We start from the raw sequence: 58,811 nt of genomic DNA, 5'->3' as shown, positions 1-58,811 counted from the left end.
GGCCTCGGTAGGCACGTGGAATGTGGGGTGGGGGGAAGTGCATGGAGGTCCTGGAATGCAGTTCTCTATGGGTTGCAGGGGGAGGTGAGCACAGATATGTTCAGCATGAAGTTCAGTCAGGGACTGCAGAATGTCTGTTTGCTCCATGAGCAGCATTATCATCTCTTGCCACCCATCTCTCCTGTCCTTGCTATCCCTCTGCATTTTGTCATTGATTGTCACCCTCCAAGCCCTCTGCTTGCAATCCAATGCACCAGAGGCTTGCATGACATCCTGGAACATGTCTTCCCTTGTCCTCTTCTTTCTCCTCCTTATCTGGCCAAGCCACTCTGCCATTGTGGATGGAGAGACCCTCAAGGCCACATTTGCAGTAGCTAAAGAAACAATGGACAGAGGTACTATTGTGAGTGTAATCATTCCCCATGATCCACATAACTTACAAGCACAACATTCTCATTCCCCTTGGGATGCATAGAGCAAGGGATTTCAACCTTTTTCTTTCTGAGGTCCCCCCAACATTCTATAAAAATTCCACAGCCCACCTGTGCCACAACAACTGTTTTTCCGTATATAAAAAACAGGGCCAGTGTTAGGGGATATCAAGCAGGGCAATTGTCCATAGCCCCATGCCACAAGAGGTCCCATGCCAAAGGAGGCCCCATAACACTAAATTGCTTGGGCTTGGGCTTGGGCTTGGGCTTGAGCCCCACTGCGGTGAGGCTCCAGATTCACCTTTCTACTCTGGGTCCCAGTGAGTCTAATGCTGACCCTGCTTGGTGGACCCCCCGAAACCTGGTTGCGGCCCCTAAAGGGCCCTGGATCCCCAGTTGAGAACTGCTGGCATAGAGCATGGTGTCAGTCCCAGCCATGAAGAGTACAGCTGGAGGGGAGGGAGGGAGTTGGGACAATAAGAGGGGGTAGCACTTTGACATCAGTACAAGAGGGTGGGGCAATTAAACACGACTGCTCAGAAATCAAAAACAGGTCCTGGTCGCCTGTCCCCCATACTACTCCTCCTCTTCCTTGTCCAGTGGCGTCATCCTCAGGTACTGGTCTGTGACTCCAGCTCCCCCAAAGTATCCATGGGGCACTTGGCGGTAGAGGTGGGGTCGCTGCCAAGGATGGTATGCAGCTCCTTGTAGAAGTGGCATATCTGCAAACTGACTGTTTGCATCCCTTGCCTTCTGGTATGCCTTCTGCAGCTCCTTGATTTCCATATGGCACGGCTGCGTGTCCCTGTCATAGCTAGGGTTATCACCCAGCCAGTATTTGACCGGCCTGGCTGGGAGTTTTAAGGATTTGCCAGTTGCCAGAAAAATAATTTAATCTTCCAGGGGTTTTTTTTCCATGGGTCTAAAGACTTGCATTATCATCACAATACACTGGGATATGTAATGTTAAAAGTTTTTGTGTCCAGCTGAAGATGCTGCAGTGTTCCCACTTCTACCACTTAAGGGATACTGGATCAAAACTGTTGAAAATACAGCAGCTGTCTGCTCACAAAATGCAAGAGAATCACATATGTGCAAGAAAGGGTTTGAGTCAAGAGTGAGGGGACATGTGATGTTATCTTATCTATATGTGTTATTTCTCTAGACACTACAAGAGGCTGTTGAAGCGGCGGGAGAGGGGGATGGAGATTTGCAAAGTTGCCTTGTGTATGGGTTGCTGCGGGCTTGCCTTGTGGGGAGAGGGTGCTGGTTTTTTGCATTTCAAGGGTGGTAACCCTAGTTGTAGCCCTTCTCCCCCATGCCCAGAACAATCTGGCTATCGATCTCGAAGTTCCTACAGCTGGATTGGAGCTGTGACTGCATGGTTTCCTCTCCCCACAGACCCAGGAGATCCACTATCTCCAGTGTACTCCAGGCAGGAGCACTTTTGCTGCATGGGGAAAGTATGGTCAGCTGGGCAGTTGTTATGTTAGATCTTCTTTCCAAGCAAACAGGAAATGGAATTTCAAAAATTCCCAGGGCTTTAAAAGGGGAGAGGCAAGTACCTGTGTACCTGGCTGCTGGGCAGCAGAGTTCAAAAGGGTGATGAGGGCAGTCAGTGTGGGCCATTGTGGGACACTGTAAGTAATGCAGCATCTATACTGACACCACATCGCCCTAACTATGTTAACCTAACGCTATGCCTCTTGCCAAGATGGATTTATTAGGTCGGCATAACGGGTGAGTTAAAGCAGCGGGCGGAACATTGTAGTGTAGATGCTTACACAATTAGGTCACTGTAAGCTGCCTTCCATTGACTAACTCTGCAGTGTTGACTAGGCCTTTGTAATGTCAGCTCCTGAGTCTAAACAGCTCGTATTGGGTGTGACTCTGGAGACCTATTTCCCTTCCCACTCAAACTTCCCATACATACACCTGTATGAGACAAGCCCTTTCTATACACTATCTCTCTCTCTGGCTGGCTACCAGAGAAATCTAGCAGTCAGGAAAGACCAACTTCCCTAAAGAAACAAAGGGGATCCATTCCCGAACTGCCTTACCAGCAAAGAGAACCCATCCCCAACCATTCTACAGCTAGAGACAGTAGGATGTCTTGTTTATCACCACTACTGCAAGCAGATACTGCATGACAGCCCACCTGTCATGTCTGCAGCTACTGTAAGAAGCAGCCCCCAGGTAAGTGAGCAACCTAAAAAAGAGTCCATAATGTACTGGGAAGGGGGAAGAAGAGATACTGAGCCATATGGAAGGAAGGAATCATATTTAGTAGAGTTTGTAGCATTTCCATGTATTCCATACAGTTGGTTTTCCCCAATTATTTATCCCAAATCAAGTTAAGCAATGCTGGGTTTGACATTGCACCCAACCAGTCTGCATATGTAGGACTTACTTCAGACTTCCATCTTCTCAGCAGGATGTATTTTGCTACTATCAACACAATAGCAAACACCATCCCCATAATACAGGCAGCTTCTTGGTGTGCCACTTGGGCAGACTGCCAAGCCAGGCCCTCAACAGAGACAAAACTAAACACGACTAAAGCTATAAACCAGCTAATTAAACAAATCCCTAACTAAGAAACAGCTGAGTGGTTATACACAATTACCTACCAGATGTCGAGTGCTATTATTGCTTATAATAATTTACTACATTTATATCTCTTCTTTTCTCCAAAAGAAAAGTGCTCTCCTTTTTTATTGCCCTCTCTCAGCAGCCCTATCCAGTACAGATCTTAGAGGAAAAGAAAACAACCAATTTTCCCTTTTCCAGTACTCCTTCTTTATAGAATAGGCTGGATAGTTTGGCAGAGAAATAACCAGGGCAGCCAATAACTCTCATCAATCAGTTACTTCCACTTTAACTCAATTAAAGCGCTGTATTCAAGGAACTAGTAAATGTGACCATGAAAGAGAAAATGAAAATAGAGGCACATGTGAACACTTATATGCATAGCTAAATTATCATAACAAAACCAGTCAAATCACAGGGAACTAAATAAAAAAGCAATATATTAATCACAAAATCTCAGGACACTGAGTGAAAGATCTTAGAGCAACAGTAACTCTGTCCCCTAAGAAGAGTATATATGAATTAATTAATGTTTAGATTCAGATCTGGCAGGTGGCCCATTCAGGAGAAGGAAAACTGATTTCAAAAATAGCAAGAATGTGAGGTCTGGCCAGCTGGTTCATAAAAGTTGTGCCAATCACACATGTTGTATGGGTCTGCGCCACCGACCCCAGTAAACAGGAGAAGATGAAGCAAGCATTAAGGTGATGAGTAAATACTTAATGTTCATACTGGATTTTGAAGACAAAAATGCTATTATTTAAATTCTAAATGTTATAATGGTTCTATTATATGATTACACACCTGGGCAATGAGCTCTGAAACTTAACTTGCTTTGTGACTTCAGGCACGTCACTTAACACTTATCTCCTTTAAAATGTGAATAGAATAATAGTCACTTAATTCATAGGATATACAGCACTATGTGCCAAACTATGTTTTAAGGCAATGGTCCACATTGGGGTAATCCTTCCCTGAATTCTATGGTTGACATCATCTGAAATCTAACCTTAGATTTAAAAAAAAAACAGCTTTAAGGTAGAAGTAACACCATATACACTTTAAAAGTATCTCTGTTGGAGGGATGGAAACAAGTTCTGCCTCTAAAATGTGAGTATGAGGAACTGAATGAGTGCACTGTGAGTGGAACTGAAAGTGAATTTGTTATAGAAGTGATTACATTGAATGGTAAAGCATGTGCACTGTCATCAGTGTGGTGGTTGATATTGATTTAATCAGTTACTTCCTTGAGTTTTAGTGATTGGATTGGTAGGAAATGTACTTGAGCAAACTTAATTGTAAATTAACAAAGAGGGGTGTGTGTGTATGTGTGTGTGCACGCGCACGCACACATGCACTCGCACGCTATTGTTTTGTGGCTAATGTAGCAGAGTAAGATATAGTTTTAAACATAAATCACAAGCACATAAACTGAGGATTCTTAAAGTACTATTGAAGAGGCATTAACAAAAGACATCTTGGTATACCCATATATACCTAATGTATTTTAAACTGTATAAAACAGTGCTATTCAATCTGCAATTCAATTTTCCCCCCTATGTTGAGAGAGGTTTTAAGAGACCACTTCACCTTATGTAGTCCTTTGAAATTTGTGTAAACTACTTTTGTTAAACAATCTTTTCCACGTTGTATGTAACTTTGACACTCAGTACACTTCCCAGACCTGAAGAAGATCTCTGTATAAACTCAAAAGTTTGTCTCTCTTACCAACAGAAGTTGGTCCTATATAAGATATTACCTCACCCACCTTGTCTCTCATTTAATCTGACAGTCTGAGACTTTCTTCCTCAATCAGCGCTGCATAAAACAGCCAAAAGCAGCCTGGACCCTTTCTTTGCTCATGCCAGGAACTCAGTAGAACGTAATAGTACAACTCAACACAATGGAAAATACACTATCACCCCACTGATCAGCAGGTGGTGTCCATAAATAGGGTTCAGAGTCATTGACTTGAGGAGGAGATTCTTGTTGGGGTCTGTCGAGGCCATGAATGTCTTCAGTTTTCCCAGTCTGTAGTACTTGTACATTTGAAAAAATAATTACATTACCTAAAAGCTTAGGGCATTTATCTTAGTTCTTCTCCTTGCGATTTGTTCTCTTGGATAGGAGTGACAACTTGAATGAGGGCAAAACTGCTTAATGAGTCCTGGGCAGTATGAGAGATGCTGCAAACTCTGATCCTTGCCAGCCAATTAGACAGATGCCTCTTTTTTTTTTCATAAGCCCAAATGCTCTCCCCCCTTTACCAAGACAAGGAGAGAGGAGTAAAACCCAGCAAAAAGTGGAGCATCATATAGGCTTATTACAGTAACTCTTTAATCTCACTCTGCACATTCACATCCCCACAGTTGCAGAGGGGGGGCTATGTTTGGAGAGCAACATAAGCTGTTCTCGGTAGGGATCATCACTTTCATGTATGTTTGTACAGCACCAAACACGCTGGGGCCCGGACCTCTAGGTGATATGGTAGCATGAACAATTATTAATAATATCGAGGCTATTATCCTTTCAACAAACTGAGGATTTCCCTACATCAAGTGATGTTGACTCTGTCAGAGTTCCTGCTCCATCATATACCCACATCATCTTGGAAATTTTTCTGAATCAGCTGCTATACAAAACATAAAAATGTCTATATTCACAATACAAGACATAAAAATGAGTGGGGAAGAGTGGACAAAGTCAGGGGGCGAAAGGAAAAACAGAGAACCTCAAAGGACAAAGATGGAAATATAATCAGAGATGGAAGGGCAAAAAATATTTAATGAACTTGAAGCTATTTGGGGAGATAAAGAACAAGAAAGGGGCTGGACATATGGGTGAGGGATAATACTCTACAGATGGGGAAAGAGACAGTAATAGGGGCATACAGGATAAATGTGGGAGGGGAACAGATAAGCAGGAGGAAATGTTGCTCGCATTGTTTGCAAATACTGTTACCATAAACTACAGAAATTTAATCCCCAAATGTAACTTGAGCTAACTACTGAAAGCTGTGAAATGACTGAAAGTGAAAGAGCCAGCTTTGCCTTGTTTTTGACCTATCTTTTTTTGTTTGTAGCTATGCTGGATATAAGGACAAATGCATGGGTAGTTTTGTGAGGGGAATGCTGCTTAAAGGACAAGGGTGATGGATGATTGTGCATTGACTGCTGGATGGGGCCAAGTGATTAGGATGCCAGCTTTAAATGTGCGAGGCCAGGGTTCATGTTCTGCTCTACCACAGGCTTCCGGAAAGGAAAAACTTAGTCACCTAGGCCCAGATCTTCAAAGGTTTTAAGCACCACTGTGAGCCACAAAACCCCCGCTTGACTGCCACCCCTTTTGTCACCTAAAGTCACTCTGTGACCTAAGTTTTTCAGGGTAAAAGTTCCCTAAGCCTCTACTTTTCTGCCTCTGTGCAAGCACACCACTGTCGGCCTCTAGGCTTCCTGATGCCTATCTCATACTAAGACCGAGCACAATCCATGAATTGGGGGAAAATAAGCATTCCTCTGCCTAACTCACCTGTAGATTGTGATTTGGTAGGTGTGGTCAGAGCAAACATGGTAACGTTATGATTCAGGATTATCAAGAACTAATGCAATCAGCCTTCAGTTTTCTCCTCCTGCTCAGCCATAGTTAAATGGGCACAGAGCATGAGCTTGGACCTGCAGCATTTCATTCCCCATCATCCTCCCCGCCCCCAAATTCTCCCTCTCTATCAATCACACATACGTACATGTTACCTTTAGGAATGACTGTAAAAAATGCTTTTTCATATGTTTTGATAATTATTTCAAATGATCTTTTTTCAACTGGAATTGAGCCCATGTCTGACATACTTTTACACTAATATTTTTTTTTTTTAAGTAAAGCTCATCTGTTGGGCAGATTTTGCACTGTGGTGTAGTACAGCTGCCTTAGGCTCCTCTGCTGGCACAAAGTGGATGCTGGCCACCAAGGTTATTCCAATAAAGGGCATCTCCCAAAGGTACAGATCCTGCATAACAGCTGTTCTGCCCCTCCTGTCCCAGCTGCCAGAGTAGGAGACATGGCTTGAGAAAAGGGGAAAAGGCTTGTGCCCCAGAAATCCCTGGCTGCTATATCAGTCCCTTGGCACTATTGGCAGGCAGTGCACAGCCAGTCCCGCTTCAAAAGAGTGCCAATGTGAGCAGGTGCTATAGCGTTGGGCTCCCCAAGGGAAGGATTCTCCTTCTGATCTCAGATTTTCTCTCTGCATCACGTATGTACTCAGGTTGTGAACGGTCCAGAGGATTGTGTGGCTGAGCTGTCTGCAGTTTATAAGGAAAGAAATCTAAATTCAACACAATTCAGCTATGCCCACTTCTCTTCACTACTGTATAATGTCATTATCCTCACATGCTTCCTTGTGGTTCTTATTTGTACATCATCGTTTTAGTTTTAAAGGTGACCTCCAAAGGGTGGGGAAAAGTTGGATTTGTACCTCTTTTTTTTTTCCCCCTTAATGTTTAAATTTGGCCTGACATGGTTTTTTAATTTCTTTATTTTCTGTTTCAGTTAATGGGAGTTGAGCACTCTGCCTCTTCCATGTTGGAGCCTTTAGTGAACACACAGCTATTAATCTCTTTGCCAAACATAATAAAGTAAATAGAGAAATCTGGACATGTCAGTCTTTAACTAATAGCAAATCAGTAACACAATTAATGTAGACTTGGAACAGTTACAAGAAGTCTATTACTGCAGATCCATTTTTAGAGGTGAAATATTTCAGTAGAGATGTCCCACTCAGGAACAGGATAACTGCTCAATGAATTATCATCTCTAAATGGAACAAATATAAAAATATTTAATTCAAAGGTGAAACCTTTCCATGCACTCTGTTTTTTTTGATTTAGACAACTAAAAATACTTAGTGCCTTGTTGTGGTTTGGTGATAGACAAGGAAAGTTTTTTCAGAGGGGAAAAAAGGCCTGGACAAAAAGACTTTACAAAAGATTTTCTAGACTTACACAAAAAAAAATGCAGTTACCCTCTTGGATGCTGCTACTGCCAGAACAGAATCAAACTTTGTGTTGAAAAGGCCCATCTAATTGACCTTCTTGCTAATTTACATTTTTTATCAACACGTACAGAAATAAAAAGCCTAGTGTCAGACTCCTGGCCTTCCTGGATGCATTTATGTGGCCTGTGTGGCACATTCAAATTCTGCTGAAATTAAGCTTTCATTTTAAAATTTTTTTAGCTATCATTGCAAAGAAAACTTTGCTAATGTAAACCAAGTGTTACTGATGCAGTGCTCATTTCATGAATCTGCACTCAGTCTCAAGCAAGAACTAAGGGGTATAAACTCTCTTGTCCACAACACTATAGTAGGGGTGTTGACTCTTACAACTAGTGATGATATTTTTATTGTAAATGTAGCTATTTAACTGCTGATCACTTTAGCAGTAGAGAAGTGGGTAAAAGTGAAGTCTATGGGTGTGGGGAATGGGGATTTGCTGTGGGAAAGGAAATGTGGAGTGGGGGGAGGAGGGGAGGAAGACATGAAAACAAACATGAGAACCAGAAGATAGGAAACAAAGGCCATAAATAAGAATCTTAAGGGGGAGTATGCCCACTTAGTGATGTTGAATGTGACTAACAAATAACCAAAGATTAATAGATACATAAAGGCAATATTCCATTCTTGATCTTTGTGCAAACCTCCCATTGATATTCATGGAACATAAGAATGGCCATACTGGGTCAGACCAAAGGTCTAGCTAGCCCAGTAGCCTATCTTCTGACAGTGGCCAATGCCAGATGCCCCAGAGGGAATGAACAGAACAGGTAATCATCAAGTGATCCATACCGCCATCCATTCCCAGCTTCTGGCAAATAGAGGCTAGGGATACCATTCCTGCCCATTCTGGCTAATAACCACTGATGGGCCTACCCTCCAGTAATTTATCTAGTTCTTTTTTGACCCTTGCTATAGTCTTGGCCTTCACATCCTCTGTCAAGGAGTTCCACAAGTTGACTGTGCACTATGTGAAAAAATACTTACTTTTGTTGTTTTAAACCTGCTGCCTAATAATTTCATTTGGCGGTCCCTAGTTCTTGTGTTATGAGGAGTAAATAACACTTCCTTATCTACTTTCTCCACACCAGTCATGATTTTATACACTGCTATAATATCCCCCTTAGTCGTCTCTTTTCCAAGATGGAAAGTCCCAGATTTATTAAGCTCACCTCATACGCCAGCCATTCCATACCTCTAATAATTTTTGTTACCCTTTTCTGAACCTTTTCCAAGTTCAATGTATCTTTTTTGAGATGGGGTGACCACATCTGCATGCAGTATTCAAGATGTGGGCATACCATGATTTTATATAGCGGCAATATGATATTTTCTGCTTTATTATCTAACCCCGGGGTTGGCAACCTTTCAGAAGTGGTGTGCCAAGTCTTCATTTATTCACTTTAATTTAAGGTTTCGCGTGCTGGTAATACATTTTAATGTTTTTCAGAAGGTCTCTCGCTATAAGTCTACATATTATATAACTAAACTAGTGTTGTATTGTAAAATAGGGGTTTCAAAATGCTTCATTTAAAATTAAAATTAAATTAAAATGTTGATCTTACACTGCTGGCCCACTCAGCCCACTCCTGGTCTGGGGTTCTGTTCATCTAGGCCAGCAGCGGGCTGAGCGGGGCCTGCGGCTGGCACCCCGGCTTGCAAGGGTCCGGTAGCCAGAACCCCAGACTAGCAGCAGGCTCTGTGGGGCCAGCAACCAGGACCCTAGACCAGCAAAGGGCTGAGCAGCTCAGCTCACTGCTGCCCAGGGGTTCCATCTGCTGGCTCCTGCTAGCCGGGACCCTGGACATGCTCAGCCCACAGCCAGTCTGGGGTCCCGGCTCTGCCCACATACAGTGGGTACCTACTCCTCGTTCTGGCCCATTCTCTTCCTCTCTCTGCACTGAGCTGAGGGTGGGAGTGCACTGAGCACAGGGCTGGGGGTGCAGGGTCTGGCCAGGAGCTAGAATGAGGGAGAGGGCTCAGGGTTGCGGCAGGAGGTTTGGGTGTGGGGCACTTACCTGGGCAGCTCCCATTTGATGCAAGGGGTGCAGGGTGGGAATGTGGGGTGGGGGTGCAGGAGCTCCCATTTGGTGCTCAGGGATAGGGGATGTGGGAGTTGCAAGAGCCAGGATAAGCAGCAAAAAGTCCTGTGGCACCTTATAGACTAACAGACGTTTTGGAGCATGAGCTTTCGTGGGTGAATACCCACTTCGCCAGATGCATGTAGTGGAAATTTCCAGGGGCAAGTATATGTATGCAGGCAAGCTAGAGATAATGAGGTAGTTCAATCAGGGAGGATGAGGCCCTGTTCTAGCAGTTGAGGTGTGTGGCGGTTTCGGGGGGGGGTGCAACAGTCAGGGCAGAAGGTGGGGGGCACGTGAGAGGGTGCAGGTGTCAGGGTGTGGGGGACTGGGAAAGTGTTGGAATGCCAGAGTCAGGACTGGGTTCCTGGGGGTGGAGTCAAGCAGCGGGCTGGGTGTGTATGAGGGGGGTACAAGGCTCAGGGCAGAGGGCTGGGCGGTGTGGGGGGGGGGTCAAGGGGCTGGAGGAGATATACCCCTGTTCCACCCACCCACCCACCCCTTCCCCCAGGCCCTGCCCCTGCTGCTTCTCTGCCTCCGCCGGGAGCAGCGAGCACACTGACTCTGCTCCTTCCTGACCCACTCCCTCGTAACGGCCATAAGCTGATCAGCCTGCAGGGAAGGAGGGACGGAGAGGAAGAGGAGGGCAGGGCCGCCCAGAGGATTCTGGGGGCCTGGGGCCATCGGCGGCAGGCGGCTCTGGTGGACCTCCCGCAGGCGTGCCTGCGGAGGGTCCGCTGGTCCCACGGCTCCGCTGGAGCATCCGCAGGCACACCTGCGGGAGGTCCACCAGAACTGCGGGACAACTCCGCAGCCATGCCTACGGGAGGTCCACCGGAGCTGTGGGACCGGCAAGCGGCAGGGGGCCCCCCGCACGGCGAAATGTCTAGAGCCGGCCCTGTTCGGCGGCGGGGGGCCCTTCTGTTCTGGGACCCGCCGCTGAAGTGCCCCGAAGACCCGCAGGGTGGGCCCCCCGCCGGCGAATTACCGCCGAAGCGGGACCCGCCGCCGAAGTGCAGCCCGCTCTTCGGCGGTTATTCGGTGGCTGGGGGCCCCCGGCGTGGGTCTTCGGGGCACTTCGGCGGTGGGTCCCTGAACGGAAGGGCCCCTTGCCACCGAATTACTGCCGAAGACCAGGTTGCACTTCGGCGGCAGGTCCCGCTTTGGCAGTAATGCGATGGTGGGGGGTCCTTCTGCCCTGGAGCGGAAGGACTCCGCCGCCAGCGAAGACCGGGAGCAGAAGAAGCTCTGGGGCCCGGCTCCGCAAGAGTTTTCTGGGGCCCCCGAGCGAGTGAAGGACCCCGCTCCAGGGGCTCCAGAAAACTCTCGTGGGGGCCCCTGCGGAGCCTGGGGCAAATTGCCCCTCTTGCCCCCCCCCCTGGGCAGCCCTAGAGGAGGGGCAGGAACTCAGCACACTACGGGAAGAGGCAGGGAAGCTGGCAGGACCAAGTTTCTGCCTATAGGCATGCGCAGAACATTTCATTAGGGTGTGCACCCAGGGAGCCCTGCCCTAGCCCTGCACCCATCCACTCCCTCCTACTTCCTGCCCCCGACTGCCCCCTCAGAATCCCCCACCCCCCCCCGCTCCTTGTACCCTCACTACCCCCTCCTGGGACTCCTGCCCTTAACTGCCCCCCAGTACCCCACCCATCTAAGCCTCCCTGCTCCTTGTCCCCTGACTGCCCCCTAGGACTGTACCCCCTACCTTTCCCAACTGCCCTGACCCTTATCCACCCCCCACCCCGGGTCTCCCATGCCTATCCAACCACTCCCTGCCCCGACAGAACCCCCCAGAATTCCCAACCCATACAACCCACCCCGCTCCCTGCCTGCCCCACCCCCTCTCCACACCCCTGCCTCCTGCCAGCACCCCCAAACTCCCAACTCATCCAACCCCCCACAGCTCCTTGCCTGACCACCCCCTCCAGAGACCACCCTCCAACTGCCCCCCCCAGACCCTCCTTGCTCCCTATCCTCAGACTACCGTGATCCCTATCCACTCCATGCCCCCTGACAGACCCTGGGACTCCAATGCCCCATCCAACCCCCCCCCCGCTCCCTGACTGCCCCCTCCAGAGACCTTCCACCCCTAACCACCACCCCCAGGATCCCACCCCCTATCCAACCCACCTTGAGAGTGACCTGGGTGAGAAGGGTACGGTCCAGCAATGCAATCAACCATATCTTCCCTTATGAAATGTTGCCTTGTTTAAGTAGATATATGGCTTGTCAACAGATGGTTACTCCTGATCAGGTCCATCTGTAAACAAGCCCTTAAGATCTCTCTTCAGCAACCAGATTTGCCATCTTTGCTAATGGCTGCAAGGCCACTCATACCCCTCCCTTTAATACATTCTGCTTTTACCTGTGATGACCCTGGGGACAGCTGTAGCTGAATCTGCAAATAGACTTAGGAGCATGTACCTCTCTGCACTGCTGGAACCAGTCTTGTGCTTCTAGGCCCAAAGCTGAATGAAGAACATAAGGCCTCTGTCACTATATTGATAGTGACCAGCTCAGAACGGATCATATGGTCAAACCAATATTAATTAGCTCACAGGACAGGTTATTAGTAATGTTCATGCTTAAATATTTATCATCATTTAAACTGTGATGCCACCAGAAGTAGGTATAGAGTTCCTGAATTAGAATGTCAAAGGACGAATAATTCCCAGCCTTATGACAAGATCCTCCTTGTTAGAGAGTGAAGACACATAGAAAATAAAGTGTTTTAATAGAAAACCAAGAAGGTACAATTCAAGCATCAGACACCTGTCTTCAACATCAGTACATTAGAATGTGTTAATAAAATGGTTTCTCAACAGCACTCTTCCAATAAAATGTGTACACTTTAGTGCAATCATCACCCATTTCCAATATACAGCCTCCTCCTGGGTACATTTGAGATGCAGAGTGGGAAAGAGAATGACAATGGCAATATAATATCTGACCAAACTGTTTATTTTCTTGTCATTCATCTGTTATCTAAAAAATGTAGTTGGAGGCTGTCTCACCATAGTAAAAATATAAAAATTTACACAAGGAAGATTTGCCAATATAAAGTTTACGATATGCAAAATAGGGAAAACATACCAGGCATTAAGGATTTTTATACTGCATTTAAATACACAAAATAGAATGCAAGAAATGAAAATTACTGTTCAAAGATTAAATTCCATGTAACCTACTGCAAAAGGATCTGTTATTTTTAAAATATGAATTCAAGTCTCAAAACATTTAAACTCTACTAAAATTTTATTTCAATAACCACATCAAATGTGAATTATTAATTATTGCTGTAACAGTAGAAGTATGTGTCTCTGAGTTAGTGTTTCAAAACATAAGTAATTTAAACTAGAGTTCAAGACATGTTCAGGTAGCTGAAATGACTTGTTCAGAGTCAATCAGGTGTTGATCTCAGAATGATTCAAAATAATCTGTATTGGCTCTATGCATTTATTGCCATCTCCACTATATCAGTATTTTGTTGACTCTGAGAACAAATGTATTCATAACTGAACTTTGAAAAATGAACAAATTCTATAAGAAGTGTACACAGTAGAAGAATTAGCATGTTCTGAGCTTTTTTTTAAAAAAAAAATTACAAACTTTTTAGCAGCAGAATACCTTGAAATTTAATCCCCTCCCTCACATTTTAAGATATTGTAAACAGGCTAGAACTTTAGGGGATCTGTGAAATAGCCCATTCTGCTACATTTTTGGCAATTTAATCCAGCAGGAGAGATAGTACAGCATTCATTTACACTTTCAAATAAAGAATAAACATTTCAAATAATTCATATATATCCGGCATTATAGCTCTATATACCGCCCTCTCTCCCCTACCCACTGTAGGTTCTGGTCTTTACATACATTCCAGTCTGGACAGATCTGGAATATGAAGCACTTAAGGAAAATGCATTGCATTCTCCAGATTACTTCGTTTGGAAATAGCATCACATACCTTTTAGGTGGAGGTTTTCCAAAGGCACAAATGAGTTAGCCACCTGAATGCCATCTGTACTGTTGCTTGTGCTTAGACAATACCATTACTCAGATCACTAGCTGCACAGCAAAATTACTGAATGTTCTCTTTATGTACACAACACCCATGTACAATAATGACAGTTAGGGATATGGGTTAGGGGAAAAATATTGTGTCCCAATTGACTACACCTCTACCTTGATATAAACATGACCCAATATAACACGAATTCAGATATAACGTGGAAAATAGTGCTCCGGGGGAACAGGGCTGCGCACTCTGGCAGATCAAAGCAAGGTCGACATAACATGGTTTCACCTATAACGCGGTAAGATTTTTTTTGCTCCCGAGAACAGCATTATATCAGAGTAGAGGTGTATTTGGAAACATCCTATTTCTCCCAGCCTTGGGAATTCGCCATACACCTGATAGAGCCATTTCTCAAGGGGCATGCAAGGGAACAAAACAGGGCTTTTTGGTTCTTATATATAAAGGTCCAAACTTAAAAATAAAAGTTGGTGTTTTTAAAACTGTGGGAATATCAAGTCTTGCCTTCCCTGTTTTTGTTGGAGGTCATCTTGGAGGGAGAACTAGAATGCGAATTTTCGCAGCCCTTAGTGTACGGTATGGAGATAGTGAATCTTCTCAGCAAGATTTTTTTTCCTCTCAACTGCTTATTCAGGTTTACAACATATGTTAAAGTTTTAAACGACTGACAAAACATATATCAATGCCTTGATACCAATTATGTCCTAATTCTACCAGTTTTCAAGTTTAATGTCTTCCCTGTTTTTCATGGTAGACACAACCTGGATTTCTAATGTAACTAACATGAAAAACTATGTAAATTATGTAAAATTATGCAAAACACTCTGGCCTTTTTATCAAAAAGACACTTTTTTTCTTTGCATGTTATCTTTAAATCATTCACAAGGCACTCTGTCAAGTGACACAAAGCACTTCCTCTCCCCACCAGTTTGCAGGGTGCATGGGAAGAGCTCTGAGCCTCTCCGCCCAGGAAGCAAGATGTCCTATTTTAGTGATATACCAGAGAATCAACAAAATAGAAATAATTTCCTTCAGGCCATGATAGCATTCCTTCTTAGTGATGTAAGTGAAACCAATCTGCTCTAAAATGCTGCATTATTGAAAAGAACTATTTCAAACTTTCCAAATTGGCCATTTTCACTTTTATTATTAGAAATTATGGTAGTAAAAATATCACTTCAACTTTAAACAAAAGTTATACACAAATATTCTCCCAAAGATATAATTTTGCAAATGAAACCCTGACTATAAAAAGCAAAGTGCAAAACAGCATCTTTGCCTTTGATTCCCACCTCCCGCCCCAAATTTGGCATTAACAAAAATATAACTGCAAAATCAACAAAACCATGAAAATGTACACAGAAATCAAAAGACACCAGTGAATAGCTCCAGCAAGGTCCCCACTAAAAGTAAAAGATCTCAACACCTTTCCAATAGCTGTACGATCAATTATGTAGAATTAAGAAATATAGTAATAAAATTTACTCCATTTTTTTTCTAATCAAAAAGCATTTTAAAAACTCTTGTTCTTGGAAAAGATATTTAACCCGAAAGAAGAAAAAAAGATACTGAATTCCCTTTTTATTAATATACATTTCAGATTACTGATTGGATTCATGTAGCTTTTCCCTCAGAGTGCAGTAAGATGCAGAGGACCTACACTTTAAATAGTCACAAGACAAGATTCTTCAACAGCATTTTGGTACTGGGTTTCTTCATCAAGCTGAAGATTCTAAACACAATAAGACATTTGATCAAAAACTGAGAAACGCTGTACACGCTTATCAAACTGTTTGACTCCATCCTGTTCTTTGTATTTTTTGTTGCTCACATATGGTGCTGTAAATGGCACCTAGATAATCTCTTGTGTTACAATATATGTATCAAGAACAGGATGAATAAAAATCAGTGAATTTAAAAAAAAATCTGTTTTATTTAAATTGGATTTTTGAGATAAAATTTTTCTTGAGGAAAATCCCTATGTAAACATAGTTTTAATTAAGATACATTATAGCTCAAAGATATCTCATCATGGAATAGGGATTATAAATTCAAATTCTATAGTATGAGACAATATATTCATGTAATGTTTAAGAAAAGTTTTGTAAATGAGTTCCAATAGTTCATGGATTAGGGACCCAACCTTATGGGGCTCCAGGATAGATTATTTAGATTAATCTTTCTATCTATCCAATGGGAGTCAGTGCTCAGTATAGAAGCAACCATCAGAGATGCTTACTTTTGCAGTTCTCAAACTGTGGACTGTGTCTCCAGAGATAACATGCTGCTTAACAGCAAAAATGTTTTAAAATAAATAAAATAGAGAGGTGAGAAATAACAGACTTCCACCCTACTGTCCCTCTGTAAATTTGTGTACACAGAGTCAGTCCCTTTCGTCTCTCTAAAAGTGCAGAGTTTCAAAAAGTTCAATGAATAAAAGATTGTTGGGGGTGGAATAGATCTGGACAAGAAGAAGTCTGGAGATAAATGTGAGAAGGGAGGGACAGGCAATAGAAGCGTAAGTGAAACTATTTGAGCAGAGTATTCCAAGAGTCTTGAGATCTTTCTGAGCATAGCCTTCATTGATTTAAGATCTACCATATCATTTTCTCACTAGAAGGGAAAATCTATAATAGCAGCAGGCCGTAAAAGAGACCCAGTGTGGGTCTCATCTATTTCTGAGTTGTGAAGAATATGTATTCAGGTTATAACAATCAACAAGAATGCACTTGTATGTAGAAATCCATGATTAAATTGAGTCTTTCTGACTTCCTGATTTAAATCAAATCCACCCTGATCAAGAAGGTTGGCTAAACACTCAGTACTATATCTTACACAGATACCAAAGAGAGATGAAAGCAGAGGTGTAGAACTCTTCAGCCGAATGAACCCAATCCATCTCCTCTCCCTGATTTTATTGTGGACTAGTTAGCTAGGGAGAAGGATTCTCTACCATATAATTCTTATGAGAGGGTTTTCAGTCAGCCAGTATACCTCTAGGACATCAAAGGTGCACCCTAAAACCGTATTTCCAAGGCCTCTGATTGTTCTCTCTTTTGGTTGGCAAAGCAACAGACAAAATAAAGGTGGCAGTCTGGAGTCTGTCACACTTCCCTTGAGAATACGGGTAGTCTTGGGCAGCTGTGCACGGCTGAAATTAGCTTTATGCAACAACCTCGTCTATACTAGATGGGTGTTCAGCATGATTTAGCAGCATCTGTTGCCAATACCACTGTCAATGGCAGTTACTGTTTATAGTGTAGACAACAGTTTAGAAGTGGCAGAACTACCACTAAATAGCAGGTTCCACAGCAGCTAAGCATGTAAAAGTTGCAAATCTTTTGTGGGCTCTGCAGCACAGAGGCTAATTTAGTACTTCCCTTCAGAGAAAAAAAAAAAAAAAGTTTCCCATTTCTTTGAAGATCAAGAAAAAAGGAAAAATACTTACCACAAATTCTCCATAGTCAAACTGGTGTCTTAGATTTAGATGGCTAACAAGATTTCTAGTAACCTGACTGGGATCTGCCCATGGAAGAGACACACAAATTGGACAAATCTAAATTTGAAAAATTATTTAAAGAAAAAGTATTAGCCAATAAGACCACATCATTATATTGTGTATTCTATGTAAAACCTTAATCTGATACTTATCCACCTCAACAGTGAATGTACTAGAGTTTTACATAAACATCATTTTGAATGTTACACAACTTACAATTTTCCAGAACAATATGACTAACATTTGAGACTGTCAACTTGAAGTTTAGTCTGTTTTTAAAAAGAGGTTAAAAGTAATTTGTTACTACATCTGCCTGTAAGTCCTTCTGCCAATTTGCCTTTTAAATAAAAATTTCCTGTATTTAAAAAAAATTATTCTGTCTTCTGCTCACTGATGTTTGTGTGGGTCTTGCACACAACTAGAGTGCAAGAGGAAACTATACAGAGGAAACAGTGAACCTGACTACACAGAGTAAAATAAAAATATCTTTCCCTCTTTATCTTTTGGTTTTAGAAATGTTAGGTTTTACACGTAATAATAGTAAGTTACAAGACAAATAAGATTTTTAAATTGACAATGTTTCTATAAGTAACAGCAGTTCTAGTTAAGGGACCAGAAAATAAAAGCATCAGGCTCAAAAAATGAAACAGTTTACATTTCAACTCAACACAGCAACTGAAACTAATATGACAAAGAAAAAACAAATGCCTTATGACTGAAGTGAAGTAAGAAAAGTTATAGTTAATAGGGAAATGTTTTTGAATGAAAACCCCTTCTTCAACTTAACTACAGTGTCATCAATGCAATTATTTTCTTAGAGCATAATACTTGTTTGGAACTGTAACAGCCCATAGAAATTAACGATTACTCTAAATAACTAAAATAAGGGAAGTTTAAGGTGCTTACATTGAAAATATATATACTTACGACAGGAACTATCTGATAAAGGTGTCTATTGTTACAATGATCCAGTAGGTGTTGCCGGGTTAAGTTGGTTTCCTGACACAGGGGGCACTTGAATGTGGGATGTGCACTGGAAATGGAAGTTATACAGTATTATATGGATCTATTAAAACAAAATTGAAGAGATATCAGAGGGAGATAACAGAACATCTGCCGACGTTGTCATAGCCTATTTTGTTAGTAGTCAAAATAAAGGAATTCTGATGCCATTCTGCTAAATTGTAAATTTCAAGCAAAACTGTAGATTTGTGTGTCAATATGTATTCTATTACATTAGGGAGTTTAGACAATTCTTTTGTCTTTTTTATTAAGGCCATACAATGCATCCTAGAGATTCTTCAAGTAAGAAGAAGCAACCAAGAACACCAGATTCTAACTGATAAACTTGCACGTACATGAATCAAAGGATTTAAAAAAAAAATTTTTTTTTTTAAAGAAGTTTGTCAGACTCTCCTAAGAAGTTTGAATTGTCTTTTCCCTACTGGAAATATATCTAGAACTAAATATGGACAACTTAATCACTTTTACAATATTGAATTGAAGAAGCCTACCTTGCATCTCCCTGAAGTGTCTGAAGATTAGCCATCTCTCCGTTATCAAATGTAGATGTATCACTCCTATTACTTCATATAAAATGTTAGATAAAGTATACAAGTTTAATTTGTGTTTGAATATCTAGACACCAAAAATATAGTTTTTTTTAAAAGAAAAAAAAATCCATTGAGTACCATTAATTGTAAACTGATCATATAGGTAGATCATATCGTAAGCATATATAACATGACAAAAAAATATCACCCCTGCTCAGAACTTTTATTTTGCACCAAGATGTTATTTTTCACTTGATTAGCAGGACGAACTTTAACAGAATGCAAAGTAATTTAGTATGAAAATAATGTTTAGTATATGCTTATCTATTCAACAGCAAGACTGAATTTTTGGGGCAGGGAGGGAACAGGAAGAGGACGAATAGCTCCAATGGCAGTATGGACTTTGTAAACAGAAGACAGGGGCTGTCTTCTAAAAGGAATTAGACAAATGTTTGCTCAGGATGATTCTTTACAACAGTAGTTAAAGGCATTAATCCTCCATAATTTGAAACTGTAGAAAGGAGTTTCTCGAGTTTGTGCACATTAGGTACTTCATACAGTGTGTCATAAGCAAGAATGCTACTTTCTTTAAATGCAGGTTTTGACCATGTATCTTTAACTAAGCAAGGCCAAACTGCTCGACTGTGCACGTCTTATAGCGTTAGACATGGGAATTCTGTGTGTGTAATTTGGTGTGCAGTAGCATGACAACTTCCAGAATATTTTTCCAACTCAACCACTTCAGAGCAATATGGCGTGATAGTTACGGAAAATGCCCATATCTGAGTCCACTTCCACATATTCCTCGTTCTTTACCACAGATTCATTTGAAACTCAAATGGATTTTTTTTCCCCAACTGGTTGAACTACTAAAAATAGATGGTGATAAACGAAGGTACGCAGTATGTGTAAGTATCTATTAAACTAAATGTGAATTCTGAATGCCTGGCTTTGTTTTTACTCTGGTATTGGCAAAACAGGTTCTTTAGCCTTATGGCTTGCATCTGAGAAAGGGTAAATGGCATCTGGTTATATAATTTATAAACCAACATGTAAAGATGCCAAAGGGCTATTATTCACTTTCAAGATTAACTCAAGATGAGTCAAATCTGAAGACAAAATCCTAAACAGAAGACAGCAACATTCTGAAACAAGAGGAGGTTAGTGACCATCTATCCATTTAAATAGTAATAATAAGGGAAAAATAAAACTTCTCTAAACCTAAGAGCAATTAGACCTCCTACAAAGCAACTTACTCAATTGCTGTTAAAGCAAAAAAAAAAAAAGTCGGAGGTACAACCTTTAGGGAAGGCTTCTAGAAGTTATTCCAAAACATGCTGTAGAGCACTTTTCTAAATCCCACAGAATGAAGAATAAAGAACAGGATCTAAAGGTTGTTTCTAGAGAAATATTCATTTTTGAAGCACAAGAACTTAGACAATACTGTTTACAAAAAGAAAATGTGCCCTAGAAAAAAACTATTTCCCTTTCACAAAAAAAGGATCTGAGTCATACATGAAATATGCTAATTACCTGTTCCCAGTTGAATCTTGGGAAATCTGAAAGTTTGGAACAATAGAAGGAACACCATATTCATCCTGATACTTCTTACATGTTTTATAATGGTGTCTCATGCGAGAAAACCTAACCTGTAAATGAAATTTCAAACCATTTAGATTTTACAGTGTAACTAGAACATCTGGGAAAAGAATTATGGTACTTCTGCCAACAGATAAAATAATGCATGTAAGAAAGGAAAACAGAACAACCCTGTACAACAATATATTAAATTCTAATTCCTCTTCTAATGCAACTTTAACAACTACATTCTGTATCCACTCCATCTATGCACTGAACACTTAATAATGTATTAGGCATTATATTCAACTCTTGATACAAAAGGAAAAGGCACTATGGGGTATTCATTTGTTTTAAATGCACCCTTCCCCTTCAGCAACTTTGCGATCCTAGCCCTCTTGCCATTTATGCAGTCAGTTACACCTCAAATTAACATTTTCAGGGATTCCTATTGTCAAGCAGGAGTACTGGCTCCCTTGAGCATAATGAAGAGCTTCACAGAAGGAAGGGAGAGCAGGACAGCTACAGATAGAAACATGTCCAAAGGTTCTAAGAACACATCTTTCACAGCTAGTATGCTCAATGACGTATGTAAGCCACTTTGTTATTTCCAGTCTACCAGTTTGCAACTGAGTGTAAATGGCATTTGGTTTTACAGTTTATCAACCTGAATATTTAAATGATTCTCTCACCTTATTTCATTTTAGGCAGAGATCATGAGTAACAAAGCACCAAACTCAGTACTAATGGAGAGGCTTGTGTGATATCCTGAGATCCAAGAGTGAGGAAGGGTAACATTAAGACTTCTTGGATTCAAATGCTTCATAAACAAAATCTATTGGGTGAAATCCTGACTCCATTTAAGGTAAGACTCCTATTGACCTCAACGGGGCCAGGATTCCACCCACAGTGTTGTGAACATTAGTGATCTCTTTACCAAAGGGAAAGCAGAGAGATTAAATAATATGGTAGTGTTTAATGGCATTTGTATTGCTGTTTGCATTTTTTATTTTTGTGCTCTTCTGCTGTAAATTTGAGCATTTAAAACAAAAATAGCACATTATGAGCTCTCGTTTATTTTCTAGTTGTTCTCCAGTTCTCATTGTTATCGTTATTCATGTTCTCTTGGCCTGTTTTAGAGTTTTCATTCATTTCTCTCATTTATTTTAACTTATGGAACACTATCAGTTTGGCACTTTACAAAAAAGAAAGTTAAATCTTTCTTGAAAAGCAACTTTTTCAGCAGCCACTTTGCTCTGATTTCAAACTTTGAAGTAGAAGCTGGTCCTTAGCTATGAAACAGATGCATGTGTATGCACACCTGCCTCACTTAGTGCTCAATGCTGCAAGTCATTAATGACACATAGTAGCATGAAGAATCAGGTCCCAAGGAAGGAAAGTTTATTCACTTGTAATAAGTAACTTTTATGTTTACTCCACCTGTTTTTCACAGCATCTACAACACCCAAAAAGCTTCTTCATGTTGTTTTCAACATCCAGAGCCCTTTTGGGACATGATCTTTCTTTTTTAGTCACAGTTCCACGGCATAGAGGACAATGTGTTCCACTTTCTCTGATTGCTGTCAGGAAACATTTCCTGCAGAAGCTAATTCAAAGTTAACACAAACACAAATTAGTAAAAAAGAAAAAAAAGTTGGGTAGGTCAATATTTTCTGCTTTAGCACCAAGGATAGTTGAGTAGCTATATTATTATTTATTATAAAAATAGTAGAGTAGGGCCTTGAACCAGTGATAAATTCTGCAGGATAAGGATCACTGGCTGAAGTCTGTATCTACAAGTCTTCACAAAAACAATATAGATCAAAAGAGGAAAAGTTATTATAGAAACATACTACTGATCTCAAGTTATGGGATGTTTGGCAATTCTATACAGAGATTGCACTTTCTAATTCCAGTAAACCTGAGTTGTATAACTTGAATGATCATTAACGAGATACTGAACATGTGACATTGATCAGATGTTAATGTTTATTTCTAGACCAATAGTAATATAGCCCAAGAGTGCAGCCATTCACTCACCAACTGCCCCCATAAATTCCAATTTGTTGGTTTTTGCAGTCCTCCTTACTTTCCATACATAAACAGCATTCTTTTAAGTGTCTCTGTTGATTTTAAAAGGAATACTTTTGGGGTGGTTTTAGCAAATTTCTAGTTTGTAATTAAACATTTCTCAGAAGTAACATACGCTTTTTGCAGCATTGTGAATGACAGCTAGAAAATGAAATGGATTACACTCTTTCCATTTTCCAATCTGAGAGAATAGCCAATAGATAACAAATTAAGTAGCCATTCAATAAGATTTGTAAAATTATTTCACTTCTAAATATGTAAGATAACATTAGTAATACAGGCAAGGGATTTTTAAAATTTTTTTTTTCACCTGATGGTTCTTTCATTACAAATGAAATGAGGATGATAAAAACTCTGAAACACCTCCATACACAAGCTAAATTCAGCGTTGGATAGAGGTTTATTATCAGCACAGTGGACTGGAAAAGCTTTAAAAAGATCTGTAAAGTTTTACTGTATGTATCATACTGCACTAGAGGCTGCTTCCAGGCCAAGTGTTGGAAAGCTGGGGGGAAGAAACAAAAGGAATAACAGCTTCTCAGGAGGCTAGAGGACAAGCACTCCTAGAGGGGAAGGTCAGGGGCAACAGATACCTACACGTGTTGGCAGGTTACTGTCCTCACAGGCGTTTTGAACACCTCCTGGCACACGGGACAGTAAAAATCCTCTTCATTGAAACAAATAGTGGCAGGTTCCTCGGCCATGGCAGTGAGTCTTGACCGCTCTGTGGGAGGAAGGGGGGAAATCACTCACGTAAGGAGCTTTAGGTCTTAGCCGATCTCCCCCTTGTGGGGATGAAGGGCTGGTGGGGGAACAGGCCTGTGCCCTCTGGTTGGCAGCGTCCCTCGCCAGCTTACTTCGAGGGGGCGCTGATGCGGGCGGCTGGGGCAGAGCGTGCTCCGACTAACAAAGGCCAGGGCTGCAGGAAGGCTGCGGTGGCCAGTGGGGAAGGGGGCTGGCACTGGGAGGGGATCGGTCTCTCCCCCCGTCTCCGCTCTGTTTCCGTCTCTCTACCGGGCCCGAATGGCAGCAGGAAGCGCCCTCCCCCCTCCGGGGCCAAGAGCGCGGCCCGCGGTACCTGGCGGGGGCCCCCTGGGCGGGGCCGCCGCTCCAGCGTCTCAGGGTCGCTCAGCCGCAGCCCCCGCCGGACCCCATGCTGCAGCCGCAGCAGCTGTCCCGGGGCGGGTTTCCATGGCGATTACCTGCGGCTGGGCCCGGCGGGATTGTTATGAAACAAGCGCCCCCTCCCCCCCGCCGCGGCCTGCTGGATGGCCCTAGCGGCAGGGCCCCGTTCCCGCCGCCACCCCGCTAGTGCAGAGCCCGCCGCGCGCCCTGCCGCGCCCGCCTTCCCACCCCTTTGCTCCAGCCCCTCCGGCGGTGTCAGGCCCTGAGCTTCCCCTTTGCGTCGGCCAAGGAGGGGCCCAGCCTGTGACAGCAGTTCCGGGGCCCTGGGCGCCCAGCCCGTTCAGCCCCCACCCAGCCCCGCCGCTTGCACCGACCGCCTCGCACGCCCGGGGCGAGCAGCCCCCGCGTCCCGCGGGAGTGACCTGCGTTGCGTTCGCACGGGGGCCAACCCAGCCTGGCAGCAGAGGTGCCCGCAGCTCCCTCCCTCTTTTGTTTTCTGCTGTGTGGCTTTTCCTAGACCATTGTCCTTCCTGATGGATTTGTCCATTGCCCCGGGTCAAGCAAAGTGGGCGGAGAGGGCAGCAATTGTGCTTCTTCAATGGGGAATTAGCTTTGATTTCAGCCTCTATTGTAGCTGCATTGGTGCAAACCCCTAGGGATATGGCGGTGCTTAGGTGTTGGATGGGTGATCGACTTGAGCCCTTTTGTAAAGGTTAATCGAGGCACTCTCCAAATATTTGCCCCACAAGCAGATATTTGTCCCAAGTTAACTCAAGAGAAAAAACTAGCAGAGACACTCCCCAGAACTGGTACCTTCTGCGCACTATGGGTTGGCACTGGGGTAGCTACACTGCGGTGGCTGAAATTGAAGCTAATTCCTAGCATAGACTAGACATTGATGCTGAGATCTCAGAATTCTCAATCCTAATGAGAGGGAACAAGCGATGTTCACTATACAGCAATAATATGCAAGATAGTGTGGCAGTTGTAGGAGCACCTAACAGGGGAATTACAGCTGCTGGCCTGTACTGAGCAGATTGCTTAACAGGAAATTAACTGGCTGTGTCTGCAGGAGGAAAATGATGGGATTCTTGGCCAGCATGGTTTGGGACATAAGAATGGCCCTACTGGGTTAGACTAAAGGTACATCTAGGCCAGTATTCTGTCTTCCAACAGTGGCAAGTGCCAGGTGCCCCAGAGGGAATGAACAGAACAGGTAGTCATCAAGTGATCTATCTTCTGTCACCTATTCCCAGCTTCTGGCAAACAGAGGCTAGGCACATGTTTTCTGATCATCCTGGCTAATAGCCATTGATGGACCTATCCTCCATGAATTTATCGAGTTCTTTTTTTTAATCTAGTTATGATCTTGGCCTTCACAACATCCTCTGGCAAGGAGTTCCACAGATTGACTGTGCATTGTATGAAGAAATACTTAAATATAAGAATGGCCATACTGGGGCAAACTACTGGTCCGTCTAGCCCAGTATCTGGCCAATGCCAGGTGTTTCAGAGGGAATGAACAGAAGAGGCAATCATCAAGTGATCCATCCCATGTTCTCCACTTCCAGCTTCTGGCAGAAGTGTCCACAGAGCTGCCTTTTTTGAAGTGTCCAACCATCATTCCCAATTGCTGTGCTTTCCAGTTACATTTGCAGCAGTGTGTTCTGGGGAAATCTGGCTAGTTACCTTAGAGTGTGACAGTGTCCGTTGCCAGACAGAGGGGCTGTGTATTCACTTGATGAGTACACTGTGCAGGCAGTGACATCAGGGAATAACATTATTGCCAATGGCCATGATTATATGGTGACTAGCAATTCTGGGGTGTGGTTTTACCTGTCTCTTGCATGCATAATGAAAGATGCCAACACACAATTTTTCCCTTATTCAAAATGGCCACCATCTCCTTTTACAGTCAATGGAGGTGAAGCCAGGATGACGGCTGTCATTTCCTTACATGCTATCTGCATATGGAAGTGTGTGTGGGGGGGACCTTAATAAAGGTGGCTACCACTTCCCACTCTTCTCAAAGAGATTTAAACCAGGCAAAATGGCTGTCAGTCTGTGCTTCAGGGGTCTAGATGGCCACAGGGACTGTGAGGAGCAGCAGTGGCACTGTGAAAGGTGGATGAGAAGAGTGAGGAGTTGCAGAGGATAGAGATGGGGTGAGAGATGCATGGGTTGATGGCAGCTGCCTCAGCATAGAGATAGTGGTGAGCAAGGGGAGTCCCCTCCAAACAGTCAGGGGAACGCAGGGTTGTAGTATTGTCAATTCTCACAAACCGATTGTGTGAGACAGGAGATGTTGGTGCCTGCTGGAGGAGTTGTCACAATGACATCAGAAGCTCCTGTGGACCCATGATTTTCAGGGCTAGGCGCATGGGCAGAGGTCTGTGTAAGAGTCTTGGGGCTAAGGACACAGACCTGACCTGCCTTCAGGTAAGGGCCTAGTTCAGAGAGAGGAGGCCTAGAGTAGCAGCAGGAAGGAGTTAGGATGGAGAGTAGGACCCTGATGGAGGAGAAACTCTCGGGGGAGGGAAGAAGTCAGCAAACAGCTGCCACTGGGTCACAGACAGAGAAGTCTGGAGGCAGAGAAGCATTGCTGTTAGGTCAAGACAGTAATAGAAAATAGATGGCGATTTCCTGTATTAGAGGTGAAAAGAAGAAGAGGAGGTAGAGGTAGGTGTGTATTTTTATATGCATTAAAGACTTTTCAACCTCACGTTATCTCACACACATTGGCAGAAGAGTTAAAGTCAAAAGACAGACTAAAAAACACAATTTGAATGCACACACACACAAACAGGATTTCAGCTAATCTCATGATTTGGAAGGGGAAACACTGATTAGTTTTGATCTCTACAGGTTGATAATATTCAAATAATAATATTCACAGTATGTGCTTACCGATATAACTATAGTGGTATAATTATGCTGGTAAATTTCCCTGTGTAGGTAAACCCTCAGATATTAAGGAGATTCTGTAGTGACCTACCTGAATTTGGGTCTTGGTGATTAACAAAAAAACAAGCAAACCATTAGTTCCTCTTTTAAATATAAACAGACCTCATTTGTAGAGATTAGATGACTTTAAAATAAAGCACAGTGCCTTTATTTGAGGCCTTTGTTGAAAAAAAGGAGGATGGGAGGAAATGTTGCCCTTGACTTCTACTCTGCCACCACTTTGAAGCTGACAGCTCTCCACAGTGAATGTATAGAAGGGGTTGCCAGGCAGGGGAATCCCCACCCCTCTTTCTAAGTCTGTGGGTCTTCAGGTGGGAGGAATGCAACCTGAAACCCTAAACCCCTGGGCCTACGTGGCCTTTTAGGACCATTTATGATCCTAACAACCAACCAGAGCTCTATACTGCATCAGCCAGTGGTGGTTGCAACAGGTAGCCTTATGCTACTTTCTGGTGCAGTGAAGACTACCCAAATACACAGAATAATACCCTGAATATTGGTGGCCCTGCCTGACTGATCTTGCATGTCTGGAGGGTAAGAGCCTTGGCTCAAGTTCGAAGCCTGCAGTCCAGTGGTTCTCAAACTCTTGTACTGGAGACCCCTTTCACATAGCAAGCCACTGAGTGCGACCCCCCCCTTATAAATAAAAAAAACACTTTTTAATATATTGAACATTATTATAAATGTTGGAGGCAAAGCACGGTTTGGGATGGAGGCTGACAGCTCGCAAACCCCCATGTAATGACCTGGTGACCCCCTCAGGGGTCCCGACCCCCAGTCTGAGAACCCCTGCTGTAGCCCCTTATTCAAAGACTCACACTGGGCCTGTAGTTTTTGGGGAGGGTGGAGGTAAATCTGTTGGAGGAAACTGAGCTGGTGCTGAGGTCCATCCTTCAGGATCAGATCAGGGGATGTTGGGTATGGAGTCCTGATTCAGGCCTAACTCCAGTTACTATTAATATTGTTATGCAGAAAGATGCTAATAATACACCTGATGGCAATCTTTGATCCAGAGACTATCAAAGACCTGGTTAAAGCTGTTGGGTGTGCTAAGCACCTTTCTTTCAGGCTTAGTGGGAGGAGCAGTAAAATCCCTTTTATGTTACGTAAGAGCTGGAAACAATGGTTACTGCCCAAAGTGATGGGCCACATGGTGAGGCCTTGTCAGAGTTTGCTGATTGAAAATGCAGGAAGGGGTTAAGGGTTTGAGTTTGTGTCTGTTTTGTAGGAGAGACAAAGTGGGTGAGATATTATTGTTTACTTAACCAACTTTTGTTGGTGAGAGGGACAAGCTTTGGAGCCACACAGAGCTTTTCTTCCTGTCTGGGAAAGGTATTCCCAGTGTTACAACTAAATGCAAGGTGGAACAGATTGTTTAGCATAAGTAGTTAGCATATATTGTAATCTAAGGAACCATTCAAAATAGACAGAGAGTTCTATGGCACTTTATAGACTAACAGACGTATTGGAGCATAAGCTTTTGTGAGTCAGGACTCTTTGTCGCTTTTTACAGATCCAGACTAACACAGCTACCCCTCTGATTCAAAATAGAGTGGCCTGTTAACACCTTTGCAGCCATAGGACAAGAGGGAGTTAGTAGGTTGCAAATTGTTGTAATAAGCCATAAATCCAGTGTTTCTATTCAGTCCATGATTTTTAGAGTCTGGCAGAGTAATAAATTTAAGATCCCAGGTTCATCTTTTAAAGTCTCGTGCAGGTTTCCTTTGAGGATGAGAACTGATAGATCAGACACAGAGTGATTGCTTTGTGAAAAGTGTTCACTCACAGGTGATAAGGTGTTTTTGTCTTTTATCATTTTCCTGTGTGAGTTCATTTGAGAGTGCAAAAAGCAACAAAGAGTCCTGTGGCACCTTATAGACTAAGAGACGTATTGGAGCACCCATAAAAGCTTATGCTCCAATATATCTGTTAGTCTATAAAATGCCACGGGCTCTTTATTGCTTTTTACAGATCCAGACTAACACGGCTACCCCTCTGACATGGGCAGCAGGTTTGTAGAAATTTTGGTGGTGCCCAGAACCCACCCCTTCCCAAACTCTGCCCCCCCTGCCCAAACTCTGCCCCTCACCTGTCCAAGGCTCTGGGAGGGAATTTGGGTGAGGGAGGAGGTCTGGGGTGCAGCCGCTGGGAGGGAGTTTGGGGATGCGAGGGGGTGTGGAGGAAGGGGGGGCAGCTTCTGGGAGGGAGTTTGGGGGACAGAGGAGGTTTGGGATGGGGCTGGGTTTGGGGTGAGGATGAGAGGTTTGGGGTGTGGAAGGGGGCTCAGGGCTATGGCAGAGGGGTGGGGGGTGGGGTGAGGGATGTAGGTTGGGGTTGGGGATGAGGGGTTCATGATGCAGGAGGGGGCTCAGAGTTGGGGTAGACAGGGTGCGGGGGATGAGGGCTCTGGCTGGGACTAGGGATGAGGGGTTTGGCGTTTGGGAGGGGCTCAGGGCAAGGGTAGGGATGTAGGGAGTGAGGTCTCCATCTGGGGCTGGGAATGAGGGGTTTGGAGTGTGGGAGGGGCTCAGGGCGAGAGTATGAGTGTGGGGGGTGAGGGCTGGGGCTAGGGATGAGGGGTTTGGGTGTTGGAGAGGCTCAGGGCTAGAGCAAAGAGTAGGTGTATAGAGAGTGAGGGCTCTGGGGCTGGGGATTTGGGGTATTGGAGAGGCTCAGGGCTGGGGCAAAGGTTTAGGGTGCGGTGGAATGAGGGTTCTGTCTGGGATGGGGATAAGGTGTTTGGGGTGTGGGAGGGGCTCAGGGCTAGGGCAGAGTGTTGGGGTGCAGGCAGGGGGATGAGAGGGCTCTGTCTGGGGCTGGAGATGAGGGGTTTGTGGTGTTGGAGGGGGCTCAGGGCTGGGGCAGAGGGTTGGGATGTGGTGGGGATGAGGGCTTTCAGAGTCTTGTTTCAAAGGTGCTAGATTAGAACATGGAAGAGTATTATTTAATTGTTGAGTCTCAATCAATGGTATACATTCTCATGCTTGGTACCATTTAGTTACTATGTGACATGCTGTCATGTCTGTGTGTGAAGTTTCCTGGTTCTTTGTTCCCATTAGTGTGACCATGTCAGTGAGATGAGAAGTGGAATGTTCCACAGCTGTGGGGACCTGATGAGCCCATAAGGAAGAGGCTACACTGAACCCAGATTTGTGACTTCTTCTTCCTCTGGAGCAGGCAGCTTGGCCCGAAAACCCAGAGCCAGTCTGCAGTCCTGACAGCTCCATGTGGGAGATCAACAACTTTTCTCCCTGCTGGGAAGGAAGCAGCCGAAAGCATGGACCTCCAGTAAGAGAAAGGACAAGTAGAAGACCAAGGCCAGGCTCTGAAGGAGAACAGCCATGTCCCAGACCCAAGGGGAGATGAAAACTCTTTCCAAAGGTCTGTGAAATCAGAGAGAGAAACCCTGATTGATGAGCTCTAGACTGCATGGATGCAGTGTGTGGGGAGGAGATGTATGAGGGCCTGTTTACATGGTGAGATTGAACAGATAGCTGTCCTGGAATAGCTCCCTGTGTGGACATTCTTATTCCAGAATAAAAGTGCCTTTTTCTGGTTTCGTTTAGCCCAGTTTGCACTACTATTCCAAAATAAGAATGTCCACATGAAGAGTTACTCTGGAATAGCAAGAGGACTTTAAATTCACATCTGATCTTATTCCAGAATAATTTCCCTATGTAGACAAGCCCCCCGAGAGTGAAGATTGTTCTGGTCTCCTGAGTTTCAGAATCTACATTGTGGATCCCCCAGGTTTTCTGGAACCTGCTGTTCCACTGGAATGTAGATGTATCCAGAAACCTCAGGGCCAGAAACAAGAGCAAAGATGCTTCCTGAGCGTCTCTGTCCATTGGATGTATGGTTAATGACTTCTGAGAGCTGATTAAAGATTTTGTGTGTGTCACATATCCTAGGTGGGGAGCAGAAGTGAAAGTAAGCCGGTACAGGCCGGTACGGAGGACCGGTAAGAAAAGGAGACTGCCTGAGGGAGAGAGAAGCCTGCCCCCTGCATAAGAATAGTTTAAACTCAACTGTTCCTTGAGTGGTTCAGCCCCCGGGGGTTTGGAGTGGTTTCTGGCATCCTTGTTAATTTCACTCACAGTAGCTGGGGGGAGAGGGTGTGTTTGACCATGGCAGGGGCAGTCCTTTTTTGCCCCCGGAATGAGGGGATCTCTCCAATACTAATATACACAACAAATACAAGCATTTGGCTGCACAGCTTAAATCCAGAGCTAATAAAAGCAAGTGGACGGGGAAAACTCACTGTCACATTGGTTTCTCGTTGCCTTCCTGCCCCTCCTCCAGCCAGGATGCAGAAAAGGCTCTGCCTTCCTCCTCCCCGGGGTTCTCCTCTAGGCTCTAGCTTGCAGTAAGGAGACTGGCTGAGATGCCTGCTGCTGCTGCTGCCGGCACAAGAACAGTTTAAACTCAGCTGTTCCCTGCGCAGTTCAACCTCCAGGGTTAGGAGCCATTTCTGGCATCTTTGTTAATTTCATTCCCAGTTGTTGTTGGGGGGCAGGGTGTGTGTGACCGTGCCCCTGGGATGAGGGGGATCTCCTCTATACAAAAAACACAATCAAAATCAGGAACCATTTCCAAGTTCAAATCTATCCCATTGTCTCTCCAGCATAGGATCATGGTTGTGATGTCCAAACTGCTTGCAGATCCTCTTTGAAATGTTACTGAACTGCACAGGGAACAGCTGAGTTTAAATTGTTGTTATGCAGGAGGCAGGCTTCTCCCTCCCTTAGCCAGTCTCCCTGCTGCAAGCTAGAAGGAAGCCCCTGCAGCTGCTGCTCAGTGCCAGGCAGGGAGAAAGCACAGAGCCTAGTGTCGGCAACCTGGCTAGAGAAGGAGGGAAGACACGGAGAAAAATGTGACAGTGAGTTTTCACTTTTTCAGGCTGATTCCAATAGTAAAGTTTTATTACAGAGAGTACTGATAGTAGTAATAGTAGCTTTATTTTCTCTATCTATGTCATGCAATGGGAGGGATCCATGAAGTACATAGGAGAGGTGGGTTGCTTGTGATTGGACCATATGGGTAAGAAATGTAAATTACTTTCGCCCCTGCCCAAACCCCAGGGCTCCCAGCCGCCTCTGCAGCTGGTAGCTCCGGGGGTGATTTAAAGGGCCCAGCTCCTAGCTTCAGCTGAATCCCCGAGCCCTTTAAATCCTGATTTAAAAGCCCGGGGGTTTAAAGGCCCCACCTCTTCGGATAGAGGCCATGCCTCTTCCGGTTGAGGTCCCTCCCCAGGACTCTGGAGTACTGGTAAGTCCGTTAAGTTACTGTCACCCCTGGTGAGGAGTTGGGGGAGCTAAAGAAGATGGAGAGCTCAACCTGGTTCCCAGTCAAACAGGTATCTGCATCACAGAAATAACCACAAATGGGCCTAACTGTCCCCCTCATTATAAGCCTCAGTAGAGAGATTAAGGGCTGAATGGCCCAGAGAGGCTGAACTCTCTTCTTGATCCTACAGGTTCCTTTCAGGCCGTGCTGAGATACATTGGCCAGGAGTCAGTGGGAACACTCTCCCAGCTGTTGCCCAAGCTGTGCCCGCTCTAGGGATATGTGGGGTTTCAGTCTCCAAGGGCTGCTGATTTCTGCTCTTTTACCCTCCTCCCACAATACCAAAGCAGCTTTCTCTTTTTCTGACCTGACATGAAGATGCTGGTAGCAGCAAGCCTGGCAGCATCTCTAGGGTATGTCTTTGCTGCAGAGTTATCTCAGGTAATTGGTGTCTGAGACTTAAGTGCTTGGCTCCCAAAAGTGAGCAACCACACTGCAAAGCCATACTTGAGTTGCTATGTCCTCACTAGTGGTGCACTCATCTATATATGCCACTAGGACTTCTGGGAGTGTATCACATGGTTCTTTGTACTGCAGTAAGATGAGCAGCTCTATGGTTCTTTCTTACTAAATTGTGGGAGAACCTGTCTGTCCTGGGCACCTGGGGGAATGATGGGAAGGCACTGGAGAACTGTCAGTACTCTAGTTGTTCAGCCTGTATCCTCATTGCAAAGTGGGAAGGTTACCAGCTTGAGTGAAAGCCTCTCTCCGGCTTTAGCCTATAGCTCCAGCTACATTAGCTAGTTCAAGCTGAAAGCACCATCAGACTTGGTCACAGGTTTTTGTGTGGGGACAGGAGGATTCAGGTAACACCCAGTTGGAACCTGTGCTAACTCTGCAGTGAAAACATACCCCCAGAGAACATGTGCTAGCCTTCCCTATCACTAAAGAGAAAAAATGGTTCCTTAGCTGGAGCCTTCCCATGCAGAGCTGATCACAAGATCTGCATGTAATTGCAGCTCAGTGTGTCCCTACGTGTCTGTGTGCTGGTGAAAGTGCAGGCTGGACACAGCTGTACAGTGTAAAGGGAGCCCAGGCTGGTGGTTCAGGGGCTCAGTGCTACCCCAGTTCCAGTTGGCACCCTGGGGGGAGCCCATCACAAACAGCTCTTTATACCAGCTCAGAAGCAGTTGTGCAAGCTAATGAGGTTAATTCTTTCCTGTTTGAATTATATATGGGAACTAGGCAGGGATGTTCATTGCCTCCTTTACTCTGCAAACCGTTCTATGGCCAATATGAAGAGGATAGGACTAGTGAATTTATCTCAAAAATAAAACTTGCAGGAATACATCAGAAAAAAACACGGATGACCTAATGTTATTTTTATCTAATCTGAACATTTATCTAAAATTAGTGTCTGAAGAAATCTTTGGTCTGGTTTAAAATGAATTATGCCAAATCTGAAATGCTAGTTATAAATTTGCCCAATTTAGAGAACCTATCCCTCCATAAAACATTGGGGTACAAATGGACAACAAATTCTATAAAATACTGGCGAATTCAACTCTCAAACAGCCTACAAGAGCTATATGATTTAAATGTCAAATTGCTGTTTCAGCAAATGAAAAAAGATTTGGGAAGTGGGGAAAGAATACAATGTATTGCTTAGGAAAAATAGTCAAAATGACTATTCTGCCAAGGATATCTTTCTTGTTTCAAAATATTCCTATAATCATCCTAGATAAAACTCAAGCAGGAATAGAGACTCTTTGAATCTACATGTAATAATAATAATTAAAAAAAAAACAGTGAGTGCAGATACTTTGTACAGACCCACTACACAGGGTGGACTAGCTGTTCCAAATGTCTGGTACTATAAACCCAAAACATTAGTGGATTGGGGTGCTCTAATTCAGCCAAACACTGGGTCTTTACTGATTAAGAAAATGGTGGGAGTGTAAATATTGCTGGGTTACCAGTTTAATAAAAAATCACACCCTTCAGCAATTTATACACATCTTTTAGCAAAGACTACTCTGTGTTTAGAACTCGAAATGCAATATTTTTCTTCACTAATGAAACCTAGTGCAAATAATCTAAATTTTAAATCAAATCACAAATCAGAGTTTTAAAGGTTCTGTGAGCCATGTAATACATATGTCTGGCCAGCTGTTCATTGAAGAAACTTTTTTCTAACTTCTTAGAAATCAAAACCAACTTTAACTCACCCACTCTCTCATAGTACAAGTATTTTCAAGGTAGGCATTATGTTTATCAACATTATAAGAAAAGTTGTTTTATAGAGAAACTTTAGTAGACGTGCTGGCTTCTGGTAGATTTGGGGAAAAAAAGAAACTAATTTATTTCTGTCTTTGCAGTCAACATTCCTAACAAACAAGTGTCCATATATGACATGGTGAGGGAAAAGATTTGGATGACAGATTGATTTGGAAAAGATGAGCAACCTGAGTTTGTATTATGGTAAATAAAAATGTCTTTATGATACTCTTTCAATGGTACCTCACATCAGTCAGGTTAAAAATATATAGAGAGATTTTCAGGCATATATGGTGGATATGTCCAGTTAGAGATATGGTGGATATGCCCAGTTATTGGGATGTGATTAGTAACTAAATATTACAAACTGTTGGATATTTATTACCAAATGACCCTTTGCTAATCCTTCTGGGCTTCCTAACAGAAGTTTTCAGACTCAAAGAAATGAAGAATTAATCTGTCATCTGCTAGTAGCTGCTAGACTGCTGATAGCTTCTCATTGGAAAAAAAGAAAAATAGCCCAAACTTAGAGGAATCATTCCAAAAACTATGGAAGTTTGTTACAGAAATATTGATGCATGTTGTGTACCCAGCAAAATAGACAAGGACAGATACTTAGATACGTGGTTACTGTTTAGCCAATACTCTTACAAAGTACTGAAAAAATCCCAGCATACCTATCCAATGGTTTTGAACATTAATGTTTGATGTATACATCTGGTTTGATAAATATGAGCAGTCAGTACTTTCATTCAGTTTAATAAAATTACTAGAGACATAACTTGGGTGTTGTAAGGAGGCTGACTCTGTAATATGCTAACACCAGCTAAATAGAGAGTTCATTATTATAATTACGTACTGCATGTTTCCTCAGACAAAATGATTGTAATGATTAGTGTTTTATTTCTGATGATTACATGGCAGTGATTAGACTCCTGAGTACTGTTCCCAGCTCTGCTAGTACCTTTTTGGGTACATACACACTGGGAAAAGTTGAAGCCTTTTTTTATTTTTGCATTGATGCAGTTTCCCTGACGCTACTAGTTATAGCAGCTGCCGTGTAGACAGGACAGTTTTTCCACACTTTGTTTCAAGGATTGGAAAAGGGGTGAATCTTACAAATCCTGTTCATATCCAGCACAGGTTTGAAAGTCATCATGGCCTTGTGGTTAAAGCACATGACTGGGAGTCAGGGAGATCTGTAGTATTTCAGGCTCTGCTACAGCTTTCTTGTGTTGCTTTAAGCAAGACACTTAACTTCTTTTGTGCTTCAGTTTCCACATCTGTAAATAGGGAATAATTTTTACCTATTTCATAGAGATGTTAGGAAGCTATATTAATTACTGTTGTAAAGAGGGTTAGGTACTATAGAAAACCAAATAAGATAAAAAGAAAGTGCTGGTCCATTTGAACTGTATTCAGTAGACTGCAGTAATTATTGATTAGCAGCTTCTGGAAGTGCTGTTGACCTCAAAGAAGTAAACTACAGGGAGGTTTGTGTGAAGGTGTTCATGTTGTTAATGTCATTGTAAATCTTAATCCTTTAATAAAGCTGTGACCTTGATGTTGACAGTTAGTATGCCATAGAGCAATATATAATGTGGCACCAACCTTGTACATCTCATGTCATTTTTGCCACTGACATAGACAACATGTAAAAAGAAATCAGACAGCAGAGGTTTATGAAGAACATTTATTTGAAGGAAAGCCTTTTAAATCAGACTATTTTTTTAAATGAAATCAAGAATGAAAATGTGTAGAATTACACACAGAAGTTTGTGTGCTTACTTCTCTGTTGGAGGTACATTTTGAAAGAATGCTATAGCCCTATCTTCCGGTCACTTTAGAGCAGGGATGGCCAAATGTACTGATCCTTGGAGCCACATATGACAAACTTCAGAAGTTAGAGAGCCAGGGTGTGATTGCCGGAGCTCCTGCCCCACAGGAGGCACCTGCTGATGTCCTGAGCCCCAGCAGGCATGCCCCTCAGGGCTGAAGCCATGGGACCCCATCCCTGCTGGGCAGAGAAGACCCTAACCCCACCACCCTCGTGCAGGCCAGAAGCGCTGGGTCCCCCTCTCCCTCCAGTCTGATAGGCTACCGAATCCAAAAAAGGCTGTGCCTTGTTTGCTGTCTGTCCCAAGCATTGCAACATCATCAGCAGTATCATGGAGCCTCTGGCTTGCTCATGAAATGTGCAATCACAAGCTGCTCTCTGCTCCAGTCATTGCTTTTCCTTTGTATAAAGGTAAAGGTGTTTGTCAATGAGGAGTAGGGTAGTACAGGCAGACAGTGACTATTGCATTTTAGGTGTTCAAACCAGCAATATGTCAGTGTGATCTTTTACAGTTTCTGTGATGGAGTTGGAATTTAATTTAAAAACAAAACTATTTTTTAAGTCAACCTGTTTAGGTCTAAAATCTGACAATGTCCCGGTAGCGGTAAAAACTGAATTTGAATGAACAATGTAATCTGTTGAACATCTATCTCACCCTTTTCAGTAGAATTATGTGCTGTTTGGATGATTCACTTGCACATATTCTAAAAACAACGGGTGTAGAACATTTTCAGTAAGGACTTCTTCTACTATGTTTATATCCTGGAATAAGAAAATAAAAAGATATTTAGGCATGCAGATAAAAACAAATACCGCTTTAACAAGCTACTTCTATTCTTGAGAGCTTGCTTAGACCATGACCCAACTAAACACTGATTTCAATGGAAATCAGTGTTTATTCATGCTTAAAGTTAAGCACATACATAAGTAGTTTGCAGGATTGGGGACTTATTTTATACTAAATTTTAAGCAGTGGGAGAAATCTTTACTATGAAACTAATTTAATTATAAAAGGAAGAATTCCAGAGGAGATAGACAAGTAAAATACGATATGCAAACACCAGTAACTCCTATGTTATTTATTACAGGCCCCAGACATAGAGATGCATATTATGTAATTACATATACAAATAACAAAATGTTGTGTATCTCAGCACTCTATTGCAAACAAGATAAAAAAATACATGAGTCCTCAATAAAATATTACCCAACCCAGGTGTATTACTCTTATATGCATTTAGTATAGATTAACATTTTATTGATGGCACATGTAGTTCTCTCAAGTCTGGTACCACTTCCTCAGGGGTCTGCCCTCACTTTAGAAAGTATTAGATTCATCTCTTTTTTCAGGATGGTGTCTGGATGGACACCAGTCAGGGAAATAAAGGAAACCACTGAAAAATGTTTTTGGAATTTTTAATAGTGTTGTGACTTGCGATGAATAGTCTAAATTTTACCGAGTTAGGAGAGTGTAAGTAGCTGTTCTTTAATAGCTCAATCCATAGAAGCCAGTGGGGTAAGTTGAGGAACAGAGAGAGGTTAATATTTGCCAAAAGTCACACCATAACTTAGTAGCAGGTGAATAGAATCCATGTCTCCCAACTCTGCCTTGTATCTGTTAGATCTTTGTAACCTCACAACACGCCCTAAGCATGACATTCTGGCAATCTAATGCATACTCTCACATGACATATTGATCGTCAGAGGTATGGAGGGAGATATGTAAAGAAGTCAGGATAGTAGCTTATAAAAATGATTATTTACTCACTATGTAGTCTTCATGGTAGAATGTGTGTCTGAGTTGAAGATGCCTTATAAAATTCCTGCTAAAATAACTTGGATCTCCACCAGGTATTAAACGACAAATTGGACAGAACTATAAATATTGGAAAATATAGGAAAAACTATAAATATTGAGTTTTCATTACAAAGACGTTGCAGAAGGAAATATTATCAGTATTAAGGGGAGAGTGAAATATCTGGAACAGTAATAGCTAAATGGCATTCTTTGAGTGACATAAATATATTTACAGCCAGACACAATACCCCCGCAGACCAGCAGTAAAATTAGGTTAATCCCAGTTGCGTGTTTTCTGTTCAGTAGATACCCATGGGGATGTCTGTCTGTCCTCATCTCATGCTTAACTCCTTCCCTGGTACTGGCTAACCCAAGACTGTAAAATGAAATGTTATTTGTTGTGCTCCCAACCTATGTGCCACATGATTTACTCTTCCACTGAATATAATAGGGCTCCCACCTACACATGTGGTGGTTTACTGTGCTACTTAAAACAAAAATGCCTTCATTGTTTTGGAAGGAGATTTTAGTTCCTTCATAATTTTTGGTCCTCTGCAATATAGCTAACCATTGTAATTGTTGCAACATTTACTTCAAATAATATCATAAAAATATTAGTACACACTTAAAACAGCATTTGAATAACATGCTTATAGCAAAGTGTAAAAGGCTAACTTATTGATTGATACTTTTACAGCTAAATCCTGCTCTGTGCTCTTCTGGTATGAAAGAGGAGGTAGAAACAGCAGACCTCAACTGAGCACTCTCAGAAACAGACATCTAATGTGTCAACCCACACAACTCATCCCATGGAGGGTGGATGGTCTAGTTATTACTTAGTCCTGCCTTGGGTGTAGGGGACTGGATTAGATGACCTACTGAGGTCCCTTCCAGTCCGACCCTTCTAGCAGTTTTAAGATTAAGGGGACAGGCCAGTCTTCTAGCTGCAACCACTGCCCTATGGAGTATTCCCTCAACCTGCCCTGGAGAACGCTTTGCTATGTGGCAGGATTCTGGTAGCAAATTATGCAATAAACAGTGTCTATGCTCTTGCTGTACTAGTTAGAGTCACATTTATAGATCATGTTGTTATGACATCAGTCTGACAGAGAAATTTCTTGACTCTTTTTGGGGTTCTATAATCTAAACATTATTTAAATTAAACTATAGTTTGTATATTTGTGTGAGGCTTTCAAGGAAGATGTAGACCATCTTAATGAAATGCTGTGTAATGTATATTATTTACTGGTCTATAAGGGATAAACTTGTTTAATTGCGGAGTGAGACCTTTTAACACAAGAGGGTTAACTAAGTTTTAAGGGCCTTATTCTGCCCCATAACTGCACACAGCTACTGTTTATGCATTTGCTCTAAGTTCTATAAACAAACATATTTATGCTAAAAAATATAACATTTTTGTTTGGCTATTACCAGGTTGGCTTCTGTATGTGCTGAACAATCAGTGGACTTTAACAAATAAATGCTGAACCTAATTTAAAACCACACAACTAAAATTTGGCAAAATATGGTCTGCTAGGGTAGTAACTCTTAACAGTGAACCCAATCTTTAACTGTAACCTTATTTATTCTTTCCTTAATTTGTACTTCTCAGTACTAGACACCAGGGGTGGGAAAATTATGGCCCTTTAGATGTTGTAATCTGGCCCTCGAGCTCCCAATGGGGAACGGGGTCCAGGGCTTGCCCTGCTCCACACACACCGGAGCTCCGCGCAGCTCCCAGAAGCAGAGGCATGGCCCCACTCTGGCTTCTAAGCATAGGGGCAGCCAGAGGGCTCCGCACGCTGCCCCTGCCCCAAGCACTGCCCCTGCAGCTCCCATTGGCTGGGAACCGTGAGCGTTCATGGCCCACCATACAATTTGCATACCCAGATGTGGCCCTCGGGCCAAAAAGTTTACCCACCCTGATGTACACAGACTTACCAAAATGTTAACATCAATATGATAGTAGTTAAGCAGACTGAGAACTAACCTTCACCATAAGAGAGAAGAGAGTGTCATCCTTTGTTTTGTTAGTGATGAGGGATGGTTGTGTCATATATCAGTCATTCAATTTGTTAACTTTTTGACTTGGCATCCCTCAAGATCAGGTCTTAAGCAAATTCAACTCCAGTGAAGTCAATGGGAATCGTGCACAGAACTTGTCAAGATCAGGCCTATATAGAGGTCTTGATCCTGTAATGTGATCCACATAGTCAGACCCTTATGCCTCATGGAGCCCTAGGCTTGGGGCCATTCTTTGTATTTTTGTTTGTACAACTGGAATAATTTGTCCTTGTCCTGTGAATCCTTTGTAGCTCTTATGAATCATTGGAGTAGTTCTCAAATAATGATCCATAGATCGTTTTGTGCTAGGCAAGAGGACTATAAAGACAGACAGAAAATAACTGCACAGAAAGTGGAGTCTGTGAGGTTAGGCGCTGATATTGGGTCCATGGAGAGAAATGATGAATACAAAATTTTAAAAGTGGAAGAATTACTGAATCTAGTAAAGATGTTGGTGGCACGGCATTTTGAAAATGCATGCCATTAGTCCAAAGGGCTAACTATAAACTCTCCTTTGGAGCCATCATGACATATTGAGTGTATTTCTAGTGTAGAACTTTTGATACCATTTTCTAGCACCTGTGCTAGCTGGGATGGAATCATTGGTACAGATTTAGCACAGGCCACTTATTTTTTTAATTACTGTGTCATCCAAGCCAAGTTTGTAATTAACGCTTTTTTTTTGCCTGTTCTCATGTCTACTAGTGTCTGCAGCCAAACAGAATCAATCAGTTTAATATGTAAGTTCAATAAAATACACATTTGCACATATAACTGACTGCAAGATAGTTACCACTGCTCTCCTTTCTGTTCTATGATAAGTGAGACAATGGTCCATTAGATCATCTTCATGCAACTCACACTGGCAAAATGGACAGGCATATCTGGGAATTACAAAGATGGTTGATTATGAATGACTTTTTGTTTATAAAAAATAATGGATAGATTTTGTTTTCCAAAAAGTAATGAGTATTTTAATTACCGTAAATATTTTAAAATGCTGATTCTTAGCTTTATGCTACATGATGGTTGACGTTTTCCAAAGAAAGAATATGATTTTTAAAAAGGCCTTTTTTCAAAAATAAAAATGTTAATGAAAAAGCTGTTGACTTGAATTTTTTTATTTTTGCAGTGTCAAGTTTCATATTTTTTTTTAATTGAAACATTCTCAAAATCATTATTACTGGGTTTCAATATACAAAAAACTGATGACCTTTTTGATAAAAAAAGTGACAAATTGTGAAAAAACTGAAAATGGCTACATGTCAAACCCTGTGAAATGGAAACAACTTCCAAATTTTGACCTTTTTCTTTTTTTAACTGACTAGCTGTACGTCATACTATTTTATCCCAACACCTATACATAGTAAACTCAACAGCACAGTGGTTACATTATGATCATCAAAGGGTTGTACCTTGTTACTGTGTCTCCAAGCTCTTGCAGAGGTCCATATTTTTCTATATATTGCTCACAAGTCCTTAAATGAACTCTCATTTCACTCAGACATACCTAGGCAATGTTAAAAAGCAACAGACATGTTATACACCCAGTGGTCTTGTTCACTTAGCATAGCTTATTATCTTTGCCATTCTGAGGCCAGGTTTACATTATCTGCACTACAGTAGCATAGCTATGATGCTGTAGCTATCCTGCTATAACCCTGAGTACCATAGCTGTATCAACCTATTGTAAACCAAGCCTGAAAACTTAGAGGCCAGTTTGCTTAAGAGTTATTTTCATTAGAGTGGTAGCACTTTAATTACGAATATACCATATTTTCTTTTATTAGCCCAACTTCTCAGGAGTTACAAGATCTTACTGACTAAGCACATTATTTTAATACATTACCTAACAAAAAACTGCATGTTTTGAGTGTAAAATTAATTAGAACTAGATATCTAGCAAATTGGGGCTTTTGTTCTGGTTTTCAGACTAACACTTTAGATTGTGAAATGAACTGTTGGAGATGGTGGGCCCTACCAACTGGGTCTTATGCAGGTAAAAAGACCTACTTGATCACATTGTGCTCTGTTACACTGGTGCAAATCTTGACTGACTCCACTAAAATCAACGACACTTTTACTAGGCTGAGGGCCAAATCCTAGTCCTGACAAAGTGAGTAGCAAAACTCTCATTGCTGCATTGGGGCTGGTATTTGGGTCTTACACTGATGTAACTGAGATCTGGCCCATTCACTTTACTTCAGGACTGTGGTACGGTGAATCTTGTGAACTGGGGCCTTTAAGTATTTTCTACAAAGAAAACCAACAAGAGCCTTGTACTCCTTGACACATCAATGACATTTTCATTGCCTCTAATATGTCTCAAATAAAAAAAATACAAAAATGCACATAGTAATATTAAGGCACTGCCTTAAACTATCCATTACCAATGAAATATAGTTTTCTGAAACACAAGGCAAAAATAAAAATTAAAAGTCACACTATTATCATATAACATTCCTGATATGTTTCTCATGCTGTTTGTAATCTAACTAATCAGATAACAACAGCTCTTCCTAAATTCATCCCTTCCTTTTGGCATATATGTTCATCTTACAGCTGATATAGAAGAATTTAGGTTTTATTTTGCAGCTTACAAAAGGAAGTAAGACACTGAGAAAGAAGCATGAGGAAGGCGATGCTGTTCTGGCCTGTACTTAAAATCAAAAGAGGGTGGGGTATTCATTATGCAGAATGAAAAGGGGACAAGTAAGCAGTGAAAAGTTGTGAACAAAGTGAAAAAATGTTTTGATTTTGTATAAACTTTCAAATTAATGTATATGAGTAAAGTACCAATCAACTGTCTTCCTTGTCCAGACCTCCTAATTCACTCTTGCACTGCCCTGCAAAGTGAGAAATGATGGGCCTAATTCTCTACAGTTTTGCAATTTGTCTAGTGATTTACACATGTGCACAATGGTAGCATTTTACAAGCAAATTTGCATAAGTGTAAATAATAACACAAACACTGCCTAAATTAAGAAAAAAGGTGTGTGTGTCGCCCCTCCCCCAGTTGTTAGCTCAATTGAGGTAGTTTAACTTGATGGGAAAACACCAGTAACTCTAATGTAGATGCAATTTAGTTTGATTCTAGCAGGTTGTTATAGCATAGGGTCTTGCAGCTGAGCTAACTCAATTTAAAAAAAACACTTTTCCCCCTAGTCTAAACAAGGCCACAGTCTAAGGTAGTAGAGACGCAACCCTGGCAAATCTGGACCTGGGATAAGTAGGTCTAATTAGTCTGAGTTTATTTTAGAGTTTGTTTATATGAGGAAATTGACTGGCTTCGCTACAGCAAAATATTCTGCTTGCCCTGAGGCCAGGTCTCTGCTAAAAAAATAGGTCTACCCAGCTACCAGCTACATTGTTCAGGGGTGTGAAAATCCACACCCCAGAGTGACATAGTTCAAGGGACACGAGCCCCCGGGTTCACAGCACTAGGTTAATGACAAAACATTTCCATTGACCTAGCTACCGTCTCTTGGGGAGGTGGATTAACGAGAGCGCTGGGAGAACCCCTCTCTTTGCTGCAGTGTATGGCTACTCTGAAGCACCAACTGCAGTGTGCTGCTGTAGCAGTTTAACTGTAGACACAGCCTAGAAAAGAGGCCTTAATCTTATCACTTCTTGTGCACAGAATATCTTTAGAGTTAATTAGTAATGAATGTTAGGCTTGCAAACCTGTGTGTCACACTCTGTGCAGTTTTGGTATAGACCTTTCATCTTCTTGGCAATATCAGTAGCTGGAATTCCTTCCGAAGGAAGATAAGCCCGGCAATAAGGACATGTCCATGTATTATTCCTTACACTTGTAACAATACATGAGCGACAGAATCTGCATAAAGAAATTAAAATAAATATAACACTTTCCATTAAAGTAGTGCAAATAAATCATAATTATGGTAACATTCTAGTTGGGTATGTGTATATATGTCATCACTAATATAATATGGGATGATGATCAGTTTCTATTGCAGTTTTAGTCAGTTAATAGGTGTATTGTATCTTGCAGCATCCTACTTATAGCTTTGTTGATAAAGTAATGTACAGGTCATTGGAGATTCTACAATAGGAAAATTTTTATCCATAATGTTCCATTAGTACAGCAACACTGATGGTAGCAAGGGTGACTCCTGGAAGTGCAGGCAGTAAAAATGCCACATTTTAGCATGTTGCCCCGGACCTGATCAGCCAACGTCCCACATATTAATGCTGCCCCTGGCAGGAATAATTTGCCTGGGGGTTGGTAGAATGTCATGACCCTGGTCTGAATATAAACCCACAATAACCCTGCTTTTGCAGCATCACTGTGCACTTGTGTGTTCACTAAAAGTATTTAAAAGCTGTAGGTTTGTTTGGCAGATTTCTCCTGCACTTGATATTGTGAATAGAAGTAAATTATGGCAGAAGCTGTAATGCTTTTGAAGGAATAAGAGTAGGGGAGGTTTATTCAGACAGTAGAATCTAGGCTAAAATAAGAATAGTTAAGGGTGCAGGATAACAAGGGGTTAACTTGCCTGCTACCCTTTTTAACATCTATATAAATTACTTAAAAACTGGACAGGAAGATAATGCTTAGGTTACTTTATGTAAATGAAGTGGCTATAAGGTCACAAATACACAATGAACTATGGAGGCAATTAGATGCTTTTGAATTTCAAGTGATAAATCATAGTACATCTAAGAGTATGGTATTCAGTAGAAAGAGAACAAATGCAAGAGGGATATGGGGTGGATTGGGGTGTGAGGAAGGTTTGAGGGCTAATTTGAATTTTGGGACGGTGGGCCTAAGTCCACCTAGAAAAGAAGTCCACCTCCTCAATTGAGTGTGGGGCCAAAGAGCCCAGAAAGCAAGATTCCATGGGACAACAAATGATAAAACACAAATAGGAGTGAGGGTCAAAAGTTCAAAACAAGGGTACCAGATGGGGACAAGCAGAGAACCCTAAACAGCATAAAGGAGTCGTGGATGCTGCCTAGAGACACTCTGCCGAGAGCAGTGAAATGACAAGGGAATGGAAGTAGGCCCTACAGTTGCAAAGAACCTCTCAGTTGAGTGTCCTCCTCTTTGACTGAAGTATGGATATCATGGTCAGTGCTAGGAGGACGTTGACTAGGAAGTCACATGACTTCTTGGAGTTACAGATAGGGAGTGCATAGCAGAATAGATGTGGAATAAAGTGCAAACAGAAACGCAGCAGGAGGTTCTGGCGGAGCCAAAAGAGGGGCTACAATCTCACATATTGAAGGTGGACATGCACAGGTGTCAGGAGCATTAGTTGCCACTATCCCTGACGGACCTAGGGGGAGTAAAGGTTGGCTCACTGGGGTTCATCATCTTTGCAAGGTGACAGAACACACATCACTGTAGAACATAAGGCTATGGATATGCCCTGTTTGGAGCAGGAGTGTGTAGTTATGATCTCTGGCTAGTGTTTGCAGACAGAGCAGCTGGATATGGTCCAGCCTGCTTGGCTGGTGCACTGTAGGTAGTGGGAGGGATCTGAGGGCATAGCTCTTAATTTGAGCCCAGGAATAGGAGCTGGTGGGGGAATACCCTCTTTCAGGACCTGTTCAAGAGAGAAAAAATGGATTCACAACATATCAGGCACTTCAGTTATATCATGATTGTGTTTATCCCAAGATGAAACTGGAGCCTACAAACTGGGAAAGTTGGAAAGAAAGTGGTGTAAGGAGCTGGAAGAATTATCTAGTCAGACACCAGTCCTATTGGAAATGTGATAGAATTGGCTTTGGAGGTGTCTTTTAAGGCAGAATATTAATATAAATTGGTATAGAGGTGTGGTGTTGTGGCGTATCAAAGGGGTAGATGTGTTAATCTGTATTCACAAAAACAACGAAGAGTCTGGTGGCACCTTAAAGACTAAGGGATTTATTTGGGCATAAGCTTTCGTGGGTAAAAAAACCCATGTCTTCAGATGCATGGAGTGAAAATTACAGATACAGGCATAAATATACCGGCACATGCAGAGAAGGGAGTTGCCTTACCTTACATCCTTAGAGGTTTTTAAGGCCCAGCTTGACAAAGCCCTGGCTGGGATGATTTAGTTGGTGCTGGTCCTGCTTTGAGCAGGGTGTTGGATTAGATGACCTCCTGAGGTCTCTTCGAACCCTAATCTTCTATGATTAGAAGTGGAGAACCAGTGTTGACAAGGCCAATTCAGTCAGGGTGGATGTTGTTCACTCCCAATAACTGATGAGGAGGTGTCAATACCAAAAGAGGGGAAATTGCTTTTGTAGTGAGCCAGCCATTTCCAGTCCCTATTCAAGCCCAAATTAATGGTGTTAAGTTTGCAAATTAATTGTAGCTCTGCAGTTTCTCTTTGAAGTCTGTTTTTGAAGGGTTTTTTTGTTGAAGGATGGCTGCTTTTAAATCTTTTATTGAATGTACTGAGAGATTGAAGTGTCCTCCTGGCTTTTGTATGTTACATTCCTGATGTTTGATTTGTGTCCATTTATTCTTTTATGTAGAGACTGTCCGGTTTGGCCAATGCACATGGCAGTGGGGCACTGCTCACACATGATGGCATATATCATATTAGTAGATGTGCAGGTGAATGAGCCCGATGGTGTGGCTGATATGGCTGGGTCCTCTGATGGTGTCGCTAGAGTCGATATGGGGACAGAGTAGGCAACGGGGTTTGTTAGAGGTATTGGTTCTGGGTTGGTGTTTCTGTGATGTGGTGTTTAGTTACTGGTGAGTATTTGCTTCAGGTTGGGGGGCTATCTGTAAGCGAGGACTGGCCTGCCTCCCAAGGTCTGAGAGAGTAAGGGATCGTTTTCCAGGATAGGTTGTAGATTGCTGATGATGTGCTGGAGAGGTTTTAGCTGGGCGTTGTATGTGATGGACAGTGGTGTTCTGTTATTTTCCTTGTTGGACCTATCCTGTAGTAGGTGACTTCAGGGTACCCATCTCACTCTCAATCTGTTCCCTCACTTCCCCAGGTGGGTATTGTAGTTTTAAGAATGATTGATAAAGCTCTTGTAGGTGTTTGTCTCTGTCTGAGGGATTGGAGCAAATGCAGTTGTATCTTAGGGCTTGGCTGTAGACAATGGATTGTGTGATGTGTCCTGGATGGAATCTGGAGACACGTAGCTAAGTATAGCAGTCAGTAGGTTTCCAGTATAGGGTGGTATTTATGTGACCATCACTTATTTGCACTGTAGTGTCCAGGAAATGGATCTCCTGTGTGGACTGATGCAGGCTGAGGATGATGGTGGGGTAGAAATTGTTGAAATCCAGGTGGCATTCTTCAAAGACCTCCTTCCCGTGGGTCCATATGATGAAGATGTCATCAATCTAGCACAAGTAGAGGAGGGGCGCAAGGGGATGAGAGTTGAGGAAGTGTTGTTCTAAGTCAGCCATAAAAATGTTGGCATACTGTGGAGCCATGAGGGTACCCATAGCAGTGCCAATGACTTGAAGGTATAAGTTGTCCCCAAATCTGAAATGGTTGTGGGTGAGGACAAAGTCACAAAGCTCAGGCACCAGGTGTGCCAGGGCCTCATCAGGGATACTGTTCCTGACAGCTTGTAGTCCATCCTTGTGCAGAATATTGGTAAAGAGCTTCTACATCCATGGTGGCCAGGACGGTATTTTCAGGAAGATCACCAATGCATTGTAGTTTCCTCAGGAAGTCCGTGATGTCTCGAAGATAGCTGAGAGTGCTGATAGTCTGAGGAGAGAATCCAAATAGCCAGATAATCCTGCTGTAAGAGTGCCAATGCCTGAGCTGACGGGGCAGTCAGGATTTCCAGGTTTATGGAGATATGTTCCTGTGCTAGAGCATGGAGTTTCTTGAGCAGATGGTGTAGTTTCTTTTGGTACTCCTCGGAGGTAAGTGGTCTGTAGAATGTGGTGTTGGAGAGTTGCCTGGCAGCCTCCTCTTCATAATACGACGTGTTCATGATGACCACAGAACCTCCTTTGTCAGGTCTTTTGATTATAATGTCAGAGTTGTTTCTGGGGCTGTGGATGATGTTGCGTTCTGTACAGCTGAGGTTATGGGGCAAGTGATGCTGTTTGTTCACAATTTCAGCCTGTGAACATATGAGGAATTTTGACCACGCAACCCCTGCTGTGCCGGCTCTACCATTTTTGCCAAGCAAAAAATAAATAAATACATAAATAAATAAAGCCGCTCGGGAACTAACGCATTTTCTTGCTATTACTAATCTCTGTAATTTTAGATGTATCATTTCAAGATCTTTTTTGGAAATGTTTTTTCCTGCCCTGGTCCCTCCCTCTGTCTGAGAAGGCATACACAAAGAGAGCACAAACATATGCCCTTCCTCCACTCCCATTTTAAAGTATCTTCTTTCCCCATTGGGCCTTCTGGTCAGGTGCCAGCTAGGTTAATTGAACTGATTGACCCCTTTCAAGTAAGTGATTCTATACCTCTGGCCAAGAGGGACTTTATATTACTGCATACATAAAGGTTGTTACCCTTCCATTTATATTTATGACAGCTGTATTGCGGAGTTATCAAATAAAAGTGTTAAGCAGAGCTTCTTAAAAAAAATTGTGGAGGGATAGGGCCTGCCACCCTAGTTATGTTAAATAAGAATTGAAAATAGCAGGCAGTCTGGACTAAGTCATCATCTCATTAAAGTCAGTAGAGAGTTACTCCTAACATGAGACACATCAGGATTTGGTTTGTTAAGATTAGTGAAGTTATCAAGAATGTGATGGGATGAAATTGGGACTCTGGAAATTACACTGTGAAGCTTTCAACAGCAGGGGCGCAAAAACTGTTATCAGATTTCTCTCTGGACATGCTTGACAAATGGCAGACTGCCAGAGAGAGTGTCCATGATTCTCTGAGATCATGCTGTGAGCATGCTGAAAGCTTTTATGATGTTTTGTCTAGGCTTGTTGTAATGAGAGCTGAAGCAATAAACCTTGATATTTTCACTTCATTTTTACCTTAATTTTTCCATTTTCTCCTCCTTCAGTGTGTCCAACAAGCCAAAAATGCAGTGAGGAAACAGCCTGCATATTGCACAAAATGGGCAACGAATATAGCTTCCTCAAATATACCTTTTTGATCCAGAATGTGCTAAACTATCACTCGCAGGTCCAGATGCTTCATTTCAGCCAATACTTTGTTCAGATAAATATATATTTTTTTAAACTAGCGACCTAAGTGTGCCTCTGTTAGGAGACAGACTTATCTAGGGAGTCAATGAACCTGTAGTCAATAATCCAGAGCAATATGGTTATTTTCAGAGTAAATATCCCATTACAAGTTGGAAAAAAAAATTGTGTCATGTTATCTGAAGTTTATATTTCCCTAGTAAAAAGATTATCATCATAGCAATCTAATCAATGGGTCTGCAGTATGTAAATTAACCATGTGGAAACTGGCTGAGAATAATGAGTTTTTCATAATTGTCCTTTACTCAAACTATACATTTAACAAAGTCTAAGGACCCAGCTGCACTAAAAAACCCTACCACATTTGACTATGAATGCAGGAAAATTGTATGATTTTTTTTCTTTCTTGCCAGGTGCAGTAGCACTGGTCATGAGGATTTGGACCTAGAGCTCCAAATGTTGCTAACAGTGCTGGAGCTCAGCTGGTGTTAGCAACACTGGGAAATCTTTGGAAAATGTCCAAAATGTAGACACCCCTACCTAGGCTAAAACAATTCTGTAACACAGTTGTAGTGGTTCTGAATCTTCACTGCCTTGCCCCTTGTATAGTAATTTACACCTGTGCAAAGTAGGTGCCAAATCAGACTTCTCAGACTGATGGTGGCATTTTGCACCTATTCTGCCAAGTGCAAACAACTACACAAAGCACAAGGGAGTGGTACATCAAGCCTAACAAGTTTTCCATCCAAGAATAAACCATGTCCTAACATGATTTGATCTCAGCCATGTTTCACAGCCAGGTTTTAATCTGGATTATTTTTGTATTTTAGACAGGGTTTAAAAGGTGTTTCTGTTTCTCTAATAAATGGAATAGTCTTCCATAAACATCCCTGATCATGGTTCAGGTGAGTTGTCAGGGGCCTTCCCCTATTAATGTCACATGGCATAAAACTGGATTGCTCTTTGTCCACCCTATCAAATCGCCATTGGGAAAGGGTGATATAGCATATCAGGACTGATGGAAACACAAGAATTTATTGTATACAGATAATATTCGGTTATTGGACAGACTTCTTCCCTCTACTGACTAATCAGGAAACAATTTGGATACATTTCAGGCTATAACATAAATTACTTTACAGCTGAAATCCCCTACCATTAAAACAGTTTGTCATTCAGTTTTATTTGCTCCCTACAAATGTAAATACATAAATACCACAAAACAGCCAGGATAGAGGTAGAAGAAATAAGCTCTAAGCTTCTCAGGATGTTGTCCTTGAATCTTGTTGAGGGCCCTATTCCTCTGCTCTCCAAATACAGCTTCTGGATGATTGATTGAAATGTTGTGCAAGAACTTGTCTCTCAGGGACACATGGGGAGGAATTGTAGGAAGGTTATAGGGAGGACAGTGGCATAAAATGAGTAGACTTAGCCTGCGTAGTGTGATGAGTTGTGCTAACTTGAGCTTTAGCCAGTACCCGCTACTAGGCCAGCCAACTTGAGTTAAAAGCAGCACCAGGTTGAAATTAAGGGGTTTTCTTTTTGGTCAGGACTTGATTTAGGGGCAGGACTTGAGTTCTAACCTAAGTTAACTTTGCAATGAAGACAAGACCTAAGAATACTTGTCTGCAGTCTAAAGACATTGGGCCAAACAGATCTGTGATTTAACTCTACTGAAGTTAATAGTTACCATGTCACGTATGCTCTCTCTCCACCTTTTCCCCCCCAAGGATTGATGAGGTTTGGGTTTTTTTAGGGTTGTCCATTAATCACAGTTAACTCACACGATTAACTAAAAAAAATTAATCGCAATTAAAAAAATTTATTGTGATTAATCGCACTGTTAAACAATAAAATACCAATTGAAATTTATTAAATATATTTGGATGTTTTTCTACATTTTCAAATACATTGATTTCTGTTACAACGCAGAACAAAGTGTAGAGTGCTCACTTTATATTATTTTTATTACAAATATTTGCACTGTAAAAAAGATGAACAAAAGAAATAGTATTTTTAATTCACCTCATACAAGTACTGTAGTACAATCTCTTTATCCTGAAAGTGTAACTTACACATGTTGATTTTTTTTGTTTGTTACATAATTGCACTCAAAAACAAAACAATGTAAAACTTGAGACTACAAGTCCACTCAGTCCGACTGCTGCCTTCTTATTTATAATGTCACCAGAAAGTGAAAACAGGTGTTTGCATCACACTTTTATAGTTGGCTTTGCAAGGTATTTATGTGCCAGATATGCTAAACAGTCAGATGCCCCTTCATGCTTTGGCCACCATTCCAGAGGACATGCTTCCATGCAGATGATGCTCATTTAAAAAAATAATGAATTAATTAAATTTGGGACTGAGCTCCTTGGGGGAGAATTGTATGTCCCCTGCTCTGTTTTACCTGCATTCTGCCATATATTTCATGCTATTACAGACTTGGATGATGAACCAGCAGATGTTCGTTTTAAGAACATTTTCACAGCAGATTTGACAAAATGCAAAGAAAGTACCAATGTGAGATTTCTAAAAACTGCTACAGCACTTGACCCAAGATTTAAGAATCTGAAGTGCTGTCCAAAATCTGAGATGGATGAGGTGTGGAGAATGCTTTCAGAAGTCTTAAAATAGCAACATTCCACTGTGGAAACTACAGGACCTGAATCACCAAAAAAAACCAAAAACCAAAACCAAAAACCCCCACAACCTTCTGCTGGTGGCATCTGACTCGGATGATGAAAATGAACATACATCAGTCCACTCTGCTTTAGATAATTATCAAGCAGAACCCATCATCAGCATGGACGCATGTCCTCTGGAATGGTGATTGAAGCATAAAGGGACATATGAATCTTTAGCACATCTGGCACATAAATATCTTGCGACACTGGCTACAACATTGCCATGCAAATGCCTATTCTTACTTTCAGGTGACATTGTAAACAAGTGGGCAGCATTATCTGCTGCAAATTGTAACCAAACTTATTTTGTCTAAGCTATTGGCTGAAGTAGGACTGAGTGGACTTGTAGGCTCTAAAGTTTTACATTGTTTTATTTTTGAATGCAGTTTTTTTTTGTACGATTCTACATTTGTAAGTTCAAGTTTAATTATAGAGATTGCACTACAGTACTTGCATTAGGTGAACTGAAAAATATTATTTCTTTTGTTTATCTTTTTTACAGTGCAAATATTTGTAATAAAAATAATATAAAGTGAGCGCTATACACTTTGTATTTTGTTGTAACTGAAATCAATATTTGAACATGTAGAAAATATCCAAAAATATTTAAATAAATGATATTCAATTGTTTAACAGCACGATTTTTAATCAGTTGACAGTCCTCGTTTTTTTGTTTGTTTTGATAGTGGTTCTGTTTAGTTTAGGGTTTTTTTGAAGGGGAGAAAGTTGGGGGATAAATGGAATGAAGTGTTATTTTTTTAAACTGCTTCACCCAATTCTATTTTTATTTAGCAGGCTGGCAGCTAAGAAAGTTGCCAACTTTCTAATTGCACAAAACCGAGCACCCTTACCATGCCCCTTTTCTGAGCACTACTCCCGCTCACCCTCACTCACTTTCATCAGGCTGCGGCAGGGGGCTGCGGTGTGGGAGGGGGTGAGGGCTTCAGCTGGGGGGTGCAGGCTCTGGGATAAGGCCAGAAATGAGGGAGGTAAGAGCTCTGGAAGGGGGTGAGGGCTCTGGGGTGAGGCTGACGATGAAGGGTTTGGGGAGCAGGAGGGGACTCTGAGCTGGGGCTGAAGGGTTCAGTGTGCGGGAGGGGGCTCAGCGCTGGGGAGTGGGCTGAGGTGTGGGCTCCAACTGGGGGGTACAGGCTCTGGGATGGGGCCAGGGACGAGAGGTTTAGGGTGCAGCAAGGGGCTCAGCACTGCGGCAGGGAGTTGGGGTGCAGGCTCCAGGCTCCGGGAGGGAGTTTGGGTGCAGGAGAGGTCTCAGTGTGGGCAGGGGGTTGGGGTGTGGGAGGTGGTGCAGGCTCCAGCCAGGTGGCGCTTACCTTAGGAAGGCTCCCTGCCTGCCCTGGCTCTGCGTGGCTCCCTGAAGCAGCAGCATGTCCCAGCGGCTCCTAAGTGGAGGACCCACAGGCACAGCCCCCGCAGCTCCCATTGGCTGTGGTTCCCAGCCTAGAGGCTGCAGGGACATGCCACCGCTTATGGGAGCCACACGGAGCCAGGGCAGACAGTTACACAAAACCAAATTTAAAATGTTACAAGTGCCAATCACTAGGGCCATAAAAATCAGACCAATCCTCACCCTCTTCCAATTAGCTCCTGACCCATCTAAAAGAAGTATGCTGTCTTGAACATTCCATTTACTTCAAAAGGACTACTCTACTGCATAAGTATTTGCAGGATCAGGCAGCCCCTGACATCTTACTTTGAATTATACAGAGAATGGAGTCTTCTAAATGCCATATATGTCTTATCCGTAATTTTTACTAGTGTTTTCCTTTAAAGAGGAAATGTTTGGCCATAGGTTATGTTAGGTTTTTATTACTTGACTACTTCATTCATATTGTTTGTTTCCGAGCTATTTCATAGAGCTTTTTCTGGGTTTGTATTTCTTGCTCTGCTTTAAAAACTCATCTGTAGCCAGGGCACACTAGGCAAACTAGGCGGCTGCCTAGGGCGCCTAGTGGTTGGGGGTGCCTAAAAGTCCCCTCAGGCGAGGTGGAGTGGAGGTGAGCTGGGTGGGGGGCGCGCGGGGAGGGCTGCCTGCAGTAACAGGGGGGTGCACAGGGGAACAGCTCCCCACCCCAGCTTAGCTCCACTCTGCCTCCTCTGCTGAGCACACAGCCCAGCTCTAAGTCTCCTTCAATCAGTGCCCTGGGCGGGGAGGAGAATTAGAGCAGCGCCAGCATGCTCAGTGGAGGAGGCGGAGCCGAGGTGAGCTGGGATGGGCTACCCAGGCAGGGTTAGCTGCCGTGGTGGGGGGAGGAGAGGGAAGTCTCCCCAGGCAGGGTTAGCTGCTGTGGCGGGGGTGGGGGGGAGAGGGGAGAAGTCTCCCCAGGCAGGGTTAGCTGCTGTGGCGGGAGTCTCCCTGGGCAGGGTTAGTTGCTGTGGGGGAATGGGGGGGGGGAAAGGGGTTAGCTGTTGTGGTCGGGGGGTAGCTGCTGCGGGGGGGGGGGGGCTCCCCGTTTTGGATGCTGGGTTAGCTGCTGGGGGGGGTTTACCTGGGTGGGGGGGTGCAAGGTGGAAGTTTCGCCTAGGGCGCCAAACTTCCTTGCACTGACCCTGCCTGTGGCCAAATATTACATCTTTAGTCAAAAAATTTGAGTCTTATCCTTCAGCCCTTCCTCTCTAGTGTAGTGGAAATTCACCTGAGCAAAGACTCTTGCATTAGACCCCAAATCTTTTTTTTTCTTCTGTGCTTCCCATTTAAATTATTGAATCAAAAAGGAAACTTCCCCTGGGGTTCCAAACACAAGGAGAGTTTAAACAAAGCTTTTCGTTACCAACTTTGGCAGAATAAATAAGTATTTGTGTGGACTGGCATGATTTCCTAGTTCCAGCTCTTTCCTGGCTGCCTCAAGTGTAAAAATCCTACTAATGGCATTTGTGTGCTTGGCACAGCCAGGAGAAGCAAATACATGCAGCAACTTTTTGGCTGTGTCTACAGTAGGAATCTTCTGGGCCCATAATTTCCAACAGTAGCATTAACAGAGACTGTAAAACAGACATGGCTCAGGCATTTTTACCACTATATTATCTGACACTAATGTGACATGTTGTTAAAAATGCCTCAACTTATTTGAACCTGGTTTACACTACCCACATTCTCTCCCAATACCAAGTCTAGTGGAGCTGCACACTCTGAAAATTGCTAGTATAAAAAGGCCCAAAACAAGCTAAAACATCAGGCTGCTGATCATACAACTGCTAGACATTGAAACTGAACAGAAACCATAGCATGTGCCTGGGTTACTGACAGATGACAAATTCCCTGGAGATTTTTTTCTACCAAAAATATTAAGAATAGGCTGTAGTATAACAATGATAAAAAAAAAAATCCTTCCCACTTTTAAAACCCCTTTCCACCCAAAGATCTCAAACCCCTTTGGACATAGTAAGTTGCTAGTGTAGCCTAGGTACAGAAAACTGGTTCTCCAACCCCAGCCTCACTTGTTAACCTGATCTCCAGCTTACTTGCCTTAAAGTCCCAGGTTAACCAGCTCTTGTGTGGGGGGTTTTAAATCGTGTTACAGACACTTTCTTTTAATCTTTGGGGCTGCTGAAAAACAGAATATTGGTTCTGATCCTAAACTGGCCCAATTCTCCTTCCTATCCACCCCCCAGTTTGTTTACACTCTTTGGGGCCAAGTTTGTCCCTGGAGTAACACCATTAGATTCAACTGAGTTACGCCAAGACCTGCTCCTTTCTTTGCAATCTTTCAAGCAGAAGAAGCCGGGCTTCAGCGGAAATACAAGGGGTGTGGTGGTAGTTCAGTGGGAGGAAGTCTTAGTCCCCCAGCCCTTTCCCCTGGCTGGGAGGAAACTACTCTTCCCGGCTGGAGCCAGACACCAAACGGCTGCGCTTACACGTGGCCACACTGGGTCCTCACGGGCTGGTGCAGCACCTCCAGGCAGATGGAGCAATCAAAGGACGGAACCCGCTGCTGCTGCTCAGCAGCTGCCCCCAGATCCAGCGCGCACCGAGAGGTGGCCGCGCCGGTCCCGTGACTCTCGCAGCTGAGCCGGGAGCCCATAGCGCGAGGGGGTCGCTGGCGGCAAGGCCGGCGGGCTGGTTGTTTCGCTGTGTAGCTCGCAGCAATTGGGCGGGGCCGGGAGAGGGCAGACCCAGCCCTTCCCCCTCAGCCTCCGCCGCTCAGAGTCAGACGAGGGCACCTGGGGGCTGGTGTGGCGCTGGAGGCGGGACGCGGCAGTGCGAGCCCCGCGGGTGCTAGTAGCAGAGACGAAGCGTCTCCGAGCCACCCCCCGCCCACTGAACTTTAGCTGCACGCAAGAGGCTCTGGCTGCTGAAATCTGTCCCTCCTCCTCCCTGCCCCCCACGCGAAAGAAAATGGGGATTCTTTTCACTGGCAAGTGTTCACACGGGGACATTATTGTACATGGCAGCTGGGCCAGGGGCACTAACTCAATGAGTGTTCAACTTCCTTCAGCCTCTGCCTTTATATTTTACCCGCCTCCCTCTGTATTGTGACTAGATAGGGTTACCAACTTTGTAATATTTAAAAACTCTAGCAGGAGTGCCCGAACCTCCCCTTGCCCACCAGGCTTCACCCTGCCCTGCCCTTTCTCGCTGGGGCCCCACCCCCCATTTGCTCCTCTTTTCACCTTCCGCCCTGGCTCTCTCTGCTTTTCCTCTCTCCACCCTGGTGGGTCTGAAGAGACTCACTTGCAAAGCCAGGGCTGGGAGTTGCAGCCACCGGATGCAGGTAGGAGGTGGCCCTAGCTGAGTAGGGGTGGTGCAGATGATGACTTGGTGCCTTCCCTGTCCACAGTAACCGGATTTTGGGTGTCTGGTCAGTAGATCTGACTGGACACCATCAGGTCCCCTTTTTGACCCGACTTTCTGGTCAAAAACCAGACACCTGGCCACCCTATGACTAGATTGTAAATGTTTGATTACTGGGTATCTTGTTCTCAAATGTGTCTGTAAAGTACCACAGTGCTGGCACTATGAGCAGTGGCTCTCAACCTTTTCAGACTAGTGTACTTCTTCTAGGAGTCTGATTTGTCTTGTGTACCCCCAAGTGTCACCTGACTTAGAAACTACAGTACTTGCTTAGAAAATCAAACATAAAAATGCAAAAGTGTCACAGCACACTATTACTGCAAAATTGCTTATGTTCTCATTTTTAGCATATAACAGTGAAATAAATCAATTGGAGTATAAATATTGTACTTACATTTCAGTGTATAGTATGTAGAACAGTATAAACAGCTCATTGTCTGTATGAAATTTTAGTTTGTCTTGACTTTGCTAGTGCTTTTTATATAGCCTGTGGTAAAATAAGTCATATGTGGATAAGTTGATGTACCCCCTGGAAGACCGCTGCATATCACCAGAGGTACATGTACACGGTTGAGAACCACTGCTATAGCTTCATAATATGTGGATCTTAAAATGAAGCGAATTGTGTTTATAAAGGTGTGTTTCTCCTTCTCTTACATTCTGCTTCCATGACTCTGGTTCTTAGACTCGCTAAGGTCCCTGTTCTACTGCTCTTACACTGAGTAAAACTCAATGTGAGTAAGGCTGGCAGAATATGGCCCTAAATTATTATTATGCTCTGCTTACTATTTTATTTCTAGCAATTCTAGTCTAAACAATACATACACAATAGATATTTGTGCAGGTACAATATTGTCATATGTGCCCTTTTTTTTTTTTTTTGTTTATAAGCACAGGGAATTTCTAAATTCAGGTAACAGTTGGTTACCAATTTGTTTTGTGATGGATCCACATTATATTACCTGCAGAGTTCCATTGTCCAGAAGATAGCCCTTGGGAGAATGACCCCCTTTAGCAAATGGCAAAAAATTTTTTGCGGGGAGGGGAGTAATAATCATTTTGGATGACATTTTACTTTCCTTAATTGCGTATAGGTACCTGGATAGTGTGGTGATAGGTGCCTTTAAAAGGTCAGGTCAAATCTATCTAGGTATGTATTTTTAGAGAATGACAAAGATCAAAATGAAATATGGCCCAATGAGATCATAGAGCTGCTCGGGTGGAAGGCAGTATATGCATGAGTAATAATGTTATAAAATAAAATATAAGGATGCTTGAAAAGAGGTGATTTTAACCACTCTGCCACGTAACCCTGTTTGGTGTCAGTCTAATCGACAGTGTGCTTAAAACGGTGACAGCAGTTAGCAGGTTTTTATGCTAGGGCTAGTGAAGCTATTAACATAGGTTCAAACACATTTTAAAGAAATTTTGCTTCATGTTAAGTTATTGTTTCAGATGCAAACAGCCATGGGCCAGATTCACGTCTGTGGGCACAGGAGGAATGCAAATTATACCCATCCATCTCCTCCTCTGCCTAATGCAACCACAGGGCAGCTGCACTGGCATGCAGATACACCCTTAGGAAGAGTATGTATTTACCTGTTAAAAAAAACTTGCCCACTAACCATGCTAGCTTGCAGATTATCTAGTCTGTGAAAAGGCACCAAACTTTTGGAATTCAAAATCCAACAGGCTGGACTCCAAAGTACCAGTCTGAGATGTTGAGGTAATGGTGGAAGCAGAGCTCTTTGCCTTTCAGTAAATCACAGCATAACCCAAGTTGAGCTGCTCCATTTGGCTGATTTAGAATGCTTTCCAGTGAAGATTCTTAAAGTGACCTGTGAAAAATTGGGATTGGGCACTTTTTTATTTGCTTCTTTATGATGCATAAAGGAGGCCTGTAAAGTTATGTAGTTTTTTATTTAAGGGATTTTTTTTTCTGT

The 58,811-nt window shown here is 42.8% G+C and overlaps 2 protein-coding genes across 7 annotated transcripts; both read right to left on the bottom strand.

The window, feature by feature from the left end:
• Positions 1-13,741: 13,741 nt before the first annotated feature.
• On the bottom strand, positions 13,742-24,549 carry RNF138 (ring finger protein 138). Of its 6 annotated transcripts, none has more exons than XM_030552991.1 (8): positions 24,447-24,549; positions 23,497-23,623; positions 22,249-22,414; positions 20,764-20,879; positions 19,192-19,263; positions 18,605-18,710; positions 17,627-17,734; positions 13,742-15,910 (listed from the first exon to the last, which is right to left on the bottom strand). In XM_030552991.1, the coding sequence occupies exons 2-8, from the start codon at positions 23,601-23,603 to the stop codon at positions 15,842-15,844; spliced, it is 744 nt and encodes a 247-aa protein (XP_030408851.1). In that variant the 5' UTR covers positions 23,604-23,623; positions 24,447-24,549; the 3' UTR covers positions 13,742-15,841. The 6 variants fall into 6 exon arrangements, with proteins under 6 accessions (XP_030408851.1, XP_030408850.1, XP_030408852.1 ...); XM_030552990.1 differs by having other exon boundaries at positions 24,399-24,544; XM_030552992.1 differs by lacking the exon at positions 24,447-24,549 and adding an exon at positions 24,253-24,352.
• A 12,508-nt stretch (positions 24,550-37,057) lies between these two features.
• On the bottom strand, positions 37,058-56,098 carry RNF125 (ring finger protein 125). Its single transcript, XM_030549447.1, has 6 exons — positions 55,932-56,098; positions 43,935-44,088; positions 41,666-41,760; positions 41,044-41,134; positions 38,157-38,264; positions 37,058-37,150 (listed from the first exon to the last, which is right to left on the bottom strand). Exons 1-6 carry the CDS (start codon positions 56,096-56,098, stop codon positions 37,058-37,060), a joined length of 708 nt encoding a protein of 235 aa, XP_030405307.1.
• Positions 56,099-58,811: the final 2,713 nt, after the last annotated feature.

Source organism: Gopherus evgoodei, chromosome 2, assembly GCF_007399415.2.
Source record: "Gopherus evgoodei ecotype Sinaloan lineage chromosome 2, rGopEvg1_v1.p, whole genome shotgun sequence".
Taxonomy (NCBI): Eukaryota; Metazoa; Chordata; order Testudines; family Testudinidae; genus Gopherus; species Gopherus evgoodei.
This window is presented reverse-complemented; position numbering and strand designations above follow the sequence as displayed.

Coding starts and splice junctions, on each gene's coding strand:
- RNF125 (XM_030549447.1), bottom strand. CDS start 56,098: ATGGGCTCCCGGCTCAGCTGCGAGAGTCACGGGACCGGCGCGGCCACC. Junction 41,135..41,665: donor CTTGGAGACACAGTAACAAG/GTACAACCCTTT, acceptor TGTAATTCCCAG/ATATGCCTGTCCATTTTGCC. Junction 38,265..41,043: donor GAACAGAAAGGAGAGCAGTG/GTAACTATCTTG, acceptor CAATATTTATAG/TTCTGTCCAATTTGTCGTTT.
- RNF138 (XM_030552991.1), bottom strand. CDS start 23,603: ATGGCCGAGGAACCTGCCACTATTTGTTTCAATGAAGAGGATTTTTAC. Junction 18,711..19,191: donor ACACTTCAGGGAGATGCAAG/GTAGGCTTCTTC, acceptor TTCCATTTCCAG/TGCACATCCCACATTCAAGT. Junction 17,735..18,604: donor TTTATCAGATAGTTCCTGTC/GTAAGTATATAT, acceptor TTTCAAATTTAG/ATTTGTCCAATTTGTGTGTC.